The sequence below is a fragment of the Crotalus tigris genome, unplaced genomic scaffold (genome assembly GCF_016545835.1).
Source record: "Crotalus tigris isolate CLP2741 ecotype Arizona unplaced genomic scaffold, ASM1654583v1 scf7180000017614.5298720, whole genome shotgun sequence".
In the NCBI taxonomy this organism is placed as follows: domain Eukaryota; kingdom Metazoa; phylum Chordata; class Lepidosauria; order Squamata; family Viperidae; genus Crotalus; species Crotalus tigris.
In genome coordinates this window covers 990,156-1,062,244 of record NW_024096513.1, presented here as the reverse complement: position 1 = coordinate 1,062,244, position 72,089 = coordinate 990,156, and the positions used below count along the sequence as shown (strand labels likewise).

The 72,089-nt window shown below is 35.8% G+C and overlaps 4 protein-coding genes across 4 annotated transcripts; all 4 read right to left on the bottom strand.

The window, feature by feature from the left end:
• Positions 1-9,498: 9,498 nt before the first annotated feature.
• Positions 9,499-14,708, bottom strand: LOC120300732 (vomeronasal type-2 receptor 26-like). The gene is made up of 6 exons (XM_039327117.1): positions 14,509-14,708; positions 13,653-13,944; positions 12,600-13,275; positions 11,116-11,303; positions 10,534-10,660; positions 9,499-10,397 (listed from the first exon to the last, which is right to left on the bottom strand). Exons 1-6 carry the CDS (start codon positions 14,706-14,708, stop codon positions 9,499-9,501), a joined length of 2,382 nt encoding a protein of 793 aa, XP_039183051.1.
• Positions 14,709-19,950: 5,242 nt separating this feature from the next.
• Positions 19,951-30,685, bottom strand: LOC120300726 (vomeronasal type-2 receptor 26-like; the record flags this gene model as incomplete). The annotated part of the gene is made up of 5 exons (XM_039327104.1): positions 30,486-30,685; positions 29,666-29,957; positions 24,542-24,668; positions 23,538-24,404; positions 19,951-19,982 (listed from the first exon to the last, which is right to left on the bottom strand). Coding segments are annotated over exons 1-5 (1,518 nt in total), but the record flags the coding sequence as incomplete, so codon positions are not given.
• A 15,189-nt stretch (positions 30,686-45,874) lies between these two features.
• LOC120300719 (vomeronasal type-2 receptor 116-like) lies at positions 45,875-51,078 on the bottom strand. Its single transcript, XM_039327089.1, has 6 exons — positions 50,879-51,078; positions 50,028-50,319; positions 48,975-49,650; positions 47,491-47,678; positions 46,910-47,036; positions 45,875-46,773 (listed from the first exon to the last, which is right to left on the bottom strand). The coding sequence occupies exons 1-6, from the start codon at positions 51,076-51,078 to the stop codon at positions 45,875-45,877; spliced, it is 2,382 nt and encodes a 793-aa protein (XP_039183023.1).
• A 6,208-nt stretch (positions 51,079-57,286) lies between these two features.
• Positions 57,287-62,460, bottom strand: LOC120300716 (vomeronasal type-2 receptor 26-like). Its single transcript, XM_039327076.1, has 6 exons — positions 62,261-62,460; positions 61,440-61,731; positions 60,358-61,030; positions 58,726-58,913; positions 58,322-58,448; positions 57,287-58,185 (listed from the first exon to the last, which is right to left on the bottom strand). The coding sequence occupies exons 1-6, from the start codon at positions 62,458-62,460 to the stop codon at positions 57,287-57,289; spliced, it is 2,379 nt and encodes a 792-aa protein (XP_039183010.1).
• Between the last annotated feature and the right edge of the window lie 9,629 nt (positions 62,461-72,089).

Below are 72,089 nucleotides of genomic sequence, written 5' to 3'. Positions count from 1 at the left end.
AAGTCTGGCTTTGCAATACTGCAATACATTTGACCTCTAATAAACTATACCTTTCTCAACAAATTTCTGTTTAGAGGTTTAAGTTGTGGCATTGCCTCTTTTCTTCTTTACCCACTCCATCAAATAGATCCTTATAGTGAATTCATGCTTGATGAATTTTAATCTGTGAGTTTTCCAACACTGCTGTGTAAAATGAAATCTGATATTGTGAGTTAGGGAGCAGTGGGGGAGAGAAAGGGAAAAAAAGAAAAAAAATGAGAACAACTTTCATCTCTTTGGAAATTGTGAGGTGTAGATGATCACAAATTTTACTATGGAGTTAAACCCTCTGCTGGAATTAGTCTCCAAAATGTTAGAAGCCCACAGTAAGATCTAAGGCTACAGATACCTGTCCCTTTCCAAATAGAATAAAAAAAATGTACTCACTGTCATGGCTAATGTTAGTAAAAATGTCACCCAACCTATACATTGTGGAAACAATAGAGGTATCCCCTTCCCTTCTATAAAGAACATATAAAGAACAGTTTCTGGAATTGGGTATGACTAGTCTAATGAAAAGAAGGACTAGAGGTGACATGATAGCAGGGGTTGCCACAAAGAAAAGGGAGTAAAGCTATTCAAGGAGAGAAGCAACCTAGAACTAAGAAAACATTTCCTGACAGAATAATTAACCAGTGGAACAACTTGCCTCTAGAAGTTACGAATGTTCCAACATTGGAAGTTTTTAAAAGAGATTGGACAACCATTTGTCTGAAATGGTGTAAGGCTTCCTGCTTGAGCAGGGGATTGGACTAGAAGATCTCCAAGTTCCCATTCTTCCCTTCCCTTCCCTTCTCTTCTCTTCTCTTCTTTTCGATTCTATTCTATGGGGGATGGGGAAAGAAATAATGGAAAACCTCTTAAAATGAGGGAATGACATAACAAACCTGGAATTAAAGAGAAACTTCCTGACTGTGAGGACAATTAACCAGAGGAAGAGCTTGCCTTCAGAAATCATGGGTGCTCCATCACTTGAGAATTTTAAGAAGAGGCTAGACAGTCACTTGTCTGAGATGGTATAGATTCCGTGCTTGAGCAGGGGGCTGAACTAGAAGACCTCCAAGGTCCCTTCCAGCTTCTATTCTATTCTATTCTATTCTATTCTATTCTATTCTATTCTATTCTATTCTATTCTATTCTATCCTATCCTATCCTATCCTATCCTATCCTATCCTATCCTATCCTATCCTATTCTATTCTATTCTATTCTTGTTAACACTATGCAAAGGAAGATGGACTGCATTTATCATTTGTTGTGAGAAATAATATGAATTTAAAAAATAATGTCTATTTTGTATTGTCAACCCTCTTTATAAATTGTATAGAGGTGGAGAAGTTAGCAACTAAAAATAACATATTTTTCAGCTGTGTCTTCTCTCACAAAAAACAAAATAATTATCTCCTACAGGAATCACCACATTGTCTTAATTAGACAAAAACATCAAATACTGCCAGAAGGCTATTTAAATTCAACAACAATCATTGTATCTGTGTGAGTATAAAGTAACACTTGAACCACAGCAATATTGGCTCATGGGTGATAAAGGCTGTGTGTCAGACTCATTGCTACAAATTGCCTCTCTCTCTTCTCCTCTGCCAGAATATCAGAATACCTGACGATAGTAATAGCTCTGAGATTTATATACCTCTTAGCACTCTCTAAGCAGTTTTCAGAGTCAGCATATTGTCTCCAATAATTTGGGTCCTCATTTTACCAACCTCAGAAGAATGGAAGGCTGAGTCAACCTTGAGCCGGTCAGGATTGAACTGTGAAACTGCAGGCAGCCGGCAGGCAGCAGAAGTAGCCTGCAGTACTGCATTCTAAGCACTGTGCCATCACGGCTTTTATTGATATTAAGACATAAATTTGCATTCTCTTGGATCTTCAAATAGACAATGGTAAATTTTCTGATTAGGTGCACTCTCAGATGCACATCTTGAATTAATTACTGAATTAACTGTTGGAATAATACAAAATTCCCTATATAGGATAGGATAGGATAGGATAGGATAGGATAGGATAGGAGTAAGAGACATTTTGCCTATAACAATGAAGTTAAGATGCTTCTCCTTCTAATATTCTTGGTGAAAAAAATAGTTAGTCTGAGCTGCCCTAGAAGTGATGCTTTCCCTGTTCCAACACAAGTGGTACCAGCCTGGTGACCTCATCATTGCTGGAATGATGTCCCACATCTTTTACCAATTTTATGAAATTCAATTTAAGGAACATCCTTGTATAAATCCTTATGACTTACCACTGTAAGCATTTTTATTTCTTTTTTTAATCTTACTCAATTTCCCCAAAATTGCTTGTACAATATAAGTAAAAGGTATTTCAGCATAAATGTAGGCTTTATCTAAGCCTTCTCTGCCTTTCAAATGTTTATAGTACTGGGAGAAGATATAAAGTAAATAAAGTAAAATTCTTTAAGTGTTTGTCATCAAATGTATGAAACTTCTGTGCAAGAAATCATTTGAAGAACCCTTAGTGAGTGTAAGATTTTTTTAAAAAAAACATTCTGCATTGTCACTTTTCACAAAACATACAATAAACGACTCATACCTGCAGGGTTTGTTCATATTCTTTTTTGGGAAAAAAAATTTAGAAAATAAATGTGATAACTTGAATAAAAGCACCACTTTTATTCCTAGTAGTATATCCTTGTTGCAAAAAAGGAAATACTATGGAAAAAATAAATTTGAACTTTGTACAAATTATTGGCCATTTTGGACAGCCTATTATTTCCCTACTTCCACTATATACCGAAATCTTTGTTATTCACATAGAAAGCATGTCACAAACTGTCAACTTCCTTTCTGAATAATTTAAATTATTTGCAGTATAATAACCAAATTCTATCAACATGTCCTGGCCCTGGCCTTTGCTGTGAAGGAGATCAGTGAGAACTCCCAGATCTTACCAAACATCACTCTTGGGTTCCACATCTGTGACAGTTACCACAGCTCAAGGATGACCTATCACACCACTCTAGATCTGCTTTTCAAATCCCAGGAATTTGTCACTAACTATAAATGTGATAGCCGGAAGAATCTCATGGCCATCATCGGAGGATTAGGTTTTGATACATCATCTTATATTGATGAAATTGTAGTTTTCTTCAAAATTTCACAAGTAAGTTCTGAAGGGGTTGAGAAGAAAATTCTTAATCTGATTGTTGCTATGGAATAATTCATGAGAATCAAAGATTAGGGTTAGGTTTGCGTTAAGATGTTCTATATGGCTTAAAATCTACTTAATCTTGGCAATCTTTTCTGAAACTACATTGCCAATTTTATGAAGTGTGTATCCAGGGACATTCAATAACTGAGGGAAGTTCTGAATATAGTAGGCCTTGCTCCCATTAAAACAATTGATCTCTTATATGTGTTTGAAATAATTCCAAGAAATTTCTTTTTATATTAACATTTAGAAGAATTTCAAGAAAATAATTTCTTCCTTGGATATATTTTGTATGAAAACCTAGATCAGGACAATTAGATTTGATCTAACAACTCAACAGAATACTACTCTACTTTCTTGCAGTTGACATACGGTTCATTAGCCCAAGATGCATTTGAGAACAGTAAGCTCTCTTCACTTTATTTCATGGTCCCAAAAGAGGACCATCAATACATTGGGATTATCCAACTGTTTCACCACTTCAACTGGACTTGGATTGGTATTTTTGCAGTTGACAACAATGATGGAGAACACTTTTTACCGAAAATGGAGCCCTTACTTTTACAAAATGGAAACTCTTCATTGTTCATACAAAGGCTTTCACAACTGGTCCACTTGGAAGATGACACAGAATTTTACTACACAGTTTCAAGTATTTCTATCAATCTGATGAATAACAAAGCCAATGCATTTCTTGTCTATGGAGAATCATTGGTAATAAAATGGCTAAGAGTTGTTACATTTCTGGCAGATCCTGAAAATAAGGAAATTGCATTATTTAGAAAGGTGTGGATCACAACTGCACAGATTGATTTCGTACTATCAGGCATTCAAATCAATAGGGATCTCCAGATCTTCCATGGGGCTACAGTATTTCCTTCACTGTTCATTCAAGAGCAGTTGCAGGTTTCAAAGAATTCCTTCAGACCATAAAACCTCTTTCAGTCTGCAGAGATGGGTTTCTGCAGGATGTTTGGGAACAATTATTTGACTGTTCATTTCCAAAACCAGAGTTAAAAGAAATGCAGAGCAAGCAATGTAATAGGGAGATGAAGCTAGAGGATCTTCCTGGACCTGTGTTTGAAATAGATATGACTGGCCAAAGCTACAGCATCTACAATGCTCTTTATGCTTTGGCTCATGCTTTGCAGACTCTGTACATCTTAGGTTTCAATAGCAAAAAAAGTATGATGGGTAAAATCTTGACTTTCCAGATCTTCAGCCTTGGAAGATATTCTCCCTGCTTTAGACAGTTCTTTTATTTCAGTGTGCAGTTTGATGTAGGATAACATTTTGAACCCAGTGTAGAAAGTCTTAATATTTTCTGCACATGGAATCAAGTTCAATGTGATCTTTGAGAAGCGACTATATAAAATATGGTTTAGGAGTCAGTAGGAGTTGTTTAGAAAATTATCATCACTTGCACCCTAAGAGATAGTTAATTTAGATTACTTTTCATTGTCTCCTTCAATAATAATAAATACTGCCAACATATTTCTGCTTGGCTCATGAATTTTTCAGGATTGGGAAGTTGAGTGTTCTGTCCCTATCAAATGAAACAATAGGTGACCCTTTTTCAGATGTGGCATCCATAATATGAAACAACCTTATGTTTGTAATCATCCCCTCTCTCATCTAACTATCAAAGTATGCTTGAGTCTCAAATACTAAAATCTGGCTAAAGGAGATTAGTCAGACCTCAGACTGTCAAATAACTTCATACCAATGAGGAAAGATTTGATATGGTCTAGGTTAAATTAGTTAAATAATAATTGGAGGAAGTTACCTAATTCCAATGGCCTATCTTCATTCTGCTTTGGGTGATTGTTCTTTTTTATCTGTTCTTAAAATAAGATTAAATTAATAATAAAGTAGACATGTACATTTCCATGCAATATTGATTACCAAATTTAATAACTATTGTAGGAATGAGAAAAATAAGTGAATGAAACTTGAATATGATGTTCCATTCTCTCATTCTTTTTCAAGCAGCTTCATTCATTTCTTTTAACAATTCAGCTGGGGAGACAGTCTTCCTGAATGAGAGAGGGAAAGAAACAGGTGGATTTGACATCACCAACTTGATCACATTTCCAAACAGATCCTTTCAAACAGTAAAAATTACGAAGATGGATCCCATGGCTCCAAAAGGGAAGAAATTATTCATTGATGAAGAGAGGATTGTCTTGCACCCAGTTTTTAACCAGGAATCGAGGCATTTAATCAACCCTGCTTTAATCCATTAATGAACATCAGAAATACAATTTCTATTTTTAAAATAAAAAAAAAACACTGGCATATTCTTTGCAAATATTGTTAATGGTCAAGCATTCATCAAATTGACAAAATAACATTACAATGTAAAAGCCACATTTGTATATTTGGTTTGCATTTCCATTTGCATACAAAACACTTTTCACAGCATTGTAACATACAGGACTTTTTGCACAACATTGTAATTTCTATATCTTTTTAATGTCCACTATAAAATCTAGTTGATTCAATGCTCATTTGGGAAGTAAAAAATAATTTCAGTGCATTAAGAAGAAATATCAGAAACTGTTTTACAAAACCCTCCTTTTCAAAACATTTTCAAGTTTGTCACCAGATTCTTCTACTTTCTAGATGCAATGATGTTGTTTCCCTGGAATTTGGAAGAAAGGGATTGAGAGGATCAGTTCTGCTGCTATGACTGTATTCCATGCCCTGAAGGGAAGATTTCAAATCAAAATGGTAGGGTAGGAATTCTACCAATTTTCATTAGACTTAAGCAAACTTGAATATATAAGTTTAGGATGCATAAAATTAGTAAAGTGATTTTTCAATAATTTAGAAGGTATGGAGGACAAATTCCTTGATTTTTCTTCCAGATATGTATGACTGTTTTGAATGTTCAGAAGATCATTATCCAAATAAAGAAAATAAAGAATGTATCCTGAAACGGGTGGTGTTTCTAATCTTTGAAGAAACCTTAGGAAATGGTTTTGTTTCTTCTTCTTCACATCTTGGGTACTTGGAACTTTTATTAAGCACAGGGATACTCCCATTGTCAAAGCCAACAACCGGTCTCTCACCTACATCTTACTTGTTTCTCTTCTGCTCTGTTTCCTCTCATCCTTGTTGTTCCTTGTCCAACCTGGCAAAGTGACCTGCCTTCTCCGACCATCAATGTTTGGCATCAGTTTCTCAGTGGCAATTTCTATTGTATTGGCCAAAACCATCACTGTAATTGGTACTTTCATGGCCACTAAACCAGGATCTCAAATGAGGGAATGGGTAGGAAAAGATTGGCTTTTTGTACTGTCCTTTCCTGTTCTCTCTTACAAGTGTGTATTTGTATTCTTTGGCTGTCAACATCTCCACCATTCTCTGAGATGGACATGCATTCAGAGCTCCAAGAAATTATTTTACAGTGCAATGAGGGGTCAGCTTTCTTTTTCTATTGTGTCTTGGGCTGCATGGGTGTCTTGGGCATCGCCAGCTTTGTTGTTCCTTTTCTTGTCCATAAATTACCTGACAGCTTCAATGAAGCCAAATTCATCACCTTAAGCATGTTGATATTTTTCAGAGTATGGATCTCCTTCTTTCCAGCCTCTCTGAGCACAAAGAGAAAAGCCATGGTAGCTGTGGAAATCTTCTCCATCATGTATTCCAGTGCTGCATTACTGAATACATATTCTTGCCAAAATGCTACATCATAGTTTAACAACCGGAGCTAAACCATAGGGAGAAATTCATAAAGAGGAATTAGTACATCATGTGATATTTCTGGTTCAGAAAAATTCCTGAAAAAAGAAATAGAAAGATAGTTTGCACTTTACAGGAAATATATACAGTATAAAACTTATAGAATCATAGAAGTTTTTATTCCTAGGAAAGAATGATTAATATAGAATATTTTTGATTATTAAGACTTACTGCTCATTCCAGAATAAGTTTTTATTTTGCTGCAATTTCACTAGTTTGCAAGATTTTTCAACACAGCTGTTGAACTAGACTTTCATAATGTAGCTTTCCTGGTTGCTATTAGGGTATTTCAGATATTGTCTTAAACTATATCCAATGTTTGCAGAGACATTTTCATGGATTTTATACTTTTGATTCATAAAGCATTACATAAATATAGTAAAATGCTAATTAAAATTTGATGGGTATATATTTAATATAGTATATCAGTTTAGGATTTGTTAGAGTTCTTTGAAATGTACTTGTACTATACATTTAAAAGCATTTTTTAAAACTCCTTCATACTGGGTAATAACCTTACACTCTCTTTCCGTTAATTTATATTTCCACTGTAATCTGTTATCAGGTGTTAATGACATGGGACATTTATTGAAATGATATGAAATGTATTCTTCCTTCTGTCCCATCCTTTTTTCAAAGTGTATGCGTACCAATAAACATAATAAAGAATGATTTGGTTTGGTTTAAAATAAGAAGTCTGACATTTTTCAAGAAAATTAAATATGAAATTCAGCCTAAATCCTAGAAAAAATATACAAACTTCTCTGACAGAGGAAGAGACTACAAAGATGAAAATACCTGGAGGAAAAGTTAGAGTGTTCCACTAGATGGAGATTCAGAATAAGAGAGTTGGAAGGGACCTTGTAGGTCATTTAGTCCAACCCTCTGCTCAAGCAGGAGATCCTATACCATTTCTGGCAAATGGCTGTCCAATCTCTTCTTGAAAGCGTCCAGTGATGAAGCATCTACAACTTCTGAAGGCAAACTGTTCCATTGGTTGATTGTTCTCACTGTCAGAAAATTTCTCCTTATTTCTACTTGAATCTCTTTTGATCAGTTTCCATCCATTGTTCTTTGTCTGGCTTTTGGGTGGTTTGGAAAATAGGTTGACCCCCCTCCTCTCTTGGACAGCCCTTCAAATATTAGAACACTGTTATCATGTCATCCATGGCCCTTCTCTTCACTAGACTAACCATGCCCAGTTCTTGCAACTGTTCTTCATATGTTTTAGCCTCTAGGCCACTAATCATCTTAGTTGCTCTCCTCTGCACTCCTTCTAGAGTCTCAACATCTTTTTTATTGTGTGGTGACCAAAACTGAATGCAGTATTCTAGGTGTCACCTACTAAGGCTTTATAGAATGGTATTAATACCTCACATGATGATAGATAGGTAGATATGTAGGTAAGCATGTAGGTAGATATATAGATAGATTAGATATGGTTAGATAGATGCTATCTATCTATCTATCTATCTATCTATCTATCTATCTATCTATAAGATAGATAGATAGATAAGTAGGTAGGTAGGTAGATAGGTTGGTAGGTAGGTAGGTATGTAGGTAGGTAGATAGATAGATAGATAGATAGATAGATAGATAGATAGATAGATAGATAGATAGATAGATAGATAGATAGATAGATAAAGATCCAACATGAGGACTCTGCTTCTGGTTATAGATACCATGCTGGTTGTTTCCATTGCTCCTCAGTAAAAATGTTTGGGAGTGGAGATTAATGTCAGACACAAAAAAAACAGGTCCACACATGAAGGTTCAAGTAAACTGATTTATTGCTTAAAATCTATGCACAGAAATCTACTTCATGAATGGTCAGTGTATGGTTAGAACAAAATAAGGATCAATGGCATTCAAGGGGTGGTTGCACTTGTGGCAATGTAACTGATTCCTCTTTTCATTCATCCCTCTGATTCTACCACTCTTCTCTTACATAAATAAAATCACTCTTCATTATAGATATTGGGCAGCATACACTTTGAATAAAGGTTGACAAAGAAGCAAGAATACATTTCATTTCTTTTCAATAGATTTCCATATTACCACAAACTGATAATCAATTACAGTGGACCTATGTTTATATATAAAGAGTGAATAGTAATGATTCAACATGACATTTTAAAAACAAGGTGAAATGTACAGCATTCAGAAACTTAGTAAATTTATGCAGTGGTTTATAAATAGAAAGTATAAACATCATGAAAGTAGCATGTTAAACATTGGACAAGCTTTGAGTCAACATCTGAAAAGTAACAATTCATGAGAAATCAATTTTTTTCAAAGTCTCTTGAAGTAGAGTGTTGAAAGAGACAAAGCATTATATTCCATCATCTTGGAAAATAGTTGGAAATGAGAAACATTTCTTTGGGGCAATTATAATAAATCTTGCTACAAAGACTAATCCTTCACAAATCCTCCTTTGACAGAAATAAAACTTCTATATATTTCCTCTAGACAGCAAACAGTCTTTCTATTCTTTCTGTCACTAACTTCTTTGGGCCAGAAAGATCACATCACTAATTTCTCTTTGTGAGATGCTCCCTTTGGTTTAGTTCAGGCCGGAAAACAATGATGTAGCATTTTGGCAAGAATATGCATCCCAGTAATGCAGCACTGGAGGACAAAATGGAGAAGACCTCCACAGCTACCATGGCTTTTCCTTTTGTGCTCAGATAGGCTGGAAAGAAGGAGATCCACACACTGCAAAAGGCCAACATGCTGAAGGTGATGAACTTGGCTTCATTAAAACTGTCAGGTAATTTACGGGCAAGAAAAGCCACAATAAAGCTGGCAATGGCTAAGATACCCATGTAGCCCAAGACACAGTAGAAAAAGAAAGCTGACCCCTCATTGCATTGTAAAATAATTTCTTGGAGCTGTGAGTGCATGTCCAACTCAGGGAATGGTGGAAATGTTGACAACCAAAGAATACAAATACACACTTGTAAGAGAGAGCAGGAAAGGACAGTAGAAAAAGCCAATCTTTTCCCTACCCATCTCCTCATCTGAGATCCCGGTTTAGTGGCCATGAAAGCAACCACCACAATGATGGTTTTGGCCAGCACACTAGAAATGGCCACTGAAAATGTGATTCCAAAAGTTGATTGCCGGAGAAGGCAGGTCACTTTACCAGGTTGGCTGAGGAAGAACAAAGAGGAGAGAAAACAGAGCAGAAGAGAGATAAGCAGGATGTAGGTGAGGGACCGATTGTTGGCTTTAACAATGGGAGTCTCCCTGTACTTAATAAAAGTTCCAAGTACCCAAGATGTGAAGAAGAAGAAACCAAGAGCTGATGAGGCTAAACCAATTCCTAAGGTTTCTTCAATAGATAGAAACACCACTGGTTTCAGGATACATCCTTTCTTTTCTTCATTTGGATAATGATCTTCTGGACATTTAAAACAGTCATCCATATCTGGGAGGAAAGTCAAGAAATTTGTCATTTCGGCATTCCAAATCAGTGAAACCCATTTTATTAATGTTATTCATTTTAAACATGTATATTAAGGTTTGTTTAAGTCTGATGAAAATTGGTAGAATTCCTACCATACCATTTTGATTTGAAATCTTCCCTTCTGGGCATGGAACACAGTCATAGCAGCAGAACTGATCCCCTTCAATCCCTTTCTTCCAGTCCCCAGGAAAACAAGGGTCATTGCATTGAGAAAATGGGAGAACCTTACCATAAACAAACAAACAAAAAATGTTTTGAAAAGGAGGGTTTTTTAAAACAGATTCTGAATATTCTCCTTAATAGAGTGACATGATTATTGACTTCCCAAAAGGATGGTGAATTTAACAACTTGTTCCACAACTTAAAAGGATGTAGACATTACAATGATGTACAAATGTTTCTATTGAAGGGCAGGATGAGTAAATTGCACATGGTGACAATCCCATAGAAACATACTCACTCTTGTGATTTCAGATGGAAATGCACACCAAATATGCAACCATGGCTTTTACATTGTAATATCACCTTTGTCAATCTGACGAATCATTGATCATCAACAACATTTGAAGGAATATGCCATTGTTTATTTTAAAAAAAAACAGAAATTAGATTTTTAAAAAGATGTGTTCAATATGGGATCCTAATCGACTAAGGCATGGTGGATTCATTAATTCGATACCTGGTTAAAAGCTGGACTCCAGACAATCAAATCTTCATCCATGGATAATTCCTTCCCTTTTGGAGCTTGTAGATCCATCTTTCCAATTCTAACTCTCTGAAAGGATCTGTTTGGAAAAGTGATCAAATTGGTGATGTCGAATCCACCTGTTGCTTCCCCTTTCTCATTCAGAAACACTTTCTCCCCAGCTGAATTGTTAAAAGAAATGCCTTGAAGAAATGGATGGAGCTAGTTGAAAGAGAATGAAAGAGAGAGGATGTTGAGAGCTATATAATAGAGAGGGGAAAATCATATTCAAGTTTCATTTAGTTATTCTTCCAATTGCTAACACTATTATTAAATATTTGTGCTTAGAATTTGGATAATCAATATTGCAAAACTGACCAAAGAGGGAAGCAACCTGGAATTAAGGAGAAATTTCCTAACACTGAAGACAATTCACAAGTGGAACAGCTTGCCTTCGGAAATCATGGGCACTCCATCACTGGAGGTTTTTAAGAAGAGATTGGACAGTTACCTTTCTGAAATGGCATAGGTTCTTCCGCTCGAGCAGGGGGCTGGACTAGAAGACTTCCAAGGTGCCTTCCAGCTCTATTCTATTCTATCTAAGTGCATGATAATGTACATGTCCATACTATATATTTAATTTGATATTAATATAAGGAAAGAAAGAATGAAAGAGTGCAGCAGAATTTAAAAATGATTCTGGAATTTTGTGATTTCTTCCAATTATGTTTTAGGTCCACTACTTAAACAACTAATTCAAGATAAGTCATATCTAATCTTTTCTCTTTGATAGAAAGTAATTTGACAGTCTGAGGTGCAACTAATGTTCTTTAGCCAGTTTTTAGAATGAGAGACTCCATAGAGAATGCAAGATAGAGATTATTGCAAACATGTTTCATGTTTATACAGTATATCTTGGTGATCAGAATAACAACAGAAACTACCTTTTCTGTGTCTATTTTAGACAGAACAGTGTTTCATAGTCAGAAGGGACCTGAAGGTCTTCTAATCCACTACCTTGCTCAAGGAAGAGATCCTATACTATTTCATATAAGTAGTCCTTCTCGTCTTAAAAATCTCCAGTGTCCAAAACTTCTGAAGGCAAGCTGTTCCACTGATTCATTGTTAATTATTCTCACCATCAGGAAATTTCTCCTTATTTCTAAGTTGTTTTCTCATGCTTGATTTCATATGGAGAAAATATTAAGACTTTACACAATGGGTTCAAAATATAATTCTACCTCACACTGCTTATTGAAATAAAATAAGGGTCCAATGCAAAGGGAATACCTGCCAAGACTGGAGATGTGGAAGGTCAGAATTTTTACACATCATAGTTTTTTTTCTATTGACATGTAATGTGTATAGAGCTTGCAAAGCATGAGCCACAGCATGAACAGCATTGTAGATACTATAGCTTTGTCCAGTCATTTCCATTTCAAAAGCAGGTCCAGGAAGATCCTCTAGCTTCATCTCACCAGTGCACTGCCTACTCTGTGTTTCTTGTAATTCTGTTTTTGGAAATGAACAATCAAATAATTGTTCCCAAATTTCCTGCAGAAACTCATCTCTGCAGACTGAAAGAGGATTGATGGTCTGAAGGAATTCCTTGAAACCTGCAACTGCTGTCGAATGAGCAGTGAAAGAAATAGCCCCATGGAACATCTGGAGATCCCAACTGATTTGAAATCCTGATAATACAAAATCAATTTGTACAGTCATGATCCACACCTTTCTATATAATGCAATTTCTTTCCTTTCAGGATCTACCATAAATGTGACAGCTCTTAGCCACGTAATTGTCAATGCTTCTCCATAGACAAGAAATGTGTTGGCTTTGCTAGTTATCCAGTTCATGGAAATAATTGAGATTGTTTGATAAACTTCTGGGAAATCTTCTAAGTGGATGAGTTGTGCAAGCCTTTCTATGAACGATGAGCAGATTCCGTTCTCTGAAAGTAAGGGCTGCATTTTATGTAAGAATTTTTCTCCATCATTGTTATCAACAGCAAAAATCCCAATCCAGGTCCACCTGAAATGGTGAAGCAGTTGGATAATCCCAATGTACTGATGGTCCTCTTTTGGGATCATGAAATAAAGTGAAGAGAGTTTACTAGTCTGAAATGAATCTTGAGCTACTGAGCCATATGTCAGCTGCAAGAAAGTGTAATGGTATTTTGTTGAGTTGATAGATCAAATGTAATTTTCCTGATTTAGTTTTCATATAAAATATATCAAAGGAAGGAATTATTAATATGGAAAGGAATTTCTTGGAATAACATCAAACTCATATAATTGATCATTTCTTTTGATAAAAGCAAAGAATACTATGTTCAACTCTTTTTCCAGGTATGTAATATCTACGGACTTCTTATATTTGCATTGTAGTTTCAAATTTATGCTAATAGACCTTAAGCCAGGTAGAACATCTTAATACAAACCTAAGCCTAATCTTAACGTTCCTTAATTATTCCATAACAACATCAAGAACAGAATATAGAATTTTTCTCTTTAACCCTTTCACAACTTACTTGTGGAATCTTGAAAAATTGAACAATTTCAGCAATATGAGATGATATGACAAAATCCAATCCTCCAATAATAGCCACAAGATTCTTCTGGCTATCACACTTGTAGTTAGGGACAAATTCCTGGGATTTGAAAAGGAGGTCCAGAGTGGTGCGATAGGTCATCCTTGCATTGAGGTAACTGTCATAGATGTGGAACCCGAGAGTGATGTTAGGTAACATCTGGGAGTCCTCATTGATCTCCTTCACAGCAAAGGCCAAGGCAAGGACGTGTTGATGAAATTTGGGGAATACACTGCAAAGAATTTAAATATCATAGTTGAAAATGTAAATTGACAATTCTCATAAGGTGGCAACATTTCTGTACTGTATGAATAACAAATATTTTTTCTCTGATGATAGTAGGAAGATAATAGCTTCCCTAAAATGCTTAATAATTCATACAGAGTTTACATTTATTTTACACAGCATTTCCCTGACTTTCAACAAATATGTACTACAACAAATACAAGTAGTGACTTTTTTTCAAATTAATATATTTTCTATGTGATTTTCAAAAAATGGTATATGAATAGATTTAGGAGGTATCACTTACATACTGTATGTATGTTTTGTGAGGAGAGATATGCAAAAACCTTTTTTTTTAAATATAGACTTCTTGATCTTAAATTTTGTACATTTCATGTGAAAGATTTTGAAATAATCTAAAGTTTATGTCTTTTCTCACAACCAGGTACAATTCAAAAGAAGTTAAGCATAGATTACAATAAAAACACTAAATTTATGCACAAAGATCTTTTAGTCATAAAAAGGATTTTTGAAAATTTGGATAAGTTTAGATAGATTAAAAAATTCTTACACTGGTATTTCATAAGGTTTTGTAGAAGGAATTTCACTAAATTTAATTTCAAAAAGGTGGTAAGCAATGTGAGATGCCATCCCACCAACGATGAAGTCTCCAGGCTGGTACCACTCATGTGGAACAAGGAAAGCATCGCTTGCAGGGCATTTCAGAGAAACTACTTTGTGTACCAAAAATATCACAAAAAATGTTTTCATGCTTTTGTTATTCTGAAAATGTTTTCCCTTCCATCCTACTGATCAAGAGGTAAATATAATCCAATACTTCATCTAAAGATTGATCCAAGGCTTATCTCTGAGAATGCACCTAATGAGAAAATCTGTCAGTTTTTATTTAAAGATCCACGTGAGCGCAAAATTGCATCTTGAACACCATCAGGATTTGAACAGATACTCTGGGAGAGGAAAACAGAGGGTAGAAAGCTGAAGCAAAGTATCTGACAGAGCCATTATTACCCTTGTGCCAAACTTCCTGTGATTCAAGTGTTACTTTATATCCAAACTGATACCTTGGTCGTTGTTGAATAAAATTCCCTTCTGTGCAGCCTTTGGTGTTTTGGCCTAACTAAGAAAACATGGTGATTCCTGTAGGAGATAATTGTTCTGTTTTGATGAGATAATAATTGGCCAATGGTTCAACTATTTTTTTTAAAATGAGCAAATATCAATGACAGTAATTTTTTTAAAAAAAACTTTCTTATTTATAAAACAGTTAAAACAAGGATGGACATAACGTAACATTCTAGTGTATATATTCCTAATAATTTGTTCCTCATCATACATATAATTCTTAATTTCTATATATACATATTTTTCTATACAATACAGTCTCTAATTTGTTTCTCTATATACTGACATACAGTTTTATATATCTCTATCTTAACACTAACTTAAAACCCGACCAGTTCTCCTTGATTCACACCAACAATAGAATTTGTCCCAGATTTCAAAGTAATCTGACTCTGTCTTGTCCTTCATTTCCATTGTGAGCCTATCCATATCTTCACACAATAAGATTCTCTAATTTGTTTCTCTATATACTGACATACAGTTTTATATATCTCTATCTTAACACTTACTTAAAAACTGACCAGTTCTCCTTGATTCACACCAACAATAGAATTTGTCCCAGATTTCAAAGTAATCTGATTCTGTCTTGTCCTTCATTTCCATTGTGAGCCTATCCATATCAGCACACGATAAGATTTTATATAAAATCTCTTCTTCTGTTGGAATTTCTTTATTCCTCCAGTTTTGTGCATATGCCAATCTAGCAGCTGTGAGAATATGTAGCATCACATACAATATCCCTTTGTCGTATTTCTGCATAGTTATGCCTAGTAGAAAGAGTTCTGGTTTTAGCTCTACCTCTATCATTAGTATTTTTTCCAGCCATTTTTTAACCTTGTTCCAAAAGTCACGGGCTTTTGAGCACTCCCACCACATGTGGTAATATGTCCCTCTTGCCAATTTACATTTCCAGCACGTGGAAGAAATATTTGGACCCATTTTAGCTAATCTTGTGGGTGGGAGATGCCATCTGTAGAACATTTTGTAGAGGTTTTCTTTGTAGGAGGTGGCCAAAGTAAGCTTCCTATTTCGTACCCATAATTCTTGCCAGATATGCAGATTAAAGTTGAGATCAAAATCCCTGCTCCACGTTAACATGGTTTCTTTTACCTGTTCTTCATACATTGCCTGATCTAACAAATAATGATATAGCTTTTTAATCATTTTATTCTCAGTACCTAGTAATATTTTATCCTGCCCTATCAGTTCTATTTTTATGCCTCACTCTTTTTTATCTTTCCAATATCTCGCCTGTAGTTGAAGGTATGCCCCCCATTCTCGTTCTATCCCTTCGATCAATGACAATAATTTAAGGAAGATTTGTAATAAAATATATGCTTAGTTGTAGAAAGTGTTTTTTGAAGCTACCACATTGATTTTCTACCATTTTTTCACAAAATAGAATATGAACAGATCCACCAGGTATCAGTCTTTTATTGCATGTATGTTTTGTGAGGAATAACAATGCACAATTGTTTTAAAAAAATACCTTGAGTTGACTAAAAATCTTCAAAATATTTCTTGCACCAAAGTTTCCTACATTCTATACCCAACACTTAACAAAATCTAAAGCAGTGGTTCTCAACCTTTTTAATGCCGCAACCCCCAACCGGTCGTAAGTCGATGACTACTCAACCGGTCATAAGTCAAGGACTACTCAACTGGTGCAGCACCGTTTGCAGAATGGGACTTTTGGCCTGGACAGCCTGGACAATTCCTACTGGCTTTTAAAAGCCAATAGAATTAGACTCTATTCAAGAGAGTCTATTCTATTGGCTTTCAAAAGACAATAGAATAAAAGGGAGTAGCACAGCTAAGAAAAAGGGGAAACAAATGGCGGACTGCGTTGTTTGGCGACCCCCGTGAAATGGTCGTTCAACCCCAAATGGGGTCCCGACCCACAGGTTGAGAACCACTGATCTAAAGAATCTTATTTCTTCTACCACAACTAGAATTATTTGAAAGACAGAGTGGCTTACATTAGAGATACAGTAAAGCCTTTTGCTCATTTCAGGAATTTGGGGGGAGCTGGCCAAGATTATAAAAAGAAAAAAAAACCTCTTTACATGGCATGTCATAAAGTTTTACACAAGGATGTTCCTTCAATTTTAGTTCATAAAAATGATAAACTATATTGGATGTCATGCCACCAATTAATTAATCACCACTCTGCATGGAGGTCTATAAGGGGCTACCCTTGAAAAGTATCTGGAAGCTCCAGTTGATTCAAAGTGCAGGCCCCCGTATGGTTTTATGCACACCCAGATTATACATATGCCACCTTTCTTGTGGGAGCTGCATTGGCTGACAATTTGCTTCCGGGAGGCAGACAATGTTTAGATTGGCCCCTACTTTGACACTCTTTTGCAAAAACATGAGCATATGGTTTTGTCAATAGGTCTGTGGAATTCAGAGTAGGTTGGAACCTATGAAGTCACTCAACTGATTCATTGTAATCACGCAGGTGTGTTTTTATTGTTTATATATTGGGTTTTAATTTTTTTTAAATAGCTCAGAGACACCGACTGTCAACAGTACAAATGAATTTGGCTGAAGCCATTTTCATCTCATTTTTCCAACAGAAATGGGAAAAGGTGTGTGTATTCTTTTTGTCTAGCTAAAACATAGAAATGGAGTGGGAAGTTCATCTTTGTAACTTTGGAGGAAGGGAACTTTAGTCTTAGTTTCACCTTTGTTCATGCTGATACTATGTAGCCATTAAAATGCTCTTTGAGCAAAGCAATTGCCTCGGAGTCCTTTTTTCTTTTCTCTTTTTAAAGACAAATTTTATTGGCTTTTTGATTTTTAAAACAAAGTACTCAAGACACACCATGGTGTTAGGGTGGTCAAACATCTACAAAATAAACACATATACATAATTCAATCAATACATCAAATATTCCCTCTCTTTTTCCCTTAAGTATTTTATTTAAAATAATCCAATTCTAGCTTAAATTTATTCAACCTAAACCTGTTTTTAAATCTTTATATATTTACACTACCATAATCAAAATAACTTTAAGTACAAACATTATAAGTTCGGGTATCCCTTCCAAATATATTCTAATTCTTTAATTTTATCATAGAACTTATTTATTTCTTCTTCCACTAATATCCCTTATTTAAAATAAAATATTAATCTATCCTAAACGTATCTAATCAATCAATCAATCAATCAATCAATCTCTTTAAACTGAGAAAATGAAGTCCAACCTGGAGTCCTTTTTTCTATTGGGATCATCTGTCTATTGGGCTCATAGTCTTGGTTTCACCTTTGTTCATGCCGATACTATGTAGCCATTAAAAATTGTGTTTGAGGAAAGCAATTGCCTCGCAGTCCTTTTTTCTATTGAGTTCATCTATCGGAACCATGACATTGACAGTGAGTAGGAGGCCATAAAATTCTGTGAAATAAATAAATAAATAAATAAATAAATAAATAAAACAAAACTCCATACAATGATGTTTCTCTTTTTCCTTTTTTTTATTTTAGACCAACAAAACAAAACAAAGCACAACAAACATTACACACATACAAACACAATATATCCTTTTTTGTTAACCACAATTTGTAACAGTACTCTTCTATTCTTTACATTTCCCCCCTCTTTCTTCTTTGAAATATTTGTCCTTATTGCCCCATTGTTTCTTATTTAAATTTTCCTTCTTTCATATTCTAGTACTTACTAGGAATCCAACATTATTCATTGTAGTGACACTCATATTTTTTATAAGACTCGACCGGAAATCCATCTAAGAATGGTGATCATACAAATATTCTCATATTATTTAGTGCATATACTGTTTTTACTCTAATACTATTTCCAACATTAAAATTCACCCCTTTTCATCCAAGTATATTTATTTATTTTTATTTTTATTTGACATATATAATTCCTCCTTTCTTGTTTTATGCTGATATTGTGTATAATGTTTCTAAATTTTACTTTCTCTAGTAATTTTCTATAATCCTATTTTATGTAAACTTCCTAAAGATACATCACATCTACATCCAATTTCCTTAAATTGTTAAATGTCTAAACTCTTTTTCTTGATATATTTAATCCTTTAATATTTATAGAAAAGAGCTTAATTACATCTCCCATTTTTAACTTGATCTATTTTTTTTGTTTTTATTTTGTTTTATACTTCTTGTCTCTATAAGTCTTCCTTTTGCTTCTCTTTCTAACCTTTCTCTTTCTTGTAACTTTTGTATTTCTCGCTCTCGATCAGCTTCCTCTAATAGATCTTCATCATAACTTTTACTCTCCAGCTCTTCCCTACTTTCTTGTTCTTCTCCTTGTGAAAAGTAACTCTCATAAAAATCCCGTGCTTTCTCAAGTGTCTCTATCTTGTATTTTTTCTCCTGCCAAGTTAAAAGTATGCCTTCAGGTATTAACCAACGAAACTTGACTTTATATTTAATTAATTGAGTGGTTAAAAATTGGTATTCTCGTCTCTGATTTCGTATAATATGTGGTATTTGTTTTAATACAATTATTTCTTTACCCTTATATATTATTGATTCGTCTCTTGCTTTTTTATATATTTCATCCCTTATTGATCTTCTAGTAAACCTTATATGAACCTCTCTCGCCAATCTATGCCTTCGTGCATAATTTGTGTATACTCTATATATTTCATCTATATCTCTTTTTACTTCCAATTTTTCCTTGCCTAAAATCACCGCCAAAATCTCTACCATCTTTTCTCCCAAATCTTCCTCCTTTTCCTCAACAATATTTTGAAATCTTAAACAAAACGAACCTTTGTTCATTTCCAGAAAAGCAATAGATTCAATCAACTCCCTACTTGCTTGATCAGATTTCTGTATCATCCCTTCTATTTTACTATCAACAAGCTCCATTTTTGTTTCAACATTTTGAATTCTCTGTTCATTTTCCATCATTGTTTGTTGTATATTACCTATCTTATCATTCATATTTTTAATTTCATCTCTCATTTTTCCAATATCATTCTTCATTTCTTTATGATGTATTTTCATTTCTTCATGATTATTTGCTATCGCCTCTTGGGTCATCATCATTCTTGGGTCATCATCATCATACAATGATGTTTCATAAGGTTTTATTCAATGATGTTCCTTAAATTTCAATTTATATGTAGCGGAGCTGGGGTGAGAATGGGGCCAGCAGAGAGTTTTTGCAGAAGCTCCAGCAACTGCTGCTGGTCTGGTGGCAGGATGTGGCTCTGAGGAGGGAAGAAAAGGGAGGAGGAAGCCGATGGGAGAGGAGAGAGAAAGAGACTGGAAAGTAGCGTTTGACTGCCCATTGAGCAGAGCCAGCTGAGCGAGGAGAGAGAAAGAGACTGGAAGGTGGTGTTTGGCTGGACATTGAGAAGAGCCAGCTGAGGAAGAAAGAGCGAGGAGCTTAATGGAACCTGCCATCCAGAGCCAGCTAAGTGAAGAAACAGAGATAGAATAAGAAGGTGGCATCTTTGTGTTTTTCTGCTTTGTTGCAAGCAAGCCAGACAAAGAGGGGGGAAAGAGAGTGAGAGTAGATTGCTGAAGTTTTTATTTTTTTTTCTTCATTGCGGCAGGCCAGACAAAGAGAGGATAAGTTGGGGAGTTTTATTTCTTTTCCCTTCTTGGAGCCAGCTGGTTGGACGGAGAGTCAGAAAAGAGTTTGACAGGTTGAGGGTATGCCTTTTAGTGGGAAGTAGAGGAGTTTATAAAGGATCAGCTTGTGGAAACAAAAAGGGGATAAGGAAGGGATGGGGGATTACATATATTGAGGGCAGAGAGAGACAAGGAGAGTGGATAAAGGAGGTCCCCTGTGAGCTCCAGAGATGGCCTGATTACCATCATCTTAGGTAAGTTGCTGTCACCAGATACTGACTACCATCGCTCTAGGCAAGTTGCTGTTACCAGAGACTGATTACCATTGGTTTAGGCAAGTCGCTGTTACCAGAGACTGACGACCGTCGCTCTAGGCAAGTTGCTGTTACCAGAGACTGACTAACATTGTCTTAGGAAAGCTGATGTCACCAGAGACTGATAACCATTGGCTTAGGCAAGTTGCTGTCACCAGAGACTGGCTACAATCGTCATAGGCAAGCTGCTACTATCATAGATTGGCTAACATCATTCTAAAAAGGTTGCTGTTATTAGGGACTGACTACTATTGTTGTACACCAGCTGCTGTTACCAGGACCTGACTACCATCGTCTCCTGTCAGTCTTACTGCCTGAGGTCAACTATCATCATCCCACGTGAGTTACCATCAAAAGAGATTAACCATCACCACCCCATGGGCATGGCTGACAATTGTGACTGAACATCAACATGCTACATGCCCTCTTAGGCAGAGGTGCCAATGTGAGAGACCCCTTGGGTCGGCAGCAAGCCAAAGAAGGGGCCAAGAGGGTCAAGACTATAGTGCTCCCTTCAGGGGTGGTGCTACATATACAACTGGTAAAGTATGTGTGACATCATGCTACCAATGATGAGAACAGGGGAAGTATCACTTGCAGAGTAGTCCAGAGTAACGAGTTTCTTTCTCAATTAGGGTTGCATGTGCACTATAATTTAGGCCACTTGCCCTGTCCATAGGGTTTGTTTATCTATCTATCTATCTATCTATCTATCTATCTATCTATCTATCTATCTATCTATCTATCTATCTATCTACCTACCTACATTTTTACCTATATACTTATATACCTATCTATTATCAACATCAAGTGAATCTTCAAAATTTCCTTTGGTTTTTTCATGTTTGTAGTCCCTCCCTATATCAGAGAGGGCTGTACATGTTTTCTAGGATTTGTGCTGAATTTGAGGTGATTTTCTTGAAAAATGGCACACTTCATATTGTAAACCCATTCAAATCACTCTTTGTTATGGTCATTGGTCAGCATACACTTTGAATGAAGGATGAGACAGAAGGAAGAATACATTTCATTTCACTACATTTCCCATATTATTAATATATGATAGCAGGTTGCTCTGGAAATGGATTTATTGATAGAGTGAATGGTTATGACCCAGCATGAACACCTATTTCAAGATGCAGTTAAATGTACAGGATTCACAAACTCAATACATTCTACATTTCAAGAGCCCTAAAATATTCAAACCTGCTATCATATAATAGTATGCTCAATACACATTAATAAAATGACAAAAACAGTTCTTACTATATTTATGTAGTGCTTTATTCTTTTTTTGTCACTAATTTCTCTGGGCCAGAAAGATCACATGTTATACTAATTTCTCTTTGTGAGTTGCTCCCTGTGCTTGATGTCAGCCCAGCAAACAATGATGTAGATTTTGGCAAAAATATGCATCCCAGTAATGCAACACTGAAGGACAAGACAGAGAAGACCTCCACAGCTACCATGGCGTTTCCTTTTGTGCTCAGGGAGACTGGAAATTTCTTGGAGCTGTAAATGCATGTCCAAACACTACAAAAGACCAACATGCTGAAGGTGATGAACTTGGCTTCATCAAAGCTGTCAGGTAATTTATGGAAAACAAAAGCTACTATAAAGCTGGCAGGAGCTAAGATATACATGTAGCCCAAGTCACAATATCTAAGTATATTTCATTGATCCATTGATTTAGTCACTTTGTTGAAGAATGAAATAAGATTTATTTGGCATGACCTCTTTTTGACGAATCCATGTTGCTTGAGCAGGGGGATGAACTAGAAAACTTTCAAAGTCCCTTCAAACTCTGTTATTCTGCTATTCTGCTAAAGGTTATAACCTTGTTTCAAGGTGTTGGAAGATTTGTTTCTGGATTATCTTTTTCCAAGATCTTTCCAGATATTGATGTCAGGCTGATTGATCTATAATTTCATGGATCTATTTTTTTTTCTCCTTTTTGATTAAGGACATCACAATGTCCTTAATCAAAAATTAAAATAAATGAAAAATGAGAGGAGAAACAAAGGTAGTGAGGGGAAATTACAGATATTATAGCAATCTCAGAGGACCTAGAGAATAACCTGGCCTAGAAAGAGTGTTGAGTTTCTTTGTCTTTAAAATCATTTCCAACTCTAAGATTTAGATCAGAATTTCATCGTATGAATTTCTGTCTTTACTCTTTATCACTTCCCACAGGAGATGTCTGTACATAAACTGTTTTTAACTTTTAAATTATAGAGAAACCCAAATGGAAAAGGCCCAAATATCAGGCTCTTTCCCAAAAATTCTACTAAAAACAATCTTTGATTTTGTGAAGAGGTGAAAATTGCACGTAAATGTCTTCATTTCTATCATCAATAGATCAGCAACAGAAAATAGCTCTAACTACTTTAATAGGTACTTCAATTCATTTTTCCATTTCATTAAAATGTGAAATCAAGTTACCTAAATGAAATCCTTACGTAATTATGGTCACTAGGACTTCCTATTCTTGTTTGTTAGGAATTTCTCCTAGTGAGAAAAGTCACATGTTATACTAATTTCTCTTTGTGAGATGCTCCCTTTGGTTTAGTTCAGGCCGGAAAACAATGATGTAGCATTTTGGCAAGAATATGCATCCCAGTAATGCAGCACTGGAGGACAAAATGGAGAAGACCTCCACAACTACCATGGCTTTTCCCTTTGTACTCAGATAGGCTGGAAAGAAGGAGATCCACACGCTGCAAAAGGCCAACATGCTGAAGGTGATGAACTTGGCTTCATTAAAGCTGTCAGGTAATTTACGGGCAAGAAAAGCTACAATAAAGCTGGCAATGGCCAAGACACCCATATAGCCCAATACACAATAAAAGAAGAAAGCTGACTCCTCATTGCATTGTAAAATAATTTCTTGGAGCTGTAAATGCATGTCCAACTCAGGGAATGGTGGAGATGTTGACAACCAAAGAATACAAATACATACTTGGAAAAAGAAGCAGAAAAGGACAGTAGAGAAAGCCAATCTTTTCCCTAACCATCTTCTCATGTGAGATCCCGGTTTAGTGGCCATGAAAGCAACAACCACAATGATGGTTTTGGACAGCACACTAGAAATAGCCACTGAGAATGTGGTTCCAAAAGTTGATTGTCGGAGAAGGCAAGTCACTTTACCAGGTTGGCTGAGGAAAAACAAAGAAGAGAGAAAACAGAGCAGAAGAGAAACAAGCAGGGTGTAGGTGAGGGACTGGTTGTTGGCTTTGACAATGGGAGTTTCCCTGTGCTTAATAAAAGTTCCAAGTACCCAAGATGTCAAGAAAAAGAAACCAAGAGCTGATGAGGCTAAACCAATTCCTAAGGGTTCTTCAATAGTTAGAAACACCACCCTTTTCAGGATACATCCATTCTTTTCTTTATTTGGATAATGATCTTCTGGACATTCAAAACAGTCATCCATATCTGGGAGGAAAGTCAAAGAAATTTTTTATCTGGGCATTCCAAATCTATGAAACTCATTTTATTAATTTTATACATCCTAAACGTGTATATTAAAGTTTGCTTAAGTCTAATGAAAATTGGTAGAATTCCTACCATACCATTTTGATTTGAAATCTTCCCTTCTGGGCATGGAACACAGTCATAGCAGCAGAACTGATCCCCTTCAATCCCTTTCTTCCAGTCCCCAGGAAAACAAGGGTCATTGCATCGAGAAAATGGAAGAACCTTACCATAAATAAAAAAAAATGTTTTGAAAAGGAGGGTTTTTAAAACAGTTTCTGATTTCTCTTTTTTCAGATGGAAATACACACCAAATATGCAACCATAGCTTTTACATTGTAATATCACTTTTGTCAATCTGACGAATCATTGATCATTAACAACATTTGAAGGAATATGCCATTGTTTAGTTAAAAAAATCCTGAAATTAGATTTCTAAAGAGACTATATTCAATATAGGATCCTAATGGATTAAGGCATAGTGGATTCATTAATTCAATACCTGATTAAAAGCTGGACTCCAGACAATCAAATCTTCGTCCATGGATAATTCTTTCCCTTTTGGAGCTTGTAGATCCATCTTTCCAACTCTAACTCTCTGAAAGGATCTGTTTGGAAAAGTGATCAAATTGGTGATGTTGAATCCACCTGTTGCTTCCCCTTTCTCATTCAGGAACACTCTCTCCCCAACTGAGTTGTTAAAAGAAATGCCTTGAAGAAATGGATGGAGCTACTTGAAAGAGAATGAAAGAGAGAGGATGTTGAGAACTATATAATAGAGAGGAGAAAATCATATTAAAGTTTCATTCAATCATTCTTCCAATTGCTATAACTATTATTAAATATATGTGCTTAGAATTTGGATAATCAATATTGCATGATAATGTACATGTCCACACTATATACTTAATTTAATATTAATATAAGGAAAGGAAAGAATGAACTGAAGCAGAAAGTAAAAAAAGATTCTGGATTTTTGTAACTTCCTTTAATTATGTTTTAGGTTCACTGTTTAAACAACTAATTCAAGATAAATCATATCTAATATTTCCTCATCGATACAAAGTTATTTGACAGTCTGAGGTCTGACTAATGTCCTTTAGCCAGTTTTTAGAATCTGAGATCCAAGCATTCCTCCATAGAGAGATGCAAGATAGAGATTATTTGGCAACACCAAAAGTCATGTCTATGTATTTATTTCATTTTATTAAAAGTATCTTATATATTACCCCCAATTGAATGCAGAATTCCAGAAAATAGCTAGAAGAGATAAGAATGCCTTCTTAAATGAACAGTGCAAAGAAATTGGCAACATGCAAAGATGGGCATGATAAAGGACCAAAATGGCAGAGACCTAACAGAGGCTCTATGTATTTATTTCATTTTATTAAAAGTATCTTATATATTACCCCCAATTGAATGCAGAATTCCAGAAAATAGCTAGAAGAGATAAGAATGCCTTCTTAAATGAACAGTGCAAAGAAATAGAAGAAAACAACAGAATAGGGAGGACCAGAGATCTCTTCAAGAAAATTGGAGATATGAAGGGAACATTTCATGCAAAGATGGGCCTGATAAAGGACCAAAATGGCAGAGACCTAACAGAGGCAGAAGAGATTAAGAAGAGATGGCAAAACTACACAGAAGAACTATACAAGAATGAGCTTAACATCCCAGATAACCACAATGAGATAGTCATTGACCTCGAACCAGACATCCTAGAATGTGAAGTGAAATGGCCTTAGAAAATCTGAGCAACAACAAAGCTAGTGGAGGTGACAGTATTCCAGCTGAGCTATTCAAAATCTTAAAAGACGATGCAGTAAAAGTGCTACACTCAATTTGCCAGCAAATTTTGAAAACTCAGCAGTGGCCACAGGATTGGAAAAGGTCAGTTTACATTCCAATTCCAAAGAAAGGCAATGCCAAAGAATGTTCAAACTATCGCACCATGGCACTCATTTCACATGCTAGTAAAGTTATGCTTAAAATCCTACAAGCTAGACTCCAGCAGTATGTGGATCGAGAACTACCAGAAATACAGGCAGGATTTCGAAGAGGCAGAGGAATTAGAGATCAAATTGCCAACATACACTGGATCATGGAGAAAGCTAGGGAGTTCCAGAAAAACATCTACTTCTGCTTCATTGACTATGCTAAAACCTTTGATTGTGTGGATCACAACAAATTGTGGCAAGTTCTTAAAGAGATGGGAATACCAGACCATCTTATTTGTCTCTCGAGAAACCTATATGCGGGTCAAGAAAAAACAGTGAGAACTGGACACAGAACCTCTGATTGGTTCAAAATTGGGAAAGGAATCCGGCAAGGCTGTATACTGTTGCCCTGCCTATTTAACTTATATGCAGAGCACATCATGAGAAAGGCAGGGCTAGATGAAACAAAAGTTGGAATTAAGATTGTCGGGAGAAATATCAACAACATAAGATATGCAGATGATACCACTCTAATGGCAGAAAGTGAAGAGGAACTAAAGAGCCTCTTGATGCGGGTGAAGAAGGAGAGTGCAAAAGTAGGCTTGAAATTCAACATTAAGAAAACCAAAATCATGGCATCCGGCCCTCTCAATTCCTGGCAAAGAGATGGGGAAGAAATGGAGGTAGTGACAGATTTTATTTTTCTGGGCTCCAAGATCACCTCAGATGGGGACTGCAGCCAAGAAATTAAAAGACGCTTGCCCCTGGGGAGGAAAGCTATGGCAAATCTAGACAGCATACTAAAAAGCAGAGACATCACCCTGCCAACAAAAGTGCGTATAGTCCAGGCCATGGGTTTCCCAGTTGCAATGTATGGCTGTGAAAGTTGGACCATAAGAAAGGCTGAGCGCCAAAGAATTGAGGCCTTTAAACTATGGTGCTGGAGAAGACTCCTGCGAGTCCCTTGGACTGCAAGGCGTTCAAACCGGTCAGTCCTAGAAGAGATCAACCCGACTGCTCTTTAGAAGGCCAGATCCTGAAGTTGAAACTCAAATACTTTGGCCACCTAATGAGAAGGAAGGACTCACTGGAGAAGGGCCTAATGCTGGGAAAGATTGAGGGCAATAGAAGAAGGGGACGACAGAGAATGAGATGGCCGGATGGAGTCACTGAAGCAGTAGGTGTGAACTTAAATGGACTCCAGAAGATGGTAGAGGACAGGAAGACCTCGAGGAACATTGTCCATGGGGTCGCGATGGGTCGGACACAACTTCGCAATTAACAACAACATCTTATATATGAATGTAAAAAGAATGTATGCTAACATCTGATAAATATCACGGTATATGTATGGGGGAGAGTTTGGAAAAATTATTAAAAAAAAAGATAGAGATTATTGCAAAAATGTTTCATACTATGGATGCCTCATCTAAAAAGGACTATTTTTATTTCATTCCTCTAAAACTCTGATAGAGATAGGAAGCTCAGCTTTTTACCCATGAAAAGTTCATGAGCCACACAAAGTTTTGGGGGAATTGACTGTTTTTGGAGAAGGCAATGACAAGTAATCTAAATTATCACTTTAACTAGCTCATATTGTGCAATGTGTGGTGATTTAGTAAATAAAGTCTGCTGACATATAAACCATAATTTATACAGGAACTTCTCAATGACCAGAATAATAACAGAAACTACTTTTTCTGTAGAAAAGAACAGTATGTCAGAGTCAAAAGGGACCAGAAGGTCTTTTGATCTTATACTATTTCAGATAAATGGCAGTCCTTCTCTTAAAAATCTTCAGTGTAGGAGCATCCAAAACTTCTGAAGGCAAGCTATTCCATTAATTCATTTTTAATTGTTCTCACCATCAGGAAATTCCAACTTATTTCTAAGTTGTTTTCTCAACATTGATTCCAACTGAAGAAAATATTAAGACTTTACACAATGGGTTCAAAAAATAATTCTACTTCAAATTGCTTATTGAAATACAAGAAATGTCCAATGAAAAGGGAATACCTGCCAAGCCTGGAGATGTGGAAGATCAGGATTTGTACACACCATAGTTTTTTTTCTATTGGAATGTAATGTGTATAGAGCTTGCAAAGCATGAGCCACAGCATGAACAGCATTGTAGATACTATAGCTTTGTCCAGTCATTTCCATTTCAAAGGCAGGTCCAGGAAGATCCTCTAGCTTCATCTCGCCTGTGCACTGCCTACTCTGCGTTTCTTGTAATTCTCCTTTTGGAAATGAACAATCAAATAACTGTTCCCAAACTTCCCAAAGAAACTCATCTCTGTAGACTGAAAAAGGATTTACGGTCTGAAGAAATTCCTTGAAACCTGTAACTGCTGTTGAGTGAGCAGTGAATGAAATAGCCCCATGAAACATCTGGAGATCCCAACTGATTTGGAATCCTGATAATACAAAATCAATCTGCGCAGTCATGATCCATACCTTTCTAAATAATGAAATTTCCTTCCTTTCAGGATCTACCATAAATGTGACAATTCTTAGCCACATAATTGTCAATGCTTCTCCATAGACAAGAAATGCATTGGCTTTGCTATTTATCCAATTCAAAGAAATAATTGAGATTGTTTTATAAATTTCTTGGAAGTCTTCCAGGTATACTTGTGAAAGCCTTTGTATGAATGATGAGCAGATCCCACCCTTTGCAAGTAAGGGCTGCATTTCCTGTAAGAAATTTTCTCCATTGTTGTTATCAATAGCAAAAATCCCAATCCAGGTCCAGCTGAAATGGTGAATGAGTTGGATAGTCCCAATGTACTGATGGTCCTCTTTTGGGATCATGAAATAAAGTGAAGAGAGCTTACTGTTCTCAAATTCCATTTGGGCTAATGAGCCGTATGTCAGCTGCAAGAAAGTGGAGCAGTATTTTCTTCAGTTGTAAGATCAAATGGAATTGTCCTGATCTAGTTTGCATATATTATATATCGAAGGAAGAAATACTTTTTGTGAATTTCTTCTAAGTATAAATATGGCAGGAATTTCTTGGAATTACTTCAAACACATATAATTGATCAATTCTTTGACAGAAGCAAAGAAGTCTATGTTCATGTTTTTCCTCATGTAGGGAATGTGTACAGATATTCACTTCTTGTATTTGGCATTGTAATTTCAAAATTACGCTAACTAATAGACCTTAAGCCAGGCAGAACATCTTTTTACAAACCTAAGCTAATCTTAATGTCCCTTAATTATTTCATAACAACATCAAGAACAGAACATAGAATTTTTCTTTTTAACCCTTTCACCACTTACTTGTGGAATCTTGAAGAATCTTGTAATTTCAGCAATATGAGATGATGTGACAAAATCCAATCCCCCAATAATAGCCACCAGATTCTTCTGGCTATCACACTTGTAATTAGGGACAAATTCCTGGGATTTGAAAAGCAGGTCCAGAGTGGTGCGATAGGTCATCCTTGCATTGAGGTAACTGTCATAGATGTGGAACCCGAGAGTGATGTTAGGTAAGGAATGGAAGTCCTCATTGATCTCCTTCACAGCAAAGGCCAAGGCAAGGATGTGTTGATGAAATTTGGTGATTATGCTACAAATAATTTAAATCCCCCATTGAAATTTTTTTACAAGCCTTGTAAGGTGGCATCATTTCCATATAAGTAAGAGACATCTTATGGTAGTAAGAAGACAATAGCTTTCCTAAAATGCTTAATAGTTTGTACATAGTTTAAATTTATTTTAAACAGCATTTCCATGATTTCCAACAAATATGTACTACAACAAATACAAGTAGTGGCCCTTTTCAAAGTAGTATATTTTCTATCACTTATTTACTGTATCTTTGTTTTAATAAGAGAGATAATGCCAAACCTTTTTTAAAAATTCTTTACGTCAGTAATTGTTCAAATAGAGACTTCTTGATTTTAAATTTTGTACTTTTCATTTCAAGGATTTTGAAAAAAATCTAAAGGTTATTTTTTCTCTCACAACCAGGTACAACTCAAAAAAAGAAGACATAGATTACATCAACAATCCTAAATGTATGAACAAAGATCTTTTAGTCGTAGAACGGATTTTTGAAAGTCTGGGTAATATTGATAGAGAAAAAAATTCTTACGTTGGTATTTCATAAGGTTTTATAGAAGGGTTTTCACTAAATTTAATTTCATAAAGGTGGTAACCCATGTGAGATGCCATCACACCAATGATGAAGTCACCACGCTGATACCACTCATGTGGAACAAGGAACGCATCACTCACAGGACATCTCAGAGTAACTACTTTGTGCACCAAAAATATCAGAAAAAACATTTTCATGCTTTTGTTATTCTGAAAATCTTTTTCCTTTCTATTGATCAGGAAGTACATATAATCCAATACTTCATCTAAAGATTGATCCAAGGCTTATCTCTGAGAATGCACCTAATGAGAAAATCAATCAGTTTTTATTTAAAGATCCACATGAGCACAAAATTGCATCTTGAACACCATCAGGATTTGAACAGATATTCTGGCAGAGGGAAACAGAGGATAGAAAGCTGAAGCAAAATATCTGACAGAGCCATTGTTACCCTTGTGCCAAACTTCCTGTGGTTCAAGTGTTACTTTATATCCAAACTGATACCTTGATCGTTGTTGAATATAGTTCCCTTCTGTGCAGCCTTTGGTGTTTTGGCCTAGTTAAGAAAACATGGTGATTCCTCTAGGAGGTAATTGTTTTGTTTTGATGAGATAATAATTGGCCAATGGTTCAACTATTTTTTTTTTAAATGAGCAAATGGGAATGACAGTAATTTTTTTTTAAAAAAAGTTTCTTATTTATAAAATAGTTAGAACAAGGATGGACATAACGTAATATTCCAGTGTATATATTCCTAACAATTTGTTCCTCATCATACATATAATTCTTAATTTCTATATATACATATTTTTCTATACAATACAGTCTCTAATTTGTTTCTCTATATACTGACATAGTTTTATATATCTCTATCTTAACACTAACTTAAAATCCAAACATTTCTCCTTGATTCACACCAACAATAGAATTTGTCCCAGATTTCAAAGTAATCTGACTCTGTCTTGTCCTTCATTTCCATTGTGAACCTATCCATATCAGCACACGATAAGATTTTCTATAAAATCTCTTCTTCTGTTGGAATTTCTTTCTTCCTCCAGTTTTGTGCATACACCAATCTAGCAGCTGTGAGAATATGTAGCATCAAGTACAATATCCCTTTGTTGTATTTTTGCATAGTTATGCGTAGTAGAAAGAGTTCTGGTTTTAGCTCTACCTCTATCATTAATATTTTTCCAGCCATTTTTTCTTTTTAGTTATGCGTAGTAGAAAGAGTTCTGGTTTTAGCTCTACCTCTATCATTAATATTTTTCCAGCCATTTTTTAACCTTGTTCCAAAAGTTACAGGCTTTTGAGCACTCCCACCACATGTGGTAATATGTCCCTCTTGCCAATTTACATTTCCAGCACGTGGAAGAAATATTTGGACCCATTTTAGCTAATCTTGTGGGTGGGAGATGTCATCTGTAGAACATTTTGTAGAGGTTTTCTTTGTAGGAGGTAGCCAAAGTAAGCTTCCTATTTCGTACCCATAATTCTTGCCAGATATGCAGATTAAACTTGAGATAAAAATCCCTGCTCCACGTTAACATGGGTTTTTTTTTACCTGTTCTTCATACATTGCCTGATCTAACAAATAATGATATAGCTTTTTAATCATTTTATCCTCAGTACCTAGTAATATTTTATTCTGCCCTATCAGTTCTATTTTTATGCCTCACTCTTTTTTATCTTTCCAATATCTTGCCTGTAGTTGAAGGTATGCCCCCCATTCTAGTTCTATCCCTTCGATCAATGACAGTAATTTAAGGGAGATTTGTAATAAAATATATGCTTAGTTGTAGAAAGTGTTTTTTGAAGCTACCACATTGATTTTCTACCATTTTTTTCACAAAATAGAATATGAACAGATCCACCAGGTATCAGTCTTTTATTGCATGTATGTTTTGTGAGGAATAACAATGCACAATTTTTAAAAAAAAACTACCTTGACTTGACTCAAACTCTTCAAAATATTTCTTGCACTAAAAATTTCCTACATTCTATAGCGAAAACTTACCAAAATCTAAAGAATATTATTTCTTCTACCACAACTAGAAATATTTCAAAGACAGAGTGGCTTACATTAGAGATACAGTAAAACCTTTTGCTCATTTCAGCAATTTGGGGGGAGCTGGCTAAGATTACAAAAAGAAAAAAAACTCTTTACATGGCATGTCATAAAGTTTTACAGACGGATGTTCGTTCAATTTCAGTTCATAAAAATGATAAACTATATTGGATGTCATGCCACCAATTAATAAATCACCACTCTGCATGGAGGTCTATAAGGGGCTGCCCTTGAAAAGTATCTGGAAGCTCCAGTTGATTCAAAGTGCAGGCCCCCGTATGGTTTTATGCACACCCAGATTATACATATGCCACCTTTCTTGTGGGAATTGCATTGGCTGATAATTTGCTTCCGGGTACAATTCAAGGTACTAGTTGTCACCTTTAAACCCTACATGGCTTGGGACCATGTTATTTGAAGAACTGTCTCTTCCTGATCAGATCCACATGATGCACTAGAGCAAGGAGGCAGGCAATATTTAGATTGGCCCCCACTTTGACACTCTTTTGCAAAGATATGAGCATATGGTTTTGCCAATAGGTCTGTGGAACTCAGAGTAGGTTGGAACCTATGAAGTCACTCAACTGATTCACTGTAATCCACATAGGTGTGTATTTATTGCTTATATATTGGGTTTTAATTTCTTTTAAATTGCTTGCAGACACTGACTGTCAACACTACAAATGAATTTGGCTGCAGCCATTTTCATCTCATTTTTCAGTTGCAACAGAAATGGGAAGAGGTGTGTGTATTCTTTTTGTCTAGCTAAAACATAAAATTGTTCTGTGGGAACCAAGGTCGTTGCTACCAGAGTTTTGGTGGGTAGAAGTTTCTTCTAGAAAGCCTGTCAAACTAGTGCATTGGGGAATGTGATTTATGACATAGAAATGGGATGGGAAGTTCATCTTTGTAACTTTGTATCTTTGGAGGAAGGGAAATTTAGTCTTGTTTCACCTTTGTTTATGCTGAAACTATGTAGCCATTAAAATGCTCTTTGAGGAAAGCAATTGCCTCGGAGTCCTTTTTTCTTTTCTTTTTATAAGACAAATTTTATTGGCTTTTTGATTTTTAAAACAAAGTACTCAAGACACACCGTGGTGTTAGGGTGGTCAAACATCTGCAAACAAAACATATATACATAATTCAATCAATACATCAAATATTCCCTCTCTTTTCCCCTTAAGTACGTACTTTATTTAAAATAATCCAATTGTAACTTAAATGTATTCAACTTAAACCTGTTTTTAATTCTTTATAAATTTACACTACCGTAATCAAAATAACTTTAAATACAAACATTATAAGTTCGGGTATCCCTTCCAAATATATTGTTATTCCTTAATTTTATCATAGAACTTATTTATTTCTTCTTCCACTAATATCCCTTATTTAAAATAAAATATTAATCTATCCTAAACGTATCTAATCAATCAATCAATCTCTTTAAACTGACAAAATAAAGTCCAACCTGGAGTCCTTTTTTTCTATTGGGATCATCTCTCTATTGGGCTCATAGTCTTGGTTTCACCTTTGTTCATGCCGATTTAATGGCACTATGTAGCCATTAAAAATGCTCTTTGAGGAAAGGAATTGTCTTGGAGTCCTTTTTTCTATTGGGCTCATCTATAGGAACCATGATATTGACAGTGAGTGGGAGGCCATAAAATTCTGTGAAATGAATAAATTTTATTTCACTACATTTTCCATATTATTAATATATGTGTTTTTATTGTTTATATATTGGGTTTTAATTTTTTTAAAGTATCTCAGAGACACTGACTGTCAACACTACAAAGGAATTTGGCTGCAGCCATTTTCATCTCATTTTTCGGTTGCAACAGAAATGGGAAGAGGTGTGTGTATTCTTTTTGTCTAGCTAAAACATAAAATTGTTCTGTGGGAACCAAGGTCATTGCTACCAGAGTTTTGGCAGGTAGAAGTGTCTGCTAGAAAGCCCGCTAAATTAGTGCATTGGGGAATGTGATTTATGACATAGAAATGTTGTGGGAAGTTCATCTTTGTAACTTTGGAGGAAGGGAACTTTAGTCTTGGTTTCACCTTTGTTCATGGCGATACTATGTAGCCATTAAAATGCTCTTTGAGGAAAGCAATTGTCTTGGAGTCCTTTTTTCTATTAGGTTTATCTATTGGAACCATGACATTGACAATGAGTGGGAGGCCATAAAATTCTGTGAAATGAATAAATAAATAAATAAATAAATAAATAAATAAAACTCCATATAATGATGTTTTCATAAGGTTTTATTCAAGGATGTTCCTTAAATTGCAATTTATATGTAGCAGAGCTGGGGTGAGAATGGGGCCAGTTGAGAGGTTTTGCGGGAGCTCCAGCAACTGCTGTGGGTCTGGTGGCAGGATGTGGCTCTGAGGAGGGAAGAAAAGGGAGGAGGAAGCCGATGGGAGAGGAGAGAGAAAGAGACTGGAAAGTAGTGTTTCGCTGCCCATTGAGCAGAGCCAGCTGAGCGAGGAGAGAGAAAGAGACTGGAAGGTGGTGTTTGGCTGGACATTGAGAAGAGCTAGCTGAGGAAGAGAGAGAGAGAGCAGCTTAATGGAACCTGCTGTCCAGAGCCAGCTGACTGAAGAAACAGAGATAGAGTAACAAAGTGGGATCTTTGTGTTTTTCTGCTTTGTTGCAAGCAAGCCAGATGAAGAGGGGGGATAGAGAGTGAGAGTAGCTTGTTGAAGTTTTTATTGTTTTTTCTTCATTGCGGCAGGCCAGACAAAGAGAGGATAGGTTGGGGAGTTTTATTTCTTTTCCCTTATTGGAGCCAGCTGGTTGGAGGGAGAGTCAGGAAAGAGTTTGACAGGTTGAGGGTATGCCTTTTAGTGGGAAGTAGATGAGTTTTTAAAGGATCTTATTGTAGAAACAAAAAGGGGATAAGGAAGGGATGGGGGAATTACATATAGTGAGGGCAGAGAGAGACAAGGAGAGTGGATAAAGGAGGTCCCCTGTGAGCTCCAGAGATGGCCTGATTACCATCATCTTAGGTAAGTTGCTGTCACCAGATACTGACGACCATCGCTCTAGGCAAGTTGCTGTTACCAGAGACTGACTAACATTGTCTTAGGAAAGCTTCTGTCACAGAGACTGACACCATTGGCTTAGGCCAGTTGCCATCACAAGAGACTGACTAACATCATCCTAAGCAGGTTGCTCTTACTAGGGACTGACTACTACTGTTGTAGTGCCCCCCAGAGGAAACCTTTCAAATTTAAGCACACAGAGAGAATTCTCTCCTTCTGCATTTCTCATATTGTAAAACAAAGCTCTGGCTTCTGCCATTAAGCTGATGATCTGAAGAGAGAAGTTTAAAATAAATGTTGGGCTCCATTGCTTCTTTCCCTTTATCCATTCCATCAGCTAGATATCTACAACAAATTCACACTGGCTGCATCTTCGTTTGTGAGTTTTTCAATATTTGCCAGCTGCACACTTATGGTTGCTTGTGTTTTGCTGTTATGTGGTGACAGACTGCCATGAACTATGGGGAAGGAGAATGAAAGTGGGAATGATTGGGGAAATGAAAGTAAGTGCTTTACCTCCTTGAGACATTGCCTCAAGTTCACCCAGCTGGAAGAAGGAGAGGACTGCATTCCAAACTGTGCTTAGACTGACCATTATGAAAACTTCTTGCATGGACCTGATTGGTTACATTGGGGTGGACAATGATAGATAGTTAAGGGAGGAAAAGTAGAACCTATGGATTTGGGCATGTGATTCTCAAGTCTGGCTTTGCAATAATGCAATTCATTTGACCTCTAATAAACTATACCTTTTTCAACAAATTTCTGTTTAGAGGTTTAAGTTGTGGCATTGCCTCTTTTCTCCTTTACCCACTCCATCAAATAGATCCTTATAGTGAATTCATGCTTGACGAATTTTAATCTGTGAGTTTTCCAACACTGCTGTGTAAAATGAAATCTGATATTGTGAGTTAGGGAGCAGTGGGGGAGAGAAAGGGAAAAAAAGAAAAAAAATGAGAACAACTTTCATCTCTTTGGAAATTGTGAGGTGTAGATGATCACAAATTTTACTATGGAGTTAAACCCTCTGCTGGAATTAGTCTCCAAAATGTTAGAAGCCCACAGTAAGATCTAAGGCTACAGATACCTGTCCCTTTCCAAATAGAATAAAAAAAATGTACTCACTGTCATGGCTAATGTTAGTAAAAATGTCACCCAACCTATACATTGTGGAAACAATAGAGGTATCCCCTTCCCTTCTATAAAGAACATATAAAGAACAGTTTCTGGAATTGGGTATGACTAGTCTAATGAAAAGAAGGACTAGAGGTGACATGATAGCAGGGGTTGCCACAAAGAAAAGGGAGTAAAGCTATTCAAGGAGAGAAGCAACCTAGAACTAAGAAAACATTTCCTGACAGAATAATTAACCAGTGGAACAACTTGCCTCTAGAAGTTACGAATGTTCCAACATTGGAAGTTTTTAAAAGAGATTGGACAACCATTTGTCTGAAATGGTATAAGGCTTCCTGCTTGAGCAGGGGATTGGACTAGAAGATCTCCAAGTTCCCATTCTTCCCTTCCCTTCCCTTCTCTTCTCTTCTCTTCTCTTCTTTTCGATTCTATTCTATGGGGGATGGGGAAAGAAATAATGGAAAACCTCTTAAAATGAGGGAATGACATAACAAACCTGGAATTAAAGAGAAACTTCCTGACTGTGAGGACAATTAACCAGAGGAAGAGCTTGCCTTCAGAAATCATGGGTGCTCCATCACTTGAGAATTTTAAGAAGAGGCTAGACAGTAACTTGTCTGAGATGGTATAGATTCCGTGCTTGAGCAGGGGGCTGAACTAGAAGACCTCCAAGGTCCCTTCCAGCTTCTATTCTATTCTATTCTATTCTATTCTATTCTATTCTATTCTATTCTATTCTATTCTATTCTATTCTATCCTATCCTATCCTATCCTATCCTATCCTATCCTATTCTATTCTATTCTATTCTATTCTATTCTATTCTATTCTATTCTATTCTTGTTAACACTATGCAAAGGAAGATGGACTGCATTTATCATTTGTTGTGAGAAATAATATGAATTTAAAAAATAATGTCTATTTTGTATTGTCAACCCTCTTTATAAATTGTATAGAGGTGGAGAAGTTAGCAACTAAAAATAACATATTTTTCAGCTGTGTCTTCTCTCACAAAAAACAAAATAATTATCTCCTACAGGAATCACCACATTGTCTTAATTAGACAAAAACATCAAATACTGCATAGAAGGCTATTTAAATTCAACAACAATCATTGTATCTGTGTGAGTATAAAGTAACACTTGAACCACAGCAATATTGGCTCATGGGTGATAAAGGCTGTGTGTCAGACTCATTGCTACAAATTGCCTCTCTCTCTTCTCCTCTGCCAGAATATCAGAATACCTGATGATAGTAATAGCTCTGAGATTTATATACCTCTTAGCACTCTCTAAGCAGTTTTCAGAGTCAGCATATTGTCTCCAATAATTTGGGTCCTCATTTTACCAACCTCAGAAGAATGGAAGGCTGAGTCAACCTTGAGCCGGTCAGGATTGAACTGTGAAACTGCAGGCAGCCGGCAGGCAGCAGAAGTAGCCTGCAGTACTGCATTCTAAGCACTGTGCCATCACGGCTTTTATTGATATTAAGACATAAATTTGCATTCTCTTGGATCTTCAAATAGACAATGGTAAATTTTCTGATTAGGTGCACTCTCAGATGCACATCTTGAATTAATTACTGAATTAACTGTTGGAATAATACAAAATTCCCTATGATAGGATAGGATAGGATAGGATAGGATAGGATAGGAGTAAGAGACATTTTGCCTATAACAATGAAGTTAAGATGCTTCTCCTTCTAATATTCTTGGTGAAAAAAATAGTTAGTCTGAGCTGCCCTAGAAGTGATGCTTTCCCTGTTCCAACACAAGTGGTACCAGCCTGGTGACCTCATCATTGCTGGAATGATGTCCCACATCTTTTACCAATTTTATGAAATTCAATTTAAGGAACATCCTTGTATAAATCCTTATGACTTACCACTGTAAGCATTTTTATTTCTTTTTTTAATCTTACTCAATTTCCCCAAAATTGCTTGTACAATATAAGTAAAAGGTATTTCAGCATAAATGTAGGCTTTATCTAAGCCTTCTCTGCCTTTCAAATGTTTATAGTACTGGGAGAAGATATAAAGTAAATAAAGTAAAATTCTTTAAGTGTTTGTCATCAAATGTATGAAACTTCTGTGCAAGAAATCATTTGAAGAACCCTTAGTGAGTGTAAGATTTTTTTAAAAAAACATTCTGCATTGTCACTTTTCACAAAACATACAATAAACGACTCATACCTGCAGGGTTTGTTCATATTCTTTTTTGGGAAAAAAAATTTAGAAAATAAATGTGATAACTTGAATAAAAGCACCACTTTTATTCCTAGTAGTATATCCTTGTTGCAAAAAAGGAAATACTATGGAAAAAATAAATTTGAACTTTGTACAAATTATTGGCCATTTTGGACAGCCTATTATTTCCCTACTTCCACTAGATACCGAAATCTTTGTTATTCACATAGAAAGCATGTCACAAACTGTCAACTTCCTTTCTGAATAATTTAAATTATTTGCAGTATAATAACCAAATTCTATCAACATGTCCTGGCCCTGGCCTTTGCTGTGAAGGAGATCAGTGAGAACTCACAGATCTTACCAAACATCACTCTTGGGTTCCACATCTGTGACAGTTACCACAGCTCAAGGATGACCTATCACACCACTCTAGATCTGCTTTTCAAATCCCAGGAATTTGTCACTAACTATAAATGTGATAGCCGGAAGAATCTCATGGCCATCATCGGAGGATTAGGTTTTGATACATCATCTTATATTGATGAAATTGTAGTTTTCTTCAAAATTTCACAAGTAAGTTCTGAAGGGGTTGAGAAGAAAATTCTTAATCTGATTGTTGCTATGGAATAATTCATGAGAATCAAAGATTAGGCTTAGGTTTGCGTTAAGATGTTCTATATGGCTTAAAATCTACTTAATCTTGGCAATCTTTTCTGAAACTACATTGCCAATTTTATGAAGTGTGTATCCAGGGACATTCAATAACTGAGGGAAGTTCTGAATATAGTAGGCCTTGCTCCCATTAAAACAATTGATCTCTTATATGTGTTTGAAATAATTCCAAGAAATTTCTTTTTATATTAACATTTAGAAGAATTTCAAGAAAATAATTTCTTCCTTGGATATATTTTGTATGAAAACCTAGATCAGGACAATTAGATTTGATCTAACAACTCAACAGAATACTACTCTACTTTCTTGCAGTTGACATACGGTTCATTAGCCCAAGATGCATTTGAGAACAGTAAGCTCTCTTCACTTTATTTCATGGTCCCAAAAGAGGACCATCAATACATTGGGATTATCCAACTGTTTCACCACTTCAACTGGACTTGGATTGGTATTTTTGCAGTTGACAACAATGATGGAGAACACTTTTTACCGAAAATGGAGCCCTTACTTTTACAAAATGGAAACTCTTCATTGTTCATACAAAGGCTTTCACAACTGGTCCACTTGGAAGATGACACAGAATTTTACTACACAGTTTCAAGTATTTCTATCAATCTGATGAATAACAAAGCCAATGCATTTCTTGTCTATGGAGAATCATTGGTAATAAAATGGCTAAGAGTTGTTACATTTCTGGCAGATCCTGAAAATAAGGAAATTGCATTATTTAGAAAGGTGTGGATCACAACTGCACAGATTGATTTCGTACTATCAGGCATTCAAATCAATAGGGATCTCCAGATCTTCCATGGGGCTACAGTATTTCCTTCACTGTTCATTCAAGAGCAGTTGCAGGTTTCAAAGAATTCCTTCAGACCATAAAACCTCTTTCAGTCTGCAGAGATGGGTTTCTGCAGGATGTTTGGGAACAATTATTTGACTGTTCATTTCCAAAACCAGAGTTAAAAGAAATGCAGAGCAAGCAATGTAATAGGGAGATGAAGCTAGAGGATCTTCCTGGACCTGTGTTTGAAATAGATATGACTGGCCAAAGCTACAGCATCTACAATGCTCTTTATGCTTTGGCTCATGCTTTGCAGACTCTGTACATCTTAGGTTTCAATAGCAAAAAAAGTATGATGGGTAAAATCTTGACTTTCCAGATCTTCAGCCTTGGAAGATATTCTCCCTGCTTTAGACAGTTCTTTTATTTCAGTGTGCAGTTTGATGTAGGATAACATTTTGAACCCAGTGTAGAAAGTCTTAATATTTTCTGCACATGGAATCAAGTTCAATGTGATCTTTGAGAAGCGACTATATAAAATATGGTTTAGGAGTCAGTAGGAGTTGTTTAGAAAATTATCATCGCTTGCACCCTAAGAGATAGTTAATTTAGATTACTTTTCATTGTCTCCTTCAATAATAATAAATACTGCCAACATATTTCTGCTTGGCTCATGAATTTTTCAGGATTGGGAAGTTGAGTGTTCTGTCCCTATCAAATGAAACAATAGGTGACCCTTTTTCAGATGTGGCATCCATAATATGAAACAACCTTATGTTTGTAATCATCCCCTCTCTCATCTAACTATCAAAGTATGCTTGAGTCTCAAATACTAAAATCTGGCTAAAGGAGATTAGTCAGACCTCAGACTGTCAAATAACTTCATACCAATGAGGAAAGATTTGATATGGTCTAGGTTAAATTAGTTAAATAATAATTGGAGGAAGTTACCTAATTCCAATGGCCTATCTTCATTCTGCTTTGGGTGATTGTTCTTTTTTATCTGTTCTTAAAATAAGATTAAATTAATAATAAAGTAGATATGTACATTTCCATGCAATATTGATTACCAAATTTAATAATTATTGTAGGAATGAGAAAAATAAGTGAATGAACTTGAATATGATGTTCCATTCCTCTATTATGTAGGAATGAGAAAAATAAGTGAATGAAACTTGAATATGATGTTCCATTCTCTCATTCTTTTTCAAGCAGCTTCATTCATTTCTTTTAACAATTCAGCTGAGGAGACAGTCTTCCTGAATGAGAAAGGGAAAGAAACAGGTGGATTTGACATCACCAACTTGATCACATTTCCAAACAGATCCTTTCAAACAGTAAAAATTACGAAGATGGATCCCATGGCTCCAAAAGGGAAGAAATTATTCATTGATGAAGAGAGGATTGTCTGGCACCCAGTTTTTAACCAGGAATCGAGGCATTTAATCAACCCTGCTTTAATCCATTAATGAACATCAGAAATACAATTTCTATTTTTAAAATAAAAAAAAAACACTGGCATATTCTTTGCAAATATTGTTAATGGTCAAGCATTCATCAAATTGACAAAATAACATTACAATGTAAAAGCCACATTTGTATATTTGGTTTGCATTTCCATTTGCATACAAAACACTTTTCACAGCATTGTAACATACAGGACTTTTTGCACAACATTGTAATTTCTATATCTTTTTAATGTCCACTATAAAATCTAGTTGATTCAATGCTCATTTGGGAAGTAAAAAATAATTTCAGTGCATTAAGAAGAAATATCAGAAACTGTTTTACAAAACCCTCCTTTTCAAAACATTTTCAAGTTTGTCACCAGATTCTTCTACTTTCTAGATGCAATGATGTTGTTTCCCTGGAATTTGGAAGAAAGGGATTGAGAGGATCAGTTCTGCTGCTATGACTGTATTCCATGCCCTGAAGGGAAGATTTCAAATCAAAATGGTAGGGTAGGAATTCTACCAATTTTCATTAGACTTAAGCAAACTTGAATATATAAGTTTAGGATGCATAAAATTAGTAAAGTGATTTTTCAATAATTTAGAAGGTATGGAGGACAAATTCCTTGATTTTTCTTCCAGATATGTATGACTGTTTTGAATGTTCAGAAGATCATTATCCAAATAAAGAAAATAAAGAATGTATCCTGAAACGGGTGGTGTTTCTAATCTTTGAAGAAACCTTAGGAAATGGTTTTGTTTCTTCTTCTTCACATCTTGGGTACTTGGAACTTTTATTAAGCACAGGGATACTCCCATTGTCAAAGCCAACAACCGGTCTCTCACCTACATCTTACTTGTTTCTCTTCTGCTCTGTTTCCTCTCATCCTTGTTGTTCCTTGTCCAACCTGGCAAAGTGACCTGCCTTCTCCGACCATCAATGTTTGGCATCAGTTTCTCAGTGGCAATTTCTATTGTATTGGCCAAAACCATCACTGTAATTGGTACTTTCATGGCCACTAAACCAGGATCTCAAATGAGGGAATGGATAGGAAAAGATTGGCTTTTTGTACTGTCCTTTCCTGTTCTCTCTTACAAGTGTGTATTTGTATTCTTTGGCTGTCAACATCTCCACCATTCTCTGAGATGGACATGCATTCAGAGCTCCAAGAAATTATTTTACAGTGCAATGAGGGGTCAGCTTTCTTTTTCTATTGTGTCTTGGGCTGCATGGGTGTCTTGGGCATCGCCAGCTTTGTTGTTCTTTTTCTTGTCCATAAATTACCTGACAGCTTCAATGAAGCCAAATTCATCACCTTAAGCATGTTGATATTTTTCAGAGTATGGATCTCCTTCTTTCCAGCCTCTCTGAGCACAAAGAGAAAAGCCATGGTAGCTGTGGAAATCTTCTCCATCATGTATTCCAGTGCTGCATTACTGAATACATATTCTTGCCAAAATGCTACATCATAGTTTAACAACCGGAGCTAAACCATAGGGAGAAATTCATAAAGAGGAATTAGTACATCATGTGATATTTCTGGTTCAGAAAAATTCCTGAAAAAAGAAATAGAAAGATAGTTTGCACTTTACAGGAAATATATACAGTATAAAACTTATAGAATCATAGAAGTTTTTATTCCTAGGAAAGAATGATTAATATAGAATATTTTTGATTATTAAGACTTACTGCTCATTCCAGAATAAGTTTTTATTTTGCTGCAATTTCACTAGTTTGCAAGATTTTTCAACACAGCTGTTGAACTAGACTTTCATAATGTAGCTTTCCTGGTTGCTATTAGGGTATTTCAGATATTGTCTTAAACTATATCCAATGTTTGCAGAGACATTTTCATGGATTTTATACTTTTGATTCATAAAGCATTACATAAATATAGTAAAATGCTAATTAAAATTTGATGGGTATATATTTAATATAGTATATCAGTTTAGGATTTGTTAGAGTTCTTTGAAATGTACTTGTACTATACATTTAAAAGCATTTTTTAAAACTCCTTCATACTGGGTAATAACCTTACACTCTCTTTCCGTTAATTTATATTTCCACTGTAATCTGTTATCAGGTGTTAATGACATGGGACATTTATTGAAATGATATGAAATGTATTCTTCCTTCTGTCCCATCCTTTTTTCAAAGTGTATGCGTACCAATAAACATAATAAAGAATGATTTGGTTTGGTTTAAAATAAGAAGTCTGACATTTTTCAAGAAAATTAAATATGAAATTCAGCCTAAATCCTAGAAAAAATATACAAACTTCTCTGACAGAGGAAGAGACTACAAAGATGAAAATACCTGGAGGAAAAGTTAGAGTGTTCCACTAGATGGAGATTCAGAATAAGAGAGTTGGAAGGGACCTTGTAGGTCATTTAGTCCAACCCTCTGCTCAAGCAGGAGATCCTATACCATTTCTGGCAAATGGCTGTCCAATCTCTTCTTGAAAGCTTCCAGTGATGAAGCATCTACAACTTCTGAAGGCAAACTGTTCCATTGGTTGATTGTTCTCACTGTCAGAAAATTTCTCCTTATTTCTACTTGAATCTCTTTTGATCAGTTTCCATCCATTGTTCTTTGTCTGGCTTTTGGGTGGTTTGGAAAATAGGTTGACCCCCCTCCTCTCTTGGACAGCCCTTCAAATATTAGAACACTGTTATCATGTCATCCATGGCCCTTCTCTTCACTAGACTAACCATGCCCAGTTCTTGCAACTGTTCTTCATATGTTTTAGCCTCTAGGCCACTAATCATCTTAGTTGCTCTCCTCTGCACTCCTTCTAGAGTCTCAACATCTTTTTTATTGTGTGGTGACCAAAACTGAATGCAGTATTCTAGGTGTCACCTACTAAGGCTTTATAGAATGGTATTAATACCTCACATGATGATAGATAGGTAGATATGTAGGTAAGCATGTAGGTAGATATATAGATAGATTAGATATGGTTAGATAGATGCTATCTATCTATCTATCTATCTATCTATCTATCTATCTATCTATAAGATAGATAGATAGATAAGTAGGTAGGTAGGTAGATAGGTTGGTAGGTAGGTAGGTATGTAGGTAGGTATGATAGATAGATAGATAGATAGATAGATAGATAGATAGATAGATAGATAGATAGATAGATAGATAGATAGATAAAGATCCAACATGAGGACTCTGCTTCTGGTTATAGATACCATGCTGGTTGTTTCCATTGCTCCTCAGTAAAAATGTTTGGGAGTGGAGATTAATGTCAGACACAAAAAAAACAGGTCCACACATGAAGGTTCAAGTAAACTGATTTATTGCTTAAAATCTATGCACAGAAATCTACTTCATGAATGGTCAGTGTATGGTTAGAACAAAATAAGGATCAATGGCATTCAAGGGGTGGTTGCACTTGTGGCAATGTAACTGATTCCTCTTTTCATTCATCCCTCTGATTCTACCACTCTTCTCTTACATAAATAAAATCACTCTTCATTATAGATATTGGGCAGCATACACTTTGAATAAAGGTTGACAAAGAAGCAAGAATACATTTCATTTCTTTTCAATAGATTTCCATATTACCACAAACTGATAATCAATTACAGTGGACCTATGTTTATATATAAAGAGTGAATAGTAATGATTCAACATGACATTTTAAAAACAAGGTGAAATGTACAGCATTCAGAAACTTAGTAAATTTATGCAGTGGTTTATAAATAGAAAGTATAAACATCATGAAAGTAGCATGTTAAACATTGGACAAGCTTTGAGTCAACATCTGAAAAGTAACAATTCATGAGAAATCAATTTTTTTCAAAGTCTCTTGAAGTAGAGTGTTGAAAGAGACAAAGCATTATATTCCATCATCTTGGAAAATAGTTGGAAATGAGAAATATTTCTTTGGGGCAATTATAATAAATCTTGCTACAAAGACTAATCCTTCACAAATCCTCCTTTGACAGAAATAAAACTTCTATATATTTCCTCTAGACAGCAAACAGTCTTTCTATTCTTTCTGTCACTAACTTCTTTGGGCCAGAAAGATCACATCACTAATTTCTCTTTGTGAGATGCTCCCTTTGGTTTAGTTCAGGCCGGAAAACAATGATGTAGCATTTTGGCAAGAATATGCATCCCAGTAATGCAGCACTGGAGGACAAAATGGAGAAGACCTCCACAGCTACCATGGCTTTTCCTTTTGTGCTCAGATAGGCTGGAAAGAAGGAGATCCACACACTGCAAAAGGCCAACATGCTGAAGGTGATGAACTTGGCTTCATTAAAACTGTCAGGTAATTTACGGGCAAGAAAAGCCACAATAAAGCTGGCAATGGCTAAGATACCCATGTAGCCCAAGACACAGTAGAAAAAGAAAGCTGACCCCTCATTGCATTGTAAAATAATTTCTTGGAGCTGTGAGTGCATGTCCAACTCAGGGAATGGTGGAAATGTTGACAACCAAAGAATACAAATACACACTTGTAAGAGAGAGCAGGAAAGGAGAGTAGAAAAAGCCAATCTTTTCCCTACCCATCTCCTCATCTGAGATCCCGGTTTAGTGGCCATGAAAGCAACAACCACAATGATGGTTTTGGCCAGCACACTAGAAATGGCCACTGAAAATGTGATTCCAAAAGTTGATTGCCGGAGAAGGCAGGTCACTTTACCAGGTTGGCTGAGGAAGAACAAAGAGGAGAGAAAACAGAGCAGAAGAGAGACAAGCAGGATGTAGGTGAGGGACCGATTGTTGGCTTTAACAATGGGAGTCTCCCTGTACTTAATAAAAGTTCCAAGTACCCAAGATGTCAAGAAGAAGAAACCAAGAGCTGATGAGGCTAAACCAATTCCTAAGGTTTCTTCAATAGATAAAAACACCACTGGTTTCAGGATACATCCTTTCTTTTCTTCATTTGGATAATGATCTTCTGGACATTTAAAACAGTCATCCATATCTGGGAGGAAAGTCAAGAAATTTGTCATTTCGGCATTCCAAATCAGTGAAACCCATTTTATTAATGTTATTCATTTTAAACATGTATATTAAGGTTTGTTTAAGTCTGATGAAAATTGGTAGAATTCCTACCATACCATTTTGATTTGAAATCTTCCCTTCTGGGCATGGAACACAGTCATAGCAGCAGAACTGATCCCCTTCAATCCCTTTCTTCCAGTCCCCAGGAAAACAAGGGTCATTGCATTGAGAAAATGGGAGAACCTTACCATAAATAAACAAACAAAAAATGTTTTGAAAAGGAGGGTTTTTAAAACAGATTCTGAATATTCTCCTTAATAGAGTGACATGATTATTGACTTCCCAAAAGGATGGTGAATTTAACAACTTGTTCCACAACTTAAAAGGATGTAGACATTACAATGATGTACAAATGTTTCTATTGAAGGGCAGGATGAGTAAATTGCACATGGTGACACTCCCATAGAAACATACTCACTCTTGTGATTTCAGATGGAAATGCACACCAAATATGCAACCATGGCTTTTACATTGTAATATCACCTTTGTCAATCTGACGAATCATTGATCATCAACAACATTTGAAGGAATATGCCATTGTTTATTTTAAAAAAAAACAGAAATTAGATTTTTAAAAAGATGTGTTCAATATGGGATCCTAATCGACTAAGGCATGGTGGATTCATTAATTCGATACCTGGTTAAAAGCTGGACTCCAGACAATCAAATCTTCATCCATGGATAATTCCTTCCCTTTTGGAGCTTGTAGATCCATCTTTCCAATTCTAACTCTCTGAAAGGATCTGTTTGGAAAAGTGATCAAATTGGTGATGTCGAATCCACCTATTGCTTCCCCTTTCTCATTCAGAAACACTTTCTCCCCAGCTGAATTGTTAAAAGAAATGCCTTGAAGAAATGGATGGAGCTAGTTGAAAGAGAATGAAAGAGAGAGGATGTTGAGAGCTATATAATAGAGATGGGAAAATCATATTCAAGTTTCATTTAGTTATTCTTCCAATTGCTAACACTATTATTAAATATTTGTGCTTAGAATTTGGATAATCAATATTGCAAAACTGACCAAAGAGGGAAGCAACCTGGAATTAAGGAGAAATTTCCTAACACTGAAGACAATTCACAAGTGGAACAGCTTGCCTTCGGAAATCATGGGCACTCCATCACTGGAGGTTTTTAAGAAGAGATTGGACAGTTACCTTTCTGAAATGGCATAGGTTCTTCCGCTCGAGCAGGGGGCTGGACTAGAAGACTTCCAAGGTGCCTTCCAGCTCTATTCTATTCTATCTAAGTGCATGATAATGTACATGTCCATACTATATATTTAATTTGATATTAATATAAGGAAAGAAAGAATGAAAGAGTGCAGCAGAATTTAAAAATGATTCTGGAATTTTGTGATTTCTTCCAATTATGTTTTAGGTCCACTACTTAAACAACTAATTCAAGATAAGTCATATCTAATCTTTTCTCTTTGATAGAAAGTAATTTGACAGTCTGAGGTGCAACTAATGTTCTTTAGCCAGTTTTTAGAATGAGAGACTCCATAGAGAATGCAAGATAGAGATTATTGCAAACATGTTTCATGTTTATACAGTATATCTTGGTGATCAGAATAACAACAGAAACTACCTTTTCTGTGTCTATTTTAGACAGAACAGTGTTTCATAGTCAGAAGGGACCTGAAGGTCTTCTAATCCACTACCTTGCTCAAGGAAGAGATCCTATACTTATTCATATAAGTAGTCCTTCTCTTCTTAAAAATCTCCAGTGTCCAAAACTTCTGAAGGCAAGCTGTTCCACTGATTCATTGTTAATTATTCTCACCATCAGGAAATTTCTCCTTATTTCTAAGTTGTTTTCTCATGCTTGATTTCATATGGAGAAAATATTAAGACTTTACACAATGGGTTCAAAATATAATTCTACCTCACACTGCTTATTGAAATAAAATAAGGGTCCAATGCAAAGGGAATACCTGCCAAGACTGGAGATGTGGAAGGTCAGAATTTTTACACATCATAGTTTTTTTTCTATTGACATGTAATGTGTATAGAGCTTGCAAAGCATGAGCCACAGCATGAACAGCATTGTAGATACTATAGCTTTGTCCAGTCATTTCCATTTCAAAAGCAGGTCCAGGAAGATCCTCTAGCTTCATCTCACCAGTGCACTGCCTACTCTGTGTTTCTTGTAATTCTGTTTTTGGAAATGAACAATCAAATAATTGTTCCCAAATTTCCTGCAGAAACTCATCTCTGCAGACTGAAATAGGATTGATGGTCTGAAGGAATTCCTTGAAACCTGCAACTGCTGTCGAATGAGCAGTGAAAGAAATAGCCCCATGGAACATCTGGAGATCCCAACTGATTTGAAATCCTGATAATACAAAATCAATTTGTACAGTCATGATCCACACCTTTCTATATAATGCAATTTCTTTCCTTTCAGGATCTACCATAAATGTGACAGCTCTTAGCCACGTAATTGTCAATGCTTCTCCATAGACAAGAAATGTGTTGGCTTTGCTAGTTATCCAGTTCATGGAAATAATTGAGATTGTTTGATAAACTTCTGGGAAATCTTCTAAGTGGATGAGTTGTGCAAGCCTTTCTATGAACGATGAGCAGATTCCGTTCTCTGAAAGTAAGGGCTGCATTTTATGTAAGAATTTTTCTCCATCATTGTTATCAACAGCAAAAATCCCAATCCAGGTCCACCTGAAATGGTGAAGCAGTTGGATAATCCCAATGTACTGATGGTCCTCTTTTGGGATCATGAAATAAAGTGAAGAGAGTTTACTAGTCTGAAATGAATCTTGAGCTACTGAGCCATATGTCAGCTGCAAGAAAGTGTAACAGTATTTTGTTGAGTTGATAGATCAAATGTAATTTTCCTGATTTAGTTTTCATATAAAATATATCAAAGGAAGGAATTATTAATATGGAAAGGAATTTCTTGGAATAACATCAAACTCATATAATTGATCATTTCTTTTGATAAAAGCAAAGAATACTATGTTCAACTCTTTTTCCAGGTATGTAATATCTACGGACTTCTTATATTTGCATTGTAGTTTCAAATTTATGCTAATAGAGCTTAAGCCAGGTAGAACATCTTAATACAAACCTAAGCCTAATCTTAACGTTCCTTAATTATTCCATAACAACATGAAGAACAGAATATAGAATTTTTCTCTTTAACCCTTTCACCACTTACTTGTGGAATCTTGAAGAATTGAATAATTTCAGCAATATGAGATGATATGACAAAATCCAATCCTCCAATGATAGCCACAAGATTCTTCCGGCTATCACACTTATAGTTAGGGACAAATTCCTGGGATTTGAAAAGCAGGTCCAGAGTGGTGCGATAGGTCATCCTTGCATTGAGGTAACTGTCATAGATGTGGAACCCAAGAGTGATGTTAGGTAACATCTGGGAGTCCTCATTGATCTCCTTCACAGCAAAGGCCAAGGCAAGGACGTGTTGATGAAATTTGGGGAATACACTGCAAAGAATTTAAATATCATAGTTGTAAATGTAAATTGACAATTCCCATAAGGTGGCAACATTTCTGTACTGTATGAATAACAAATATTTTTTCTCTGATGATAGTAGGAAGATAATAGCTTTCCTAAAATGCTTAATAATTCATACACAGTTTACATTTATTTTACATAGTATTTCCCTGACTTCCAACAAATATGTACTACAACAATTACAAGTAGTGACTTTTTTTCAAATTAATATATTTTCTATGTGATTTTCAAAAAATGGTATATGAATAGATTTAGGAGGTATCACTTGCATACTGTATGTGTATTTTGTGAGGAGAGATATGCAAATTTTTTCAAAAAATATAGACTTCTTGATCTTAAATTTTGTACATTTCATGTGAAAGATTTTGAAATAATCTAAAGTTTATGTCTTCTCTCACAACCAGGTACAATTCAAAAGAGGTTAAGTCATAGATTACAATAAAAACACTAAATTTATGCACAAAGATATACTCATATTAAAGATTCTTGAAAATTTGGATAAGTTTAGATAGATTAAAAAATTATTACCCTGGTATTTCATAAGGTTTTGTAGAAGGATTTTCACTAAATTTAATTTCATAAAGGTGGTAAGCAATGTGAGATGCCATCCCACCAACGATGAAGTCTCCAGGCTGGTACCACTCATGTGGAACAAGGAAAGCATCGCTTGCAGGGCATTTCAGAGAAACTACTTTGTACACCAAAAATATCAGAAAAAACATTTTCATGCTTTGTTAGTCTGAAAATGTTTTCCCTTCCCTCCTACTGATCAAGAGGTAAATATAATCCAATACTTCATCTAAAGATTGATCCAAGGCTTATCTCTGAGAATGCACCTAATGAGAAAAACTGTCAGTTTTTATTTAAAGATCCACATGAGCGCAAAATTGCATCTTGAACACCATCAGGATTTGAACAGATACTCTGGGAGAGGAAAACAGAGGGTAGAAAGCTGAAGCAAAGTATATGACAGAGCCATTATTACCCTTGTGCCAAACTTCCTGTGGTTGAAGTGTTACTTTATATCCAAACTGATACCTTGATCATTGCTGAATATAATTCCCTTCTATGCAGCCTTTGGTGTTTTGGCCTAGCTAAGAAAACATGGTGATTCCTGTAGTGAGATAATTGTTCTGTTTTGATGAGATAATAATTGGCCAATGGTTCAACTATTTTTTTTTAAAATGAGCAAATGTCAATGACAGTAATTTTTTTTTTAAAAAAGTTTTTTATTTATAAAAAAGTTAAAACAAAGATGGACATAACATAACATTCCAGTGTATATATTCCTAACAATTTGTTCCTCATCATACATATAATTCTTAATTTCTATATATACATATTTTTCTATACAATACAGTCTCTAATTTGTTTCTCTATATACTGACATACAGTTTTATATATCTCTATCTTAATGCTAACTTAAAACCCAAACATTTCTCCTTGATTTACACCAACAACAGAATTTGTCCCAGATTTCAAAGTAATCTGACTCTCTCTTGTCCTTCATTTCCATTGTGAGCCTATCCATATCAGCACACAATAAGATTTTATATAAAATCTCTTCTTCTGTTGGAATTTCTTTATTCCTCCAGTTTTGTTCATACACCAATCTAGCAGGTGTGAGAATATGTAGCATCACATACAATATCCCTTTGTCGTATTTCTGCATAATTATGCCTAATAGAAAGAGTTCTGGTTTTAGCTCTACCTCTATCATTAGTATTTTTTCCTGCCATTTTTTAACCTTGTTCCAAAGTCACGGGCTTTTGAACACTCCCACCACATGTGGTAATATGTCCCTCTTGCCAATTTACATTTCCAGCACGTGGAAGAAATATTTGGACCCATTTTAGCTAATCTTGTGGGTGGGAGATGCCATCTGTAGAACATTTTGTAGAGGTTTTCTTTGTAGGAGGTGGCCAAAGTAAGCTTCCTATTTCGTACCCATAATTCTTGCCAGATATGCAGATTCAAGTTGAGATCAAAATCCCTGCTCCACATTAACATGGTTTCTTTTACCTGTTCCTCATACATTGCCTGATCTAACAAATAATGATATAGCTTTTTAATCATTTTATCCTCAGTACCAAGTAATATTTTATCCAGCCCTATCAGTTCTATTTTTATGCCTCACTCTTTTTTATCTTTCCAATATCTCGCCTGTAGTTGAAGGTATGCCCACCATTCTAGTTCTATCCCTTCGATCAATGACAATAATTTAAGGGAGATTTGTAATAAAATATATGCTTAGTTGTAGAAAGTGTTGTTTGAAGCTACCACATTGATTTTCTACCATTTTTTCACAAAATAGAATATGAACAGATCCACCAGGTATCAGTCTTTTATTGCTTGTATGTTTTGTGAGGAATAACAATGCACAATTTTTTTAAAAAAATATTCCTTGAGCTGACTAAAAATCTTCAAAATATTTCTTGCACCAAAGTTTCCTACATTCTATAGCCAACACTTAACAAAATCTAAAGAATCTTATTTCTTCTACCACAACTAGAAATATTTGAAAGACAGAGTGGCTTACATTAGAGATACAGTAAAGCCTTTTGCTCATTTCAGCAATTTGGGGGGAACTGGCTAAGATTATAAAAGAAAAAAAAACCCTCTTTACATGGCATGTCATAAAGTTTTACACAAGGATGTTCCTTCAATTTCAGTTCATAGAAATGATAAACTATATTGGATGTCATGCCACCAATTAATAAATCACCACTCTGCATAGAGGTCTATAAAAGGCTGCCCTTGAAAAGTATCTGGAAGCTCCAGTTGATTCAAAGTGCAGGCCCCTGTATGGTTATATGCAGACCCAGATTATACATATGCCACCTTTCTTGTGGGAGTTGCATTGGCTGACAATTTGCTTCCAGGTACAATTCAATGTACTAGTTGTCACCTTTAAACCCTACATGGCTTGGGACCAAGTTATTTGAAGAACTGTCTTCCTGATCAGATCCACATGATCCACTAGAGCAAGGAGGCAGGCAATGTTTAAATTGGCCGCCACTTTGACACTCTTTTGCAAAGACATGAGCATATGGTTTTGCAAGTAGGTCTGTGGAACTCAGACTAGGTTGGAACCTATGAAGTCACTCAACTGATTAATTGTAATCCACGCAGGTGTGTTTTTATTGTTTATATATTGGGTTTTATTTTTTTTTAAGTAGCTCAGAGACACTGACTGTCAACACTACAAATGAATTTGGCTGCAGCCATTTTCATCTCATTTTTCAGATGCAACAGAAATGGGAAGAGGTGTGTGTATTCTTTTTGCCTAGCTAAAACCTAAAATTGTTCTGTGGGAACCAAGGTCATTGCTACCAGAGTTTTGGCAGGTAGAAATGTCTGCTAGAAAGTCCGCTAAACTAGCGCATTGGAGAATGTGATTTATGACATAGAAATGGTGTGGGAAGTTCATCTTTGTAACTTTGGAGGAAGGGAACTTTAGTCTTGGTTTCACCTTTGTTCATGCTGATACTATGTAGCCATTAAAAATTGTGTTTGAGGAAAGCAATTGTCTCGGAGTCCTTTTTTCTAATGGGTTCATCTATCGGAACCATGACATTGACAGTGAGTGGGAGGCCATAAAATTCTGTGAAATAAATAAATAAATAAATAAAACTCCACACAATGATGTTTCATAAGGTTTTATTCAAGGATGTTCCTTAAATTGCAATTTATATGTAGCGGAGCTGGGATGAGAATGGGGCCAGCTGAGAGGTTTTGCGGGAGCTCCAGCAACTGCTGTCGGTCTGGTGGCAGGATGTGGCTCTGAGAAGGGAAGAAAAGGGAGGAGGAAACTGATGGGAGAGGAAAGAGAAAGATACTGGAAAGTAACAATTGGTTGCACATTGAGCAGAGCCAGCTGAGCGATTAAAGAGAAAGAGACTGGAAGGTGTTGTTTGGCTGGATATTGAGAAGAGCCAGATGAAGAAGAGATAGAGAGAGAGCAGCTTAATGGAGCTTGCCATCCAGAGCCAGCTGAATGAAGAAATAGAGATAGAGTAAGAAGGTGGGATCTTTGTGTTTTTCTGCTTTGTTGCAAGCAAGCCGGACGAAGACAGGGGATAGAGAGTGAGAGTAGCTTGCTGAAGTTTTTATTGTTTTTTCTTCATTGTGGCAGACCACACAAAGAGAGGATAGGTTGGGGAGTTTTATTTCTTTTCCCTTATTGGAGCCAAATGGGAGGAGGGAGAGTAAGGAAAGAGTTTGACCGGATTGAGGGTATGTCTTTTAGTGGGAAGTAGAGGAGTTTTTAAAGGATTAGCTTGTGGAAACAAAAAGGGGATAAGGAAGGGGGATTACATATAGCGAGGGGAGAGAGAGAGAGACAAGGAGAGTGGAGAAAGGAGGTCCCCTTTGAGCTCCAGAGAGGAATTGATTATCATCATCTTAGGTAAGTTGCTTTCACCAGATACTAACTACCATTGCTCTAGGCAGGTTGCTGTTACCAGAGACTGATTACCATTGCTCTAGGCAAGTTGCTGTTACCAGAGACTGACTAACATTGTCTTAGGAAAGCTGCTGTCACCAAAGACTGACAACCATTGGCTTAGGCAAGTTGCTGTCACCAGAGACAGGCAATCATTGTCATAGGCAAGCTGCTACTATCAGAGACTCATTAACATCATCCTAAGCAAGGTTACTGTTACTAGGGACTGACTACTACTATTGTACACTAGCTGCTGTTACCAGGACCTGACTACCATCGTCTCCTGTAGGTTTTACTGTCTGAGGTCAACTATCACCATCCCACATGAGTTACTATCAAAAGAGATTAACCATCACCTCCCCATGGGCATGGCTGCCAACTTTGACTGAACATCACCATGCTACATGCCCTGTTAGGCAGAGGTGCCAATGTGAGAGACCCCTTGGGTCGGCAGCCAGCCGAATAGGGGGCCAAGAGGGTCAGGACTTTAGCGCTCCCTCCAGGAGTGGTGCTACATATAAAACTGGTAAAGCATGTGGGACATCATGCCACCAATGATGAGAACAGAGGAAGTATCACTTGCAGAGTAGTCCAGAGTAACAAGTTTCTATCTCAATTAGGGTTGCATGTGCACTATAATTTGGGCCACTTGCCCTGTCCATAGGGTCTGTTTATCTATCTATCTATCTATCTATCTATCTATCTATCTATCTATCTATCTATCTATCTATCTATCTACGTTTCTACCTACATACTTATATACCTATTTTTTATCAACATCAAGTGAATATTCAAAATTTTCTTTGTTTTTTTTCACATTTGTAGTTCCTCCCTATATCAGAGCAGGCTGTACATGTTTTCTAGGATTTGTGCTGAATTTTAGATGATTTTCTTGTAAAAATTCTTATTGTAAACCCATTCAAATCACTCTTTGTTATGGTCATTGGTCAGCATACACTTTGAATGAAGGATGAGACAGAAGGAAGAATATATTTCATTTCACTACATTTCCCATATTATTAATATATGATAGCAGGTTGCTCGGGAAATGGATTTATTGATAGAGTGAATGGTTATGAACCAGCATGAACACCTATTTCAAGATGCAGTTAAATGTACAGGATTCACAAACTCAATACATTCTACATTTCAAGAGCCCTAAAATATTCAAACCTGCTATCATATAATAGTATGCTCAATACACATTGATAAAATGACAAAAACAGTTCTTACTATATTTATGTAGTGCTTTATTCTTTTTTGTCACTAATTTCTCTGGGCCAGAAAGATCACATGTTATACTAATTTCTCTTTGTGCGTTGCTCCCTGTGCTTGATGTCAGCCCAGCAAACAATGATATAGATTTTGGCAAAAATATGCATCCCAGTAATGCAGCACTGAAGGACAAGACAGAGAAGACCTCCACAGCTACCATGGCGTTTCCTTTTGTGCTCAGGGAGACTAGAAAGAAGGAGATCCAAACACTGCAAAAGACCAACATGCTGAAGGTGATGAACTTGGCTTCATCAAAGCTGTCAGGTAATTTATGGGCAACAAAAGCTACCATAAAGCTGGCAGGAGCTAAGATATACATGTAGCCCAAGTCACAATATCTAAGTATATTTCATTGATCCATTGATTTAGTCACTTTGTTGAAGAATGAAATAAGATTTATTTGGCATGACCTCTTTTTGATGAATCCATGTTGCTTGAGCTGGGGGATGAACTAGAAAACTTTCAAAGTCCCTTCCAACTCTGTTATTTTGTTATTCTGCTACAGGTTATAACCTTGTTTCAAGGTGTTGGAAGATTTGTTTCTTGATTATCTTTTTCCAAGATCTTTCCAGATATTGATGTCAGGCTGATTGATCTATAATTTCATGGATCTCTTTTTTTTCTCCTTTTTTGATTAAGGACATCACAATGTCCTTAATCAAAAATTAAAATAAATGAAAAATGAGAGGAGAAACAAAGGTAGTGAAGGGAAATTACAGATATAATAGCAATCTCAGAGGACCTAGAGAATAACCTGGCATAGAAAGAGTGTTGAGCTTCTTTTTCTTTAAAATTACTTCCAACTCTAAGATTTAGATCAGAATTTCATAGTACGAATTTCTGTCTTTACTCTTTATCACTTCCCACAAGAGATGTCTGTACATAAACTAATATCCTGTTTTTAACTTTTGAATTATAGAGAAACCCAAATGGAAAAGGCCCAAATATCAGGCTCGTTCCTGAAAATTCTACTAAAAACAATCTTTGATTTTGTGAAGAGGTGAAAATTGCACGTAAATGTCTTCATTTCTATCATCAATAGATCAGCAACAGAAAATAGCTCTAACTACTTTAATAAGTACTTCAATTCATTTTTCCATTTCATTAAAATGTGAAATCAAGTTACCTAAATGAAATCCTTATGTAATTATGGTCACTAGGACTTCCTATTCTTGTTTGTTAGGAATTTCTCCTAGTGAGAAAAGTCACATGTTATACTAATTTCTCTTTGTGAGATGCTCCCTTTGGTTTAGTTCAGGCCGGAAAACAATGATGTAGCATTTTGGCAAGAATATGCATCCCAGTAATGCAGCACTGGAGGACAAGATGGAGAAGACCTCCACAGCTACCATGGCTTTTCCCTTTGTACTCAGATACGCTGGAAAGAAGGAGATCCACACGCTGCAAAAGGCCAACATGCTGAAGGTGATGAACTTGGCTTCATTAAAGCTGTCAGGTAATTTACGGGCAAGAAAAGCTACAATAAAGCTGGCAATGGCCAAGACACCCATATAGCCCAATACACAATAAAAGAAGAAAGCTGACCCCTCATTGCATTGTAAAATAATTTCTTGGAGCTGTAAATGCATGTCCAACTCAGGAAATGGTGGAGATGTTGACAACCAAAGAATACAAATACATACTTCAAAAAAGGAGCAGAAAAGGACAGTAGAAAAAGCCAATCTTTTCCCTAACCATCTTCTCATGTGAGATCCTGGTTTAGTGGCCATGAAAGCAACAACCACAATGATGGTTTTGGACAGCACACTAGAAATAGCCACTGAGAATGTGGTTCCAAAAGTTGATTGTCGGAGAAGGCAGGTCACTTTACCAGGTTGGCTGAGGAAAAACAAAGAAGAGAGAAAACAGAGCAGAAGAGAAACAAGCAGGGTGTAGGTGAGGGACTGGTTATTGGCTTTGACAATGGGAGTCTCCCTGTGCTTAATAAAAGTTCCAAGTACCCAAGATGTCAAGAAAAAGAAACCAAGAGCTGATGACGCTAAACCAATTCCTAAGGGTTCTTCAATAGTTAGAAACACCACCCGTTTCAGGATACATCCATTCTTTTCTTTATTTGGATAATGATCTTCTGGACATTCAAAACAGTCATCCATATCTGGGAGGAAAGTCAAAGAAATTTGTTATCTAGGCATTCCAAATCAATGAAACTCATTTTATTAATTTTATACATCCTAAATGTGTATATTAAAGTTTGCTTAATCTGATGAAAATTGGTAGAATTCCTACCATACCATTTTGATTTGAAATCTTCCCTTCTGGGCATGGAACACAATCATAGCAGCAGAACTGATCCCCTTCAATCCCTTTCTTCCAGTCCCCGGGAAAACAAGGGTCATTGCATCGAGAAAATGGAAGAACCTTACCATAAATAAAAAAAAATGTTTTGAAAAGGAGGGTTTTTAAAACAGTTTCTGATTTTTCTGATTTCAGATGGAAATGCACACCAAATATGCAACCATAGCTTTTACATTGTAATATCACCTTTGTCAATCTGACGAATCATTGATCATCAACAACATTTGAAGGAATATGCCATTGTTTAGTTAAAAAAATCCTGAAATTAGATTTCTAAGGAGACTATATTCAATATAGGATCCTAATGGATTAAGGCATAGTAGATTCATTAATTCAATACCTGGTTAAAAGCTGGACTCCAGACAATCAAATCTTCATCCATGGATAATTCTTTCCCTTTTGGAGCTTGTAGATCCATCTTTCCAACTCTAACTCTCTGAAAGGATCTGTTTGGAAAAGTGATCAAATTGGTGATGTCGAATCCACCTGTTGCTTCCCCTTTCTCATTCAGGAACACTCTCTCCCCAGCTGAATTGTTGAAAGAAATGCCTTGAAGAAATGGATGGAGCTACTTGAAAGAGAATGAAAGAGAGAGGATGTTGAGAACTACATAATAGAGAGGAGAAAATCACATTAAAGTTTCATTCAATCATTCTTCCAATTGTTATAACTATTATTAAATATATGTGCTTAGAATTTGGATAATCAATATTGCATGATAATGTACATGTCCACACTATATACCTAATTTAATATTAATATAAGGAAAGGAAAGAATGAACTGAAGCAGAAAGTAAAAAAAAGATTCTGGATTTTTGCAACTTCCTTTAATTAAGTTTTAGGTTCACTATTTAAACAACTAATTCAAGATAAATCATATCTAATCTTTCCTTATCAATACAAAGTTATTTGACAGTCTGAGGTCTGACTAATGTCCTTTAGCCAGTTTTTAGAATCTGAGATCCAAGCATTCCTCCATAGAGAGATGCAAGATAGAGATTATTTGGCGAGCAACACCAAAAGTCATCTCTATGTATTTATTTCATTTTATTAAAAGTATCTTATATATGAATGTAAGAAGAATGTATGCTAACATCTGATAAATATCACGGTATATGTATGGGGGAGAGTTTGGAAAAATAAAAAATATTTTTAAAAAATGATAGAGATTATTGCAAAAATGTTTCATACTATGGATGCCTCATCTAAAAAGGACCATTTTTATTTCATTCCTCTAAAACTCTGATAGAGATAGGAAGCTCAGCTTTTTACCCATGAAAAGTTCATGAGCCACACAAAGTTTTTGGGGAATTGACTGTTTTTGGAGAAGGCAATGACAAGTAATCTAAATTATCACTTTAACTAGCTCATATTGTGCAATGTATGGTGATTTAGTAAATAAAGTCTGCTGATATATAAACCATAATTTATACAGTAACTTCTCAATGGCCAGAATAATAACAGAAACTACTTTTTCTGTAGAAAAAGAATAGTATGTCAGAGTCAAAAGGGACCAGAAGGTCTTTTAATCCTATACTATTTCAGACAAATGGTTGTCCTTCTCTTAAATATCACCAGAGTAGGAGCATTCAAAAATTTGGAAGGCAAGCTGTTCCACTAATTCATTTTTAATTGTTCTCACCATCAGGAAATTCCAACTTATTTCTAAGTTGTTTTCTCAAGCTTGATTCCAAATGCAGAAAATATTAAGACTCTACACAAAAAATAATTCTACCTCAAACTGCTTATTGAAATACAAGAAATGTCCAATGAAAAGGGAATACCTGCCAAGCCTGGAGATGTGGAAGGTCAGGATTTTTACACATCATAGTTTTTTTTCTATTGGAATGTAATGTGTATAGAGCTTGCAAAGCGTGAGCCACAGCATGAACAGCATTGTAGATACTATAGCTTTGTCCAGTCATTTCCATTTCAAAAGCAGGTCCAGGAAGATCCTCTAGCTTCATCTCACCAGTGCACTGCCTAGTCTGCGTTTCTTGTAATTCTGCTTTTGGAAATGAACAATCAAATAACTGTTCCCAAACTTCCCAAAGAAACTCATCTCTGTAGACTGAAAGAGGATTTACAGTCTGAAGAAATTCCTTGAAACCTACAACTGCTATTGAATGAGCATTGAATGAAATAGCCCCATGAAACACCTGGAGATCCCAACTGATTTGGAATCCTGATAATACAAAATCAATCTGTGCAGTCATGATCCATACCTTTCTAAATAATGAAATTTCCTTCCTTTCAGGATCTACCATAAACGTGACAATTCTTAACCACATAATTGTCAATGCTTCTCCATAGACAAGAAATGCATTGGCTTTGGTATTTATCCAATTCCATGAAATAGTTGAGATTGTTTGATAAATTTGTGGAAAGTCTTCTGGGTGTACTCGTGAAAGCCTTTGTATGAATGATGAGCAGATTCCATTCTTTGCAAGTAAGGGCTGCATTTTCTGTAAGAAATTTTCTCCATTGTTGTTACCAATAGCAAAAATCCCAATCCAGGTCCACCTGAAATGGTGAATGAGTTGGATAATCCCAATGTACTGATGGTCCTCTTTTGGGACCATGAAATAAAGTGAAGAGAGCATACTGTTCTCAAATTCCTCTTGGGCTAATGAGCCGTATGTCAGCTGCAAGAAAGTGGAGTAATATTTTCTTCAGTAGTAAGATCAAATGTAATTGTCCTGATCTAGTTTTCATATAATATATATCCAAGGAAGGAATTGCTTTTGTTAAATTCTTCTAAGTATAAAAATGGCAAGGAATTTCTTGGAATTACTTGGAACACATATAATTGATCAATTCTTTGGTAGAAGCAAAGAATTCTATGTTCACGTTTTTCCTCACGTAGGGAATGTCTACAGATATTCACTTCTTGTATTTGGCATTGTAGTTTCAGAATTATGCTAACTAATAGACCTTAAGCCAGGCAGAACACCTTTTTTCAAACCTAAGCTAATCTTAACACCTCTTAATTATTTCATAACAACATCAAGAACAGAACATAGAACTTTTCTGTTTAACCCTTTCACCACTTACTTGTGGAATCTTGAAGAATCTTGTAATTTCAGCAATATGAGATGATGTGACAAAATCCAATCCCCCAATAATAGCCATGAGATTCTTCTGGCTATCACACTTGTAGTTAGGGACAAATTCCTGGGATTTGAAAAGGAGGTCCAGAGTGGTGCGATAGGTCATCCTTGCATTGAGGTAACTGTCATAGATGTGGAACCCGAGAGTGATGTTAGGTAAGGAATGGAAGTCCTCATTGATCTCCTTCACAGCAAAGGCCAAGGCAAGGACGTGTTGATGAAATTTGGTGATTATGCTACAAATAATTTAAATCCCCCATTGAATTTTTTTTTACGAGCCTTGTAAGGTGTCATCATTTCCATATAATTAAGAAACATCTTATGGTAGTAAGAAGACAATAGCTTTCCTAAAATGCTTAATAGTTTGTACATAGTTTAAATTTATTTTAAACAGCATTTCCATGATTTCCAACAAATATGTACTACAACAAATACAAGTAGTGGCCATTTTCAAAGTAGTATATTTTCTATCACTTATTTACTGTATGTTTGTTTTAATAAGAGAGATAATGCCAAACCTTTTTTAAAAATTCTTTATGTCAGTAATTGTTCAAATAGAGACTTCTTGATTTTAAATTTTGTACATTTCATATCAAGGACTTTGAAAAAAATCTAAAGTTTATTTTTTCTCTCACAACCAGGTACAACTCAAAAAAAGAAGACATAGATTACATTAACAATCCTAAATGTATGAACAAAGATCTTTTAGTCGTAGAAAGGATTTTTGAAAGTCTGGGTAATATTGATAGAGAAAAAAATTCTTACGTTGGTATTTCATAAGGTTTTATAGAAGGGTTTTCACTAAATTTAATTTCATAAAGGTGGTAACCCATGTGAGATGCCATCACACCAATGATGAAGTCACCACGCTGATACCACTCATGTGGAACAAGGAACGCATCACTCACAGGACATCTCAGAGTAACTACTTTGTGCACCAAAAATATCAGAAAAAACATTTTCATGCTTTTGTTATTCTGAAAATCTTTTTCCTTTCTATTGATCAGGAAGTACATATAATCCAATACTTCATCTAAAGATTGATCCAAGGCTTATCTCTGAGAATGCACCTAATGAGAAAATCAATCAGTTTTTATTTAAAGATCCACATGAGCACAAAATTGCATCTTGAACACCATCAGGATTTGAACAGATATTCTGGCAGAGGGAAACAGAGGATAGAAAGCTGAAGCAAAATATCTGACAGAGCCATTGTTACCCTTGTGCCAAACTTCCTGTGGTTCAAGTGTTACTTTATATCCAAACTGATACCTTGATCGTTGTTGAATATAGTTCCCTTCTGTGCAGCCTTTGGTGTTTTGGCCTAGTTAAGAAAACATGGTGATTCCTCTAGGAGGTAATTGTTTTGTTTTGATGAGATAATAATTGGCCAATGGTTCAACTATTTTTTTTTTAAATGAGCAAATGGGAATGACAGTAATTTTTTTTTAAAAAAAGTTTCTTATTTATAAAATAGTTAGAACAAGGATGGACATAACGTAACATTCCAGTGTATATATTCCTAACAATTTGTTCCTCATCATACATATAATTCTTAATTTCTATATATACATATTTTTCTATACAATACAGTCTCTAATTTGTTTCTCTATATACTGACATAGTTTTATATATCTCTATCTTAACACTAACTTAAAATCCAAACATTTCTCCTTGATTCACACCAACAATAGAATTTGTCCCAGATTTCAAAGTAATCTGACTCTGTCTTGTCCTTCATTTCCATTGTGAACCTATCCATATCAGCACACGATAAGATTTTCTATAAAATCTCTTCTTCTGTTGGAATTTCTTTCTTCCTCCAGTTTTGTGCATACACCAATCTAGCAGCTGTGAGAATATGTAGCATCAAGTACAATATCCCTTTGTTGTATTTCTGCATAGTTATGCGTAGTAGAAAGAGTTCTGGTTTTAGCTCTACCTCTATCATTAATATGTTTCCAGCCATTTTTTAACCTTGTTCCAAAAGTTACAGGCTTTTGAGCACTCCCACCACATGTGGTAATATGTCCCTCTTGCCAATTTACATTTCCAGCACGTGGAAGAAATATTTGGACCCATTTTAGCTAATCTTGTGGGTGGGAGATGCCATCTGTAGAACATTTTGTAGAGGTTTTCTTTGTAGGAGGTAGCCAAAGTAAGCTTCCTATTTCGTACCCATAATTCTTGCCAGATATGCAGATTAAACTTGAGATAAAAATCCCTGCTCCACGTTAACATGGTTTTTTTTTACCTGTTCTTCATACATTGCCTGATCTAACAAATAATGATATAGCTTTTTAATCATTTTATCCTCAGTACCTAGTAATATTTTATTCTGCCCTATCAGTTCTATTTTTATGCCTCACTCTTTTTTATCTTTCCAATATCTTGCCTGTAGTTGAAGGTATGCCCCCCATTCTAGTTCTATCCCTTCGATCAATGACAGTAATTTAAGGGAGATTTGTAATAAAATATATGCTTAGTTGTAGAAAGTGTTTTTTGAAGCTACCACATTGATTTTCTACCATTTTTTCACAAAATAGAATATGAACAGATCCACCAGGTATCAGTCTTTTATTGCATGTATGTTTTGTGAGGAATAACAATGCACAATTTTTTAAAAAAAACTACCTTGAGTTGACTCAAACTCTTCAAAATATTTCTTGCACTAAAAATTTCCTACATTCTATAGCGAAAACTTACCAAAATCTAAAGAATATTATTTCTTCTACCACAACTAGAAATATTTCAAAGACAGAGTGGCTTACATTAGAGATACAGTAAAACCTTTTGCTCATTTCAGCAATTTGGGGGGAGCTGGCTAAGATTACAAAAAGAAAAAAAACTCTTTACATGGCATGTCATAAAGTTTTACAGACGGATGTTCGTTCAATTTCAGTTCATAAAAATGATAAACTATATTGGATGTCATGCCACCAATTAATAAATCACCACTCTGCATGGAGGTCTATAAGGGGCTGCCCTTGAAAAGTATCTGGAAGCTCCAGTTGATTCAAAGTGCAGGCCCCCGTATGGTTTTATGCACACCCAGATTATACATATGCCACCTTTCTTGTGGAAATTGCATTGGCTGATAATTTGCTTCCGGGTACAATTCAAGGTACTAGTTGTCACCTTTAAACCCTACATGGCTTGGGACCATGTTATTTGAAGAACTGTCTCTTCCTGATCAGATCCACATGATGCACTAGAGCAAGGAGGCAGGCAATATTTAGATTGGCCCCCACTTTGACACTCTTTTGCAAAGATATGAGCATATGGTTTTGCCAATAGGTCTGTGGAACTCAGAGTAGGTTGGAACCTATGAAGTCACTCAACTGATTCACTGTAATCCACATAGGTGTGTATTTATTGCTTATATATTGGGTTTTAATTTCTTTTAAATTGCTTGCAGACACTGTCAACACTACAAATGAATTTGGCTGCAGCCATTTTCATCTCGTTTTTCAGTTGCAACAGAAATGGGAAGAGGTGTGTGTATTCTTTTTGTCTAGCTAAAACATAAAATTGTTCTGTGGGAACCAAGGTCGTTGCTACCAGAGTTTTGGTGGGTAGAAGTTTCTGCTAGAAAGCCTGTCAAACTAGTGCATTGCGGAATGTGATTTATGACATAGAAATGGAGTGGGAAGTTCATCTTTGTAACTTTGTATCTTTGGAGGAAGGGAAATTTAGTCTTGTTTCACCTTTGTTTATGCTGAAACTATGTAGCCATTAAAATGCTCTTTGAGGAAAGCAATTGCCTCGGAGTCCTTTTTTCTTTTCTTTTTATAAGACAAATTTTATTGGCTTTTTGATTTTTAAAACAAAGTACTCAAGACACACCGTGGTGTTAGGGTGGTCAAACATCTGCAAACAAAACATATATACATAATTCAATCAATACATCAAATATTCCCTCTCTTTTCCCCTTAAGTACGTACTTTATTTAAAATAATCCAATTGTAACTTAAATGTATTCAACTTAAACCTGTTTTTAATTCTTTATAAATTTACACTACCGTAATCAAAATAACTTTAAATACAAACATTATAAGTTCGGGTATCCCTTCCAAATATATTGTTATTCCTTAATTTTATCATAGAACTTATTTATTTCTTCTTCCACTAATATCCCTTATTTAAAATAAAATATTAATCTATCCTAAACGTATCTAATCAATCAATCAATCTCTTTAAACTGACAAAATAAAATCCAACCTGGAGTCCTTTTTTTCTATTGGGATCATCTCTCTATTGGGCTCATAGTCTTGGTTTCACCTTTGTTCATGCCGATTTAATGGCACTATGTAGCCATTAAAAATGCTCTTTGAGGAAAGGAATTGTCTTGGAGTCCTTTTTTCTATTGGGCTCATCTATAGGAACCATGATATTGACAGTGAGTGGGAGGCCATAAAATTCTGTGAAATGAATAAATTTTATTTCACTACATTTTCCATATTATTAATATATGTGTTTTTATTGTTTATATATTGGGTATTAATTTTTTTAAAGTATCTCAGAGACACTGACTGTCAACACTACAAAGGAATTTGGCTGCAGACATTTTCATCTCATTTTTCGGTTGCAACAGAAATGGGAAGAGGTGTGTGTATTCTTTTTGTCTAGCTAATCCTAAAATTGTTCTGTGGGAACCAAGGTCATTGCTACTAGAGTTTTGGCAGGTAGAAGTGTCTGCTAGAAAGCCCACTAAACTAGTGCATTGGGGAATGTGATTTATGACATAGAAATGGTGTGGAAAGTTCATCTTTGTAACTTTGGAGGAAGGGAACTTTAGTCTTGGTTTCACCTTTGTTCATGCTGATACAGGCCAAACAAAGAGAGGATAGGTTGGGGAGTTTTATTTCTTTTCCCTTATTGGAGCCAGCTGGTTGGAGAGAGAGTCAGGAAAGAGTTTGACAGGTTGAGGGTATGCCTTTTAGTGGGAAGTAGAGGAGTTTTTAAAGGATCAGCTTGTGGAAACAAAAAGGGGATAAGGAAGGGATGGGGAATTACATATAGTGAGGGTAGAGAGAGACAAGGAGAGTGGATAAAGGAGGTCCCCTGTGAGCTCCAGAGAGGGACTGATTACCATCATCTTAGGTAAGTTGCTGTCACCAGATACTGACGACCATCGTTCTAGGCAAGTTGCTGTTACCAGAGACTGACTAACATTGTCTTAGGAAAGCTTCTGTCGCAGAGACGGACAACCATTGGCTTAGGCAAGTTGCTGTCACAAGAGACTGACTAACATCATGCTAAGCAGGTTGCTGTTACTAGGGACTGACTACTACTGTTGTAGTGCCCCCCAGAGGAACTCTTTCAAATTTAAGCACAGAGAGAGAATTCTCTCCCTCTGCATTTCTCATATTGTAAAACAAAGCTCTGCCTTCTGCCATTAAGCTGATGATCTGAAGAGAGAAGTTTGAAATAAATGTTGGGCTCCATTGCTTCTTTCTCTTTATCCATTCCATCAGCTAGATATCTACAACAAATTCACACTGGCTGCATCTTCGTTTGTGAGTTTTTCAATATTTGCCAGCTGCCACCTTATGCTTGCTTGTGCTTTGCTGTTATGTGGTGACAGACTGTCATGAACTATGGGGAAGGAGAATGAAGGTGGGAATGATTGGGGAAATGAAAGTAAGTGCTTTATCTCCTTGAGACACTGCCTCAAGTTCACCCAGCTGGAAGAAGGAGAGGACTGCATTCCAAACTGTGCTTAGACTGACCATTATGAAAACTTCTTGCATGGACCTGATTGGTTACATTGGGGTGGACAATGACAGATAGTTAAGAGAGGAAAAGTAGAACCTATGGATTTGGGCATGTGATTCTCAAGTCTGGCTTTGCAATACTGCAATACATTTGACCTCTAATAAACTATACCTTTCTCAACAAATTTCTGTTTAGAGGTTTAAGTTGTGGCATTGCCTCTTTTCTCCTTTACCCACTCCATCAAATAGATCCTTATAGTGAATTCATGCTTGACGAATTTTAATCTGTGAGTTTTCCAACACTGCTGTGTAAAATGAAATCTGATATTGTGAGTTAGGGAGCAGTGAGCAGTGGGGGAGAGAAAGGGAAAAAAAGAAAAAAAATGAGAACAACTTTCATCTCTTTGGAAATTGTGAGGTGTAGATGATCACAAATTTTACTATGGAGTTAAACCCTCTGCTGGAATTAGTCTCCAAAATGTTAGAAGCCCACAGTAAGATCTAAGGCTACAGATACCTGTCCCTTTCCAAATAGAATAAAAAAAATGTACTCACTGTCATGGCTAATGTTAGTAAAAATGTCACACAACCTATACATTGTGGAAACAATAGAGGTATCCCCTTCCCTTCTATAAAGAACATATAAAGAACAGTTTCTGGAGTTGGGTATGACTAGTCTAATGAAAAGAAGGACTAGAGGTGACATGATAGCAGGGGTTGCCACAAAGAAAAGGGAGTAAAGCTATTCAAGGAGAGAAGCAACCTAGAACTAAGAAAACATTTCCTGACAGAATAATTAACCAGTGGAACAACTTGCCTCTAGAAGTTACGAATGTTCCAACATTGGAAGTTTTTAAAAGAGATTGGACAACCATTTGTCTGAAATGGTATAAGGCTTCCTGCTTGAGCAGGGGATTGGACTAGAAGATCTCCAAGTTCCCATTCTTCCCTTCCCTTCCCTTCTCTTCTCTTCTCTTCTCTTCTTTTCGATTCTATTCTATGGGGGATGGGGAAAGAAATAATGGAAAACCTCTTAAAATGAGGGACTGACATAACAAACCTGGAATTAAAGAGAAACTTCCTGACTGTGAGGACAATTAACCAGAGGAAGAGCTTGCCTTCAGAAATCATGGGTGCTCCATCACTTGAGAATTTTAAGAAGAGGCTAGACAGTCACTTGTCTGAGATGGTATAGATTCCGTGCTTGATCAGGGGGCTGGACTAGAAGACCTCCAAGGTCCCTTCCAGCTTCTATTCTATTCTATTCTATTCTATTCTATTCTATTCTATTCTATTCTATTCTATTCTATCCTATCCTATCCTATCCTATCCTATCCTATCCTATTCTATTCTATTCTATTCTATTCTATTCTATTCTATTCTATTCTATTCTTGTTAACACTATGCAAAGGAAGATGGACTGCATTTATCATTTGTTGTGAGAAATAATATGAATTTAAAAAATAATGTCTATTTTGTATTGTCAACCCTCTTTATAAATTGTATAGAGGTGGAGAAGTTAGCAACTAAAAATAACATATTTTTCAGCTGTGTCTTCTCTCACAAAAAACAAAATAATTATCTCCTACAGGAATCACCACATTGTCTTAATTAGACAAAAACATCAAATACTGCCCAGAAGGCTATTTAAATTCAACAACAATCATTGTATCTGTGTGAGTATAAAGTAACACTTGAACCACAGCAATATTGGCTCATGGGTGATAAAGGCTGTGTGTCAGACTCATTGCTACAAATTACCTCTCTCTCTTCTCCTCTGCCAGAATATCAGAATACCTGACGATAGTAATAGCTCTGAGATTTATATACCTCTTAGCACTCTCTAAGCAGTTTTCAGAGTCAGCATATTGTCTCCAATAATTTGGGTCCTCATTTTACCAACCTCAGAAGAATGGAAGGCTGAGTCAACCTTGAGCCGGTCAGGATTGAACTGTGAAACTGCAGGCAGCCGGCAGGCAGCAGAAGTAGCCTGCAGTACTGCATTCTAAGCACTGTGCCATCACGGCTTTTATTGATATTAAGACATAAATTTGCATTCTCTTGGATCTTCAAATAGACAATGGTAAATTTTCTGATTAGGTGCACTCTCAGATGCACATCTTGAATTAATTACTGAATTAACTGTTGGAATAATACAAAATTCCCTATGATAGGATAGGATAGGATAGGATAGGATAGGATAGGAGTAAGAGACATTTTGCCTATAACAATGAAGTTAAGATGCTTCTCCTTCTAATATTCTTGGTGAAAAAAATAGTTAGTCTGAGCTGCCCTAGAAGTGATGCTTTCCCTGTTCCAACACAAGTGGTACCAGCCTGGTGACCTCATCATTGCTGGAATGATGTCCCACATCTTTTACCAATTTTATGAAATTCAATTTAAGGAACATCCTTGTATAAATCCTTATGACTTACCACTGTAAGCATTTTTATTTCTTTTTTTAATCTTACTCAATTTCCCCAAAATTGCTTGTACAATATAAGTAAAAGGTATTTCAGCATAAATGTAGGCTTTATCTAAGCCTTCTCTGCCTTTCAAATGTTTATAGTACTGGGAGAAGATATAAAGTAAATAAAGTAAAATTCTTTAAGTGTTTGTCATCAAATGTATGAAACTTCTGTGCAAGAAATCATTTGAAGAACCCTTAGTGAGTGTAAGATTTTTTTAAAAAAACATTCTGCATTGTCACTTTTCACAAAACATACAATAAACGACTCATACCTGCAGGGTTTGTTCATATTCTTTTTTGGGAAAAAAAATTTAGAAAATAAATGTGATAACTTGAATAAAAGCACCACTTTTATTCCTAGTAGTATATCCTTGTTGCAAAAAAGGAAATACTATGGAAAAAATAAATTTGAACTTTGTACAAATTATTGGCCATTTTGGACAGCCTATTATTTCCCTACTTCCACTATATACCGAAATCTTTGTTATTCACATAGAAAGCATGTCACAAACTGTCAACTTCCTTTCTGAATAATTTAAATTATTTGCAGTATAATAACCAAATTCTATCAACATGTCCTGGCCCTGGCCTTTGCTGTGAAGGAGATCAGTGAGAACTCCCAGATCTTACCAAACATCACTCTTGGGTTCCACATCTGTGACAGTTACCACAGCTCAAGGATGACCTATCACACCACTCTAGATCTGCTTTTCAAATCCCAGGAATTTGTCACTAACTATAAATGTGATAGCCGGAAGAATCTCATGGCCATCATCGGAGGATTAGGTTTTGATACATCATCTTATATTGATGAAATTGTAGTTTTCTTCAAAATTTCACAAGTAAGTTCTGAAGGGGTTGAGAAGAAAATTCTTAATCTGATTGTTGCTATGGAATAATTCATGAGAATCAAAGATTAGACTTAGGTTCTACATGGCTTAAAATCTACTTAATCTTGGCAATCTTTTCTGAAACTACATTGCCAATTTTATGAAGTGTGTATCCAGGGACATTCAATAACTGAGGGAAGTTCTGAATATAGTAGGCCTTGCTCCCATTAAAACAATTGATCTCTTATATGTGTTTGAAATAATTCCAAGAAATTTCTTTTTATATTAACATTTAGAAGAATTTCAAGAAAATAATTTCTTCCTTGGATATATTTTGTATGAAAACCTAGATCAGGACAATTAGATTTGATCTAACAACTCAACAGAATACTAATCTACTTTCTTGCAGTTGACATACGGTTCATTAGCCCAAGATGCATTTGAGAACAGTAAGCTCTCTTCACTTTATTTCATGGTCCCAAAAGAGGACCATCAATACATTGGGATTATCCAACTGTTTCACCACTTCAACTGGACTTGGATTGGTATTTTTGCAGTTGACAACAATGATGGAGAACACTTTTTACGGAAAATGGAGCCCTTACTTTTACAAAATGGAAACTCTTCATTGTTCATACAAAGGCTTTCACAACTGGTCCACTTTGAAGACGACACAGAATTTTACTACACAGTTTCAAGTATTTCTATCAATCTGATGAATAACAAAGCCAATGCATTTCTTGTCTATGGAGAATCATTGGTAATAAAATGGCTAAGAGTTGTTACATTTCTGGCAGATCCTGAAAATAAGGAAATTGCATTATTTAGAAAGGTGTGGATCACAACTGCACAGATTGATTTCGTACTATCAGGCATTCAAATCAATAGGGATCTCCAGATCTTCCATGGGGCTACAGTATTTCCTTCACTGTTCATTCAAGAGCAGTTGCAGGTTTCAAAGAATTCCTTCAGACCATAAAACCTCTTTCAGTCTGCAGAGAGGGGTTTCTGCAGGATGTTTGGGAACAATTATTTGACTGTTCATTTCCAAAACCAGAGTTAAAAGAAATGCAGAGCAAGCAATGTAATAGGGAGATGAAGCTAGAGGATCTTCCTGGACCTGTGTTTGAAATAGATATGACTGGCCAAAGCTACAGCATCTACAATGCTCTTTATGCTTTGGCTCATGCTTTGCAGACTCTGTACATCTTAGGTTTCAATAGCAAAAAAAGTATGATGGGTAAAATCTTGACTTTCCAGATCTTCAGCCTTGGAAGATATTCTCCCTGCTTTAGACAGTTCTTTTATTTCAGTGTGCAGTTTGATGTAGGATAACATTTTGAACCCAGTGTAGAAAGTCTTAATATTTTCTGCACATGGAATCAAGTCCAATGTGATCTTTGAGAAGCGACTATATAAAATATGGTTTAGGAGTCAGTAGGAGTTGTTTAGAAAATTATCATCCCTTGCACCCTAAGAGATAGTTAATTTAGATTACTTTTCATTGTCTCCTTCAATAATAATAAATACTGCCAACATATTTCTGCTTGGCTCATGAATTTTTCAGGATTGGGAAG

What these genes read in the sequence shown, in the direction of transcription:
- LOC120300732 (XM_039327117.1), bottom strand. Translation starts at nt 14,708, where the DNA reads ATGAAAACATTTTTTGTGATATTTTTGGTACACAAAGTAGTTTCTCTG. An exon ending in AAACCTTATGAAATACCAGT is followed by an intron (nt 13,945 to 14,508) that starts GTAAGAATTTTT and finishes AATTCTTTGCAG; the next exon opens with TGTATTCCCCAAATTTCATC. An exon ending in AATTTTTCAAGATTCCACAA is followed by an intron (nt 13,276 to 13,652) that starts GTAAGTTGTGAA and finishes ACTTTCTTGCAG; the next exon opens with CTGACATATGGCTCAGTAGC.
- LOC120300719 (XM_039327089.1), bottom strand. Translation starts at nt 51,078, where the DNA reads ATGAAAATGTTTTTTCTGATATTTTTGGTGTACAAAGTAGTTTCTCTG. An exon ending in AATTCTTCAAGATTCCACAA is followed by an intron (nt 49,651 to 50,027) that starts GTAAGTGGTGAA and finishes ACTTTCTTGCAG; the next exon opens with CTGACATATGGCTCAGTAGC. An exon ending in ACAGAGTAGGCAGTGCACTG is followed by an intron (nt 47,679 to 48,974) that starts GTGAGATGAAGC and finishes TTAACAATTCAG; the next exon opens with CTGGGGAGAAAGTGTTTCTG.
- LOC120300716 (XM_039327076.1), bottom strand. Translation starts at nt 62,460, where the DNA reads ATGAAAATGTTTTTTCTGATATTTTTGGTGCACAAAGTAGTTACTCTG. An exon ending in GGAGTCCAGCTTTTAACCAG is followed by an intron (nt 58,449 to 58,725) that starts GTATTGAATTAA and finishes ATTTATGGTAAG; the next exon opens with GTTCTTCCATTTTCTCGATG. An exon ending in GAAGATTTCAAATCAAAATG is followed by an intron (nt 58,186 to 58,321) that starts GTATGGTAGGAA and finishes CTTTCCTCCCAG; the next exon opens with ATATGGATGACTGTTTTGAA.